The sequence below is a fragment of the Bactrocera tryoni genome, chromosome 2 (assembly GCF_016617805.1).
Source record: "Bactrocera tryoni isolate S06 chromosome 2, CSIRO_BtryS06_freeze2, whole genome shotgun sequence".
Classification (NCBI taxonomy): domain Eukaryota; kingdom Metazoa; phylum Arthropoda; class Insecta; order Diptera; family Tephritidae; genus Bactrocera; species Bactrocera tryoni.
This window is the reverse complement of record NC_052500.1, coordinates 78,757,238-78,818,185: the sequence shown is the minus strand read 5'-3', so window position 1 is coordinate 78,818,185 and position 60,948 is coordinate 78,757,238. Positions and strand designations below refer to the sequence as shown.

General features: G+C 35.7%; 1 protein-coding gene across 1 annotated transcript; it reads left to right on the top strand.

The window, feature by feature from the left end:
- Positions 1-456: 456 nt before the first annotated feature.
- Positions 457-39,042, top strand: LOC120768875 (ATP-binding cassette sub-family C member Sur). Its single transcript, XM_040095630.1, has 23 exons — positions 457-467; positions 948-1,216; positions 1,363-1,538; positions 1,641-1,859; positions 4,124-5,249; positions 7,754-7,857; positions 9,774-9,911; positions 11,950-12,112; positions 12,176-13,139; positions 23,244-23,505; positions 27,597-27,734; positions 30,246-30,379; positions 30,780-31,203; positions 31,747-32,465; positions 32,592-32,761; positions 33,834-34,639; positions 34,816-34,973; positions 35,037-35,232; positions 36,036-36,462; positions 36,840-36,967; positions 37,701-37,992; positions 38,054-38,250; positions 38,337-39,042. Exons 1-23 carry the CDS (start codon positions 457-459, stop codon positions 38,496-38,498), a joined length of 7,383 nt encoding a protein of 2,460 aa, XP_039951564.1. The 3' UTR covers positions 38,499-39,042.
- The last annotated feature ends 21,906 nt before the right edge of the window (positions 39,043-60,948 follow it).

Below are 60,948 nucleotides of genomic sequence, written 5' to 3'. Positions count from 1 at the left end.
TGGGTTTCAGTGTTTGTTTTCGTTGTTAGTGCTATTTGCGGTGCATTAATTGGTGTAAGGTGTAGCCGAGCCGATAAATCAATTTGTATATCTTCGGCCAAGTGGCACTTGTAGTCTGTGGCACCACTGCATTCGTGTGCTACATACAAGTTGCTGTAAGTGCAAGCCACTTGCGGTACTTTATCGAATGCCACGATGAATGAGATTTTGGGTTTTGTTTGTGTTTGTTGTCTTTTTGTTGGCTCAATGTTATGAATGAAATTTCCTGAATGAGTTTAATGAGACAATTTGTCTGAGATTGTGGCATTTTATGTTGTCTGGTGGGCGAATGAGTTTTTTCTTGATGAATTTTTGATTGAGTATGGGGCTGCATCAAAATAAATATACATTTATTTATGGTTCTGTCATTGATTTTGCTCATTTCGGGTATATTAAGAAGATATATTTGGTTTCGAAATGCCTCTAAGGTTAGCTCAGAGGCCCACCTAATCGTTAGCTTAGCAAACCGGGCTGTTTGGTTAGCATGCTTCAGATCCATTTATTCAAATAATTTTGATAATTTTTGCTGAGTTGACTGTTCATAGTCGTTCAAAATCCGGATCCTTTCCGGTTATGTAGACTCTACTGTTATGGAACGGACAACAGATTCGAATTCGGAGAGATTTGTTCAAAATTGTGAAGTTTAACTAATATACTAATATTTCAAGCCAAGTAGTTGTTCAAATATTTTTTCCATAGTAAAACTCTCCAGGCAATGAATATGGAGATCAAATTTCACACGAACGTAAAAAAGGTCATATCAACCTATTGAAATAATTCAGATAAGTCCGGGTCAATTTTGATCAAATGATATATGCATACATAAATGCGTATTACAGTAAACTATTTATATATTTAAGTTCACAACAATAATAATAACAACAACAAATTACATTCTTTACTTCTAGACTACATCACACACTACTTTTGTATCACAATTTACGCGCTGCTGCGGCGTTGCTGTTATTTTCTTTAAACACAATAGAACTCGCACGTGCTTTGTTGCCCTTATCAGCCGAGCAATCACAACAAAAAAATACAGATGATAATAACATAGCGGCAAATATGACTTATTTAGTTGTTGGCAGCGATTTATTGTGGAATGCTTTGGCTGCGCTGAGCCTCACCCTAATACTAATGTGGTATCATCGCGTGGTCGAGGTGAAGAAATCGACAAGTGAGTAAAAATAAATGAAGCGAGATAAGATAAGGAGAAAAAGATAATGTTAGTTATTAAAAAAAAAAACAAGTAAAAATACTCACAAAACCAGTTTTATTTTAGTTTATGATTTTTGTTGTTGTTACTTATTATCTCTACTATAGATTACCTATACTTCACCTGCATCATTGAGTTATTTATATGCTTCGTGCGCATTTATGAGCTTGCTGAGATCTCTTATTTTCAAAGTATTTACGAAATGGAGGCTTGTCTTGAAACCTTATCCGTTATGTCACTGCTCGGCATGGCGGCTATTGACGGTTTTACCATCTACAAAGAGGTATAAAAAAGTTTATGAAGAGACATTTAAAACATAATACAAATACTTTTGGCAAAGATTTTTATTTCGAAATTTTTTTTTTTAATTGTTTACGATTTACAGCGTTTTCGACCCGATTATTTAGAGGATTATGAAAAAATCGGCTATAAACACACATTAGCTACTTTTTATTCCAAAGCTTGCTTTTGGTGGCTCACACCTTTGCTTTGGTTCGGCTACAAAGAGCCATTGGAAGTTGAAGATTTGGGTCAGATGCGTTTGGAAGACAGCGCGCGTGCGCATTACGATCAATTTTTATTGATTTACAAAACGGCAAAGGTGGTAAGTGTAATGTCAAATTTTAGTAAGAGAAATTTTATTTAAAGTATATATGTATTTTGGGTGGATAAAAAACAAATGTTATTTTCGCATTCAATTTCGTAAAAAATCCACAAAACGAAATATATTTTTAAGTACTTGGAAGGGAGATACAAATTGTTCTATTTGATAATAAAAAAAAGTTGAAAACCGTTAGGCTGAGGACATTCTCCTTGCAATTTTTTAGAGTACGAAGCGACAAAAAACATTCGCTTTATTTTTTTCAGTTAATTTTTTTTTTAATTTATATAATTTCAATTAATTAATTAAGTTTTATTATTTTAATTAATTTCATTTATAATTTTTTGTATTATTGTTTTACTTTTAATATAAATTAAAGTAATTATAATTAATTAAATATGTATATATGTATATAAATTTAATTAATTATAATTGTAATTAATTTCATTTTGTTTTTAGTTTTTTTACTTTAATTCATTAAAAATAAAAATAATTAATTGTTAATTAATTATCTCAATTTTCTTATTTTAATTAATTGCATTATTTTTACTTAATTTATAATAATTCTTTAATGTTATATAATTTCTTTAAACTTATTTAATTTAATTTATTTATTATTTTTTTGTATTTTTGTACTATGTTTAATAATGTTTTATAACTTATTTTACTTTCTAATGTAAATAAAGTTAATTAAAATTTAATTAATTTTGTTTTAGTGTTTATTATTTTTAATCTATTTAATTTTAATTAATTAATTTTAATTTTGATTTATTTTACCAGATTTAAATATATTTTTTACTTTATTTTAGTTTCTAACGTTATATAATTATATTTTAAATAATTAAGTTAATTAATTATAATTTGTTTTATTATTTTTCTGCAGATAATAAGACATAATTATTATATATTATACTTTATTTTAATTTTTAATGGAATATATTTAATTTCAGTTAATTTATTTAAATTAAATTCACTTGACACTAATTAATTGATTTTATTATTTTAATACATTTAATTCTATTTATTTAGGTTTCTAATGTAATTCAATTTAATTTAGCTAGCTAAAATTGTATTTTTTACAATTAATTTTGTTTTTTACTTCATTTACTTACTTTATTTTTCGAATTACATAGAATTTTATTTTAATTAATTTAATTTTAAGTAATTAATTTTAATTTTGTTATTTCAATTTATTTCATTAATTTTTTAGAGTTAATTGTATTTTTTACTTTATTTCATTGCGTTTTTAATTTAATATAATTTAAATTATTTCATCATTATGTTTTTAATTAATTAAGTTTACTTTGTTATTTTATTAACTTAAGGCATTTAATGATATTTTCAACTTTATTTAAATATTAATAGAAAGTGATTTAATTTAACTGATAAAAAATATTAGTTAATTAAAATAACATAAATGATGTTAATTATAATTACTTATTTTTATTAAATAAATTAATAAATTATAATAAATTAAATATCATTATAATTATTAATTCTGCTTTTCCTTTTAATTAATTGATATTTTTTTCTATAGTTAATTATATTTTTTACTTTTTTTAATCGCTTGTTTTTATATAATAAAATAAAATTTTATTTTAAAAGATTTGTTTTTATTTAACTAAATTTAATCTTTTTATTTTAATTTATTTCTTCTACAGTTAATTATGTTTTTTATTTTATTTTTATTGCATTAGACTTTTATTAAAATCAATTAAATTAAATTTAATTTTGATTAATTAATTTCATTTGAATTTAATTTGGTTAATTAATTTGATTATTTTTCTGCAGTTAATGAAAACATTGGAATATTTATCATTTTCGTTCCTTAATGCAATAAAATTCAATTTAAATTTTTTTGAAATATATTAATTTTGTTTTCATAATTTAGTTTATATTATTACTAATTAGACTTTTACTGAAATTAATTTAATTAAATTATATTTTTGATTTTTGAATAATTAATTTTAATTGAATTTAATTTTGTTTAATTAATTTTGACTAATTCAATTTTAATTTATTTAAAGTATTTGAAATTAATTACTTCCTTTTTTATTTTAATTTATATTATTATTTTTGTAGATCTAATTATGTTTTTAATTAATTTATTTTTTATTTATTTGAATTTAACTTTAATTTTTAAATTATTTACTTCATTTACTTTACCACATTTTATTTAAGATAATTTCTAATTTAACTTTTTTTTACATTAATGAAAATTTTTGAATTTTGAAATTTTTTATTTTCGTCACTCACTTTATTTGCAGAAAAATGGCGATCGCCCGCCGTCGCTGTGGCTTTGCTATTTACGCAGCAGCTGGCGCATGTTTACATTGGGCGGTCTGTTAAAGCTCTGCGGTGATTTATGCGCCTTGATTGGCCCACTTGCCATACAGCAAATTGTGCAATATATCGAAAGCATGTACAGCACGACTTACGCGAGCTGGTTGCACTCTAATAACAACCACAACAACGGCGCCAACAATCCAAATTCCACTATGAATGACAGTCCATACACACCGGGGCGGGCGTTGAGGTCGAGTGTGGGTAACCACAGCTATGATAGTAGTGAAATTGTTAGAAATAGATCAATTACGCCAGGGGGAATTCAAAATCTCTATAGTGACCACAGAAACAACACTAGTAATAGTAGTAGCAGCAGCAGATTTGGCAATTTCCATGACAGCAGTCGAATTAGACTGCAAGCGGCAGCAACAAATTGGATATCAAATGCCTTGGCGGCAGCCTTAACCAACACTAATACATATAGCACGAGTGGCAGTAGTGGTAGTGGTAATGGTAATGGCAACAACAATTACAATATGCATTACATCAGCGGCCCATCAGCAGAGGCCGCAATGATAACTGAGCCCAGCCGTGCGCTGAGTGTTGGTCTCAGCAGCATCATCAACACCAGCACAGATGATAACAATCAAATGTTGAACGCCGGCATCGATTACAATGACGCTGAAGTGCAAATTTACTATCCGAATTGGTTAGATTTAGTGTCGAACGGTTGGGCTATCGCCTGGCTGGTGTTGTTGGCCGCTTTGGCGCAGGGCGCATTCTCACAAGCCTCGACACATGTACTCAACATGACAGGCATACGTATAAAGACGTCGCTGCAGGGCTTAATCTATCGCAAAACATTACTGCTCAATTCAAGTGTTGGACAATCAGCTGCCGGCGGCGGTGTCGGTTATAATGAAACATGTGCGGCGGGTGTTGGTGCGGGTGGCGGTGTTGATGTCACGAAAGGAAAATATTTGAAAACGCAAGCTAATGGAGCTGTTAATATTGCGACTGCGGAGGAAGGTAGGGCAGGTGGTAAAGCTGATGTGGCTGCGGACAATGCGAAGAATAATGGTGCGGAAAAGGCAGCGGATGCCAGCGGTAAGTTTTGGGAGGACGACCGTTATTAAATTATCAAAAAATATCAATATTTGGAATCCTACAAAACGTTTACAATAGAACACTCGCGGTAGATTGAAACATTAGAGGTCAAGAAATAGCCGAAACAGTGGACTTGAGCCGGCGAATCTGCTATGTAGAATGCGAAGATTGTCCTATCGAAGGGAAAGTGATGGCCTTTCTTTTGGAAACTACAAGGTACGATTAACATTAAATACTTCGAGAAGATCGAAACGGACCATGGATTCACCTAACGTGACAAACATCTACGATTTCGTATTGTCAGACTGCCGACTGAACGGGTGGGAGATTACAGAGACACTTGTAACCGTCGACGAAACATGGATCCACTGGAAATAGCCAAAGCAGTAGACTTTAGCCAGCGAATCTGTTCCGTAGAAGGCGAAGATTGTCCTTTCGAAGGGAAAGTGATGGCCGTTTTTTGGGATCTACAAAGTACAATCAACATTGACTATTTCGAGAAGCGCGAAATGGTCACAGAGCTCTATTATGCCAAATAATTGGGCCGATTAGCCACCAACATTCGACTCTTCACTCTTATTGCGACCGCAAGCCAAATTGTCCCAGACACCTTCGTGAAATAATGGCATGAGAAAGTAGTTGCCACTGCTGGCGTTGGGTCAGCTCACTCTGTTAAATAAGCAAGACCGTAAGGCTTCTTAACTGTCTTTGGAGAAACTAGGGGGAGTTTCTGGCTCGTTTCGTGATCATCAACAAAGCCTGGATCCCCTGGTATATATCACAGAAAAAGGAATAGTTTAAAGAATGGACTTCGAACGGAGAATCCCCTCAGAAGAAGTCAAAAGTTGTTCTATCGGCTGGAAATATGATGGCTACCGTTTTGTGGGATTTACGAGGTGTGAAAAATTGTCCTAAGGCCAATTTATTGATTCGACTCCAAACTATAGAAGAGCTCATTTTGCTCTTCCACCAAAAAGCAAAAGCAACACGTAGGAGGACCAAATTGTTGTTAGGCTAATTTATTGGTCCGATTCGACTCCAAATCATACTAAAACTGGGCTTATTTTGCTCTGCCACCATGAGAAGCATTGACTTGAATTTCGGCCGTCCTCACGGCACTTAATGAATATAAAGAGTATTCCTCAGATTTGGCTCTATGTGAGTTCTTTTGGTTTTTAAACCATAAAAAGTCATACGCCGGAAGATATTTAAGTCAAAGAAGATAGATCCCCAAATCGTAATTTTCAGATCGTTTAAAGAGTTAGGCTGAGTCAAGTGCTAATAGGAGACTAAGTTGAGTAATAAATAGTTATTTTTCTAAAATTGTCGATTTTCATTAGTAGACTTAGGACTTGCCAGTCCGTATTCTTATTTATTTCATGGAATTTATTATTTGCATGGTTACTGATGGGCTTAGGGACCTTGATTTAAGATTTCGATCTAACATTTTCGGGGAATATCTTTCAAAGCTTAAAATAATGAAACATTTTCGATTCTACCATTTTATTTGAGAGAGTGTGTATAGCTAAAACGAGACTATGTAGAGAAATAAATTGAAATCTTTCCAAAATTTTCGAAATTCGCTGTAGACATAGGACTCGTCAGATCGCCCTTGGTTTAAGAACGCTTTTGAAACTGATTCAAGTTTTCGAAACAATAATGTCGTGAAATTTGTCATTCGCTTAGTATTTGAGCTACATAGGGACTCTGATTCGCGACTCCAACACAAAAATATTTTGGGAACGTAATATAACCAAAAGTTTTCGATTCTTAACACCTATAATAGAGTGATTCAAAAAAAAATTTTTTTTTCGTTTGGTACTCGGAAAAATAGGTTCCTAGACACCTCTAAGAAAGCCTATAAGTTTCATCATTCATAATAACTTTTTTCATTGAGTTATAAAAATCATAAGAAATAAAAAATTTTCCCAAAAATAATCAAACTTTAACCGTTAATATCTTTTAAACGTTTGGGTTTACGAAAAAATCATAATAGACCTTTTTTGTAGAGCATTCAATTTCCTACAAAATCTAAGGAACAAGATATTTCTTCAAGTAGTGGAAGCGAGATATAAATTTTTCTATCTGATAATAAGAAAAAATAGAAAACTGTATGTAGGAAGACCTTCCCGTTACAATTAAGAACTCATGCTTGGAGAGGCTTTCTTAGAGGTGTCTAGGAACCTAGTTTTCCGAGTACCAAACGAAAAAAAAAAAAAATTTTTTTGAATCACTCTAACCCATAACCTTATAAAAAGTGTCAGTTAGAGTTCCCAAAACCGCAACATCTTAATTTAAGAAGTTTCATTGCACTGTAGGCCTCAGTTTTCACATATCTACACAACATATTTTACTCACTTATACACTTCCAACTAATTGAAGTTAATAACTGTTGGCATTAAAGTGCATAAATTAATAAAATATGCATGACAATTGCTTATTTCAATTAGCTCTTAGTTAAAATATCAATTTTAAATACATAAAAATGAAAATTCCTTCATTAGGCTTAAGCGATGTGGGTGCCATCACCAATCTGATGTCGGAGGATGCGCTGAATGTGATGTCATTCTTCTGGATAGCGCACTATGTCTGGGCCATACCACTTAAGGTTTGTATGTAAGCACTCACTATGTATGTATGTAGTAAACAACACATACGTGTATGTGTAAGTGTATGTGTGCGTGCTAATGTTGACGCTCGTAAGTGCAGCTGCATTTTCTTTTCGGCAATGAATTAAACTTGAAATTGCAATTTAAAATTTATTTCATTTTATTGCTATGTAAATTGCTTCTTCTTAAACTTATCCTGATTTATTTGCATACATTCGACAGTGTGCGTGCGTGCGTGTGTGTGTGTGAGCGTTTTCATGTGTTTGCCATTTAATTACACGCATACACAGACAGATAGTTCGACAGACATTTGTATTTGTTATCTGCGTAATTTGTTTATGCTGAAATGCTCGAGTAATTCCCTTGATTTTATTCAATTCGTCAGTTGAATTTTTTCCTCACAACAACTTTATGCACTGCAATGCTTTAGCAATACTTTGCATGCTTCGTTATTTCAATACTACATTACACACACATACACACACACACACACACATACACATACAGCGCATAAATGCATAGGCTCTCGCATATGTGTGCGTGCAAATATTTGACTCATTTCAGTGCTGGAAATAATTTTCGTGTAATGAAAACGAAAATGGAAATTGTTGTGTTAAATATCTTAAATTCTGACATTGATAAACTATTTATTGTGGCCATTGTCTGCTGGTGTGTGTGTGTGTGTAACACACATACGTGTTTAAAGTTACATCACAGTGTTTTTAATAGACATAAAAGTGTAAAGAAAATATTATATTATTTAATTTAAATAAATTTGTCTAAACAAATGTCAAAACTATTCATAAACAAAAGCTGTTGTTGCGCTTGCCTTGATGTGGTTTTATTTACAGTGAATGCCAAAGTTTAGATTAATAAAGCGAAATTGATTACAGTAAATATGAATGACTTGCTGTGCTTTGAGAATTTACTACAATGAAAAATATACAGTAACATAATAAAATTGTATGAAATATGAAAAATACTTATTTTTAAACTTATCAACAATTATTTCAATATTTATTGGGCAGTCGAAAAAGTCTTTTCGTATTTTTAAACAAATTTTAACTTATTTTTTTATATTTATAATAATAAATAAGTAAACAAAGGTGTGCCATTTTGGCCTTTTTTCGACTAGAGACATTATTCCATCAGTGTAAATCGAAATTTCGAAATTTCCAAAACGGAAGCGAGCGAACCATTGCTGTGGTACACGAACTCTTATAGCATCGTCTCCGTAAACTACACACATTTCATTGGCTTGCGTGGCATTCTTCCCTTTTTTATACAAACATTTCAAAATATGGCGAAATTTTTCATTATTTTCACTCATTTTTGAACAGCTGTAACTTTTTTTCAATTTTCCCGAATTTATTTTTTTTGAAGTTAAATGAAGCTTAAAATCTCACCTTTCCAACACTATATGGTATGACACAATCTCTCCAGTGGCAGCACTGCAGATATACGACTGCAACGACATCTATTGACAAAATACGAAAATACATTTTCGACTAGCCAATATTATATATGGGAACATATATTGTTTGCTAGATAGGTTAAAAACTTTTTGATCTGACTGAGGCATGGCGTTGCATACAAGAAATCTGTATACTTGCCTTAGTGTTAGATTAGGTTAAATCGTAGGGTTGATATTCGCGACAAACGTAGCGCTGGATCTCACTTACATGGCTGGGAACGTTGATACTTTGTTATGCACAAAAATTTCTAAAAATGTACCACCAGATCCGCATAGAACGACGAAGCCATTTCAATTTGCCAAAAATGTTTTAAGGCGGTTAATAACAATCCCAGCCACTTGGGTAGGTCCGCCGAAGGTATATCTATCTACAAGTATATAACTATTAATTTTATCTTATATGTATGTCATTATGTCACTTATTCTTACTCCCAATTTCAGATCGGTGTGGTTATGTATCTGCTTTACCTTAAATTGGGCATAAGCGCTATCATTGGCTCATTTGTTTGTATTCTGACGATGACACCCCTGCAATTTCTGATCGGACGTGCCATGTCGATCAATACGGATAAAGTTGCGGTATGTATTCCCTATTATGTTATAATACGATTTTTGAAATGTTCGGTTCATTCTTAGAATTTGATTGAGTACCCAACTAAGTTATTGAGAAATTGTGTGAAAGTTGATGCGTCCACAGTTTTGAGAAAGTCTGGGTTATACAAAATAATAATGTGCGCTTCTTAGCTGAAAAAATCATTAACTTATGTATATTTTTCTACTCTCACAGCGTCTCCTAGCGGACCTATGTGGTACCAAAGAGTTGTACGATAGTAATTTTTTCCTAAAAATCATTTCCAAGTTTATCTGATTATGCGTTAATACCTTGTCTTCAATAGCTTATTGACCTAAGTTGACATTTTACATTTTTTATTTCAAATATTCACTGTCTGACGATTTGAATTCAAGTTCTGACAGACCATCAGTATAAGATTTTGATTGTGCTCTAGCTGATTCAGAGTTTAACCTGAAAAATTAGATTATCTATGTCGCTAGTTTTCGGAACTTCCAGAGGCCGAATATATTATAAATTACATTTATAATTCTATAAGGATAAATAACCAGCAATAAAAATCGTATAGAGTGATCAATTTCGAGAATCCCTACTTTTTTAAAGAAAAACACAGAAACTTCAAACTTAAGCGGGAATGTTTATTATTATTCGAAAGAACATTCTTTGGCACTTGTTTTTCGAAGACTATCTTCCTCAAATATTGGCGGAGACTATGTCTCAGATGGTCCATCCGTTGCGTTCAGTTTTCGATGACTCGTTCCTGTATTTCAACTAGTAGCTGTCGAATCACGTGCGTGATGTTTTACTCCAAGGTCTAAATCGAAGCGGGATTGTCCCCATAGACTTTAGACTTTACGTATCACGACGGAAAAAAGTCTAACGGTGTGATGTTAAGCGTTCTTGATGGCCAATCAACCGCCCCAAAACGTGAAATGCGTTGTGCGCGAAGTGGTGCCGTCTAGTTGAAACCAAATGAGAGATCAATAGTTATAATTTCAGGCATCAAATATTCGGTTATCATGGCGCAATAACGGTCGCCATTGACGATTACGCTCTCTTCGGCATCATTTTTGAAGAAATATAGACCGATGATTCCATCAGCCCGTAAACCAAATCAAACCCCTTCTTTCTTCTGGATGTAATGGCAGTTCTTGAATCTCTTCAGGTTGCTTTTCGTCCCAAATGCGGCAATTTTTCTTGTTTACATACCCATTGAGCCAGAAATGGTCCTCATCGCTGAACGAAATTTGGTTAGAAAACGTGGGAACTTTTTGGGAACATTTTAAGAGCCCATAGAGCAAAGCTGTGTCATTTGGGAAAGTCGAGCGGTTTCAGTTCTTGCACAAGCTATATTTTGTACACTTTCAATTTAAGATCAAGTCATAAAGTCGTTCCTTATATCAGTTCGAACGGCTCCGAATCGACTCTCCACGATCTTCGTGTACGCTCGCTATATTTTCTTCATTGCGTGCTGGACGTGGTGTATTCGGTTGCGAATAGTCAGTAGGCCGATTATGTTGACAATAAGTTGAGCAAAGCGTGAGCACACACATTCTTTACAAAACGTGAATTTTTGTAATAAAGTTGAACGATTAGTAAACCTTTTTCCGGCGCAAGTCTTTCCACGATGAAATGCCAAACAATACTGAACAAAAATAACATGACAGCCATTGAATAACGTAACTTCACTTAGGTCATCCTTATGACATTTTTGGAGACCTTAGGCTTTCGAAAGGCACCTCTGAGTATTTTGAAGTATTGCAAAAGTATTCTGAGGATGACTAAACAGAGTTTGAAAATTTAGAAAAATTTTTAAACACTTGGTTGGAGTTTGCTCGGACGAAGTATTTTAAAAATGAAGCATAAATAGGGTATGAGATGGCGACACACATTTTGATCTATCCCTCCCTATACAAGTATGTTTATCGGACTTAAGTTGTACATATGTAGATGTACCTATAAATTACTCCCTTATTATTCAAATTTTTAAAACTAGATTTTTAAATCAATTTTAAGCGCCTGCGACTAACATTTTCTTCTTTATAGGAATGCGCCGATCAACGTCTTAGAATAATACACGATGTCTTAATGGGTATCAAAGCCATTAAATTTAATGTTTGGACCGAGTCATTTGTGCATCGCATTGATGAGAAGCGGAAGAAGGAGCTGAAGTATCTGGGATGGGATTCTTTCTACTTTACTTTGATGAGTAAGTGGAAATTATATAAAATTATATTATAAATACTAATAAATATATTTTCTACTCTTCCAGCCATACTCACACACATCTCCAGCGTACTTATTAGCTACGTCACTTTGGCTGCATATGTGGCGCTTGAAGGTGACAAGGCCGAATTCACCGCCAGTCGTTTATTCTCCGCTTTGGCGCTATTTCAACAGCTAACGGTGCCACTACTTATATTCCCCATAACCGTGCCCATTATTTTATCCGCAGTGGTGTCCACCAAGCGCCTCGAACGCTTTCTCAGCGCACGCGAAATACACAAACAATTCGAGGGCATACGTCACATGGCGCGCATTCTGAGCAAAAGTGATGCCTCACTGGACTTCTACGAAGTACAGGGAAAGTCGACTAACGACCTAACGATAAGTGAAAGTGGCAGCGGCGATAGCGGCTTGGGTTTCGTTGGCGATAAGCATCGCGTGCAACGTGAAAATAAATTGAATGAACGCCTAGCGCTGAAGCTGCACATACCGGAGAGCCCCGCACCGTTGGCGCACTCTGAGCCACAAACGCCGCTCACAACAAACGATCCATCAATAGTCGATAAACATTTGCTAACGCCGCGTCGTAATAGTGAGGAGCATTTGCTTGGCAGTGCAGTGGGCCGTAAGTTGAGTCAACAGCGTCGCGATTTATTGCGCAATAGCCCGTATGTAGTAATACGACCACGCAAGTTTCCCGGTGGCGCGATAGCGCAGCCGCATGCACAACTCACGCCGGCACAGCAGCTGGCGCATAAACGCATGGATTCGTGGAGTCGCGACTCGTTGGTGCTCAAGTTACCGGAAGATATGGCGGTGTCGGTGCGTGATGCTTGTTTCGCTTGGAATCCGCAATATCCGGAGGTACGTCTATTGACCCTACGCAATGTGACAGTGCCGCGTAGCAAACTCACCATGGTGGTGGGTAAAAATGGCAGCGGCAAGACATCCCTGCTGTCAGCTTTGCTCATGGAAATGCCGCTGCTGCGTGGCGATATCATCTGGAATAAGTGAGTATTTGTTGTTTTGACTGTGAATACATGTTTAGTATGTGAAGGTAAAAGTATATTGTACCATTTGACCAAATACAACTGGTCAAACTGATAAAAAACGAGATTTTCACATATTTACATAACTACAAATCTCTGTTATCGCCTTCAAAATGGAATATCCTTCAGTGCCCTCAAGGAATTTTGAGTGAATTTTGTTGTTTATTCGGTTTCGGCTCACACACATACAATCTATTTTTTTGAAAAAAGGACCCAGCTAAGTTGTCAATCTTTCTAGGAATCAATGATAGACTGCACAATGGGTTGAGTTGATCCATAAGAAATGTTGAGATTCTCTGCAATTTCGCACGCGCTTGACGAAATGTGACTAGGGGTACCCCATAAGGGTTGTTAACCACCTGCTTAAAAAACTTGAGAATCGTTTCTGCCGGATGATTGCCTGTGCAGACGATGTAGCACTTATGGTTAAAGAAAAGTTTATGAGTACCGTGTACGAGTTGAAGCAAGGGTATCTCCGCGTCGTAATAAATTGGGCAGTGGGAAGTGGTCTCGCCATCAACCCAAGTAAAACCGAAATGGTTTTATTTACTAGAAATATAAATTTACGGTGGTTCCGCTGCCGAAAATGAGAGACATTCGTCTGCAACCGGCGGATACATTGAAATATCTAGGGCTCATCCTAGATAAGAAGCATTCATGGAAGCTGGATAAAGAAGAGGGAGAAAAAAGGCACCGATTGCCTTTTACTGCTGCAGAGGAGCCATTGGCAAAAGGTGGGGTCTCTCACCAAAAGTGGTCCTCTGGCTCTATGACACTATAGGCAAGCCCATTATGTTCTATGGAGCCTTTATGTGGTGGAGGACTCTAGAAAAGACCACACTTGCAAGGAAACTCGAAAGCGTTCATCGGGGGGCGCTTATCAACATCTGTGGTGCACTAAAGTCCACTCCGCCATCTTACACATTGTGCCCGTAGACATCATCGGATGGTAAAAATTGCTATTGGACGCACAGAATCCGGGTTCTTAAAAGAACACGTATCTGAACACTCGCAAACCCTCTCACGCTTGGATTGCATACCGGATCACTTGGATCATGGAGTCGCCAAACCATATGTGCCCATATACCGACGAGGGAATTTTAGGTGGGAAGAAGCTTGGCTCCTCGTTATTTACAGATAGGTCACAGCTTGGGTGGAAGGTTAGTGGAGGGGTTTACTATCAGGAGGTCTCTATCAACCCCAGCTTTAGACTTCTTGACTTTTGCAGTGTCTTCCAAGCCGAGGTTGCAGCCAATAAGGCAGCAGCAGATATACTGCTCCGGAATGCAGCCTCCTTTAGATAAGTGACCATTCACTCAGATAGCAGAGCGACGATAATAGTCTTGAGCTCATTAACAGTGCGTTCAGGTTTGGTCGAGGAGCTGCTTTCTTCTTTTCTTTGCCTTCACAAAGGATTCCATACACAAGCCCACGTGCGATCTTTGATCAACCATATAACCTAATCTGATCTAACTTAGCTGCAATTTCCATATTCTAAAGGCTATTTTATAGCCTTCATCACAGAGAAAAGAATTAGGCGCCTAATTATTACTCCAACAATCATGAGCCAAAATCCAACGTTTTTCATAATAGTAATCGTCTCTATGATGTCAATACCGAATATCTAAGTGGTTATACATATGCCATGAAGAAGCTTTCAATATAATACATAAATCTTCATGAGAAAGTAACAACTTGTAATACAACAAGAACTAGCCTTTGAAAAGCTCAAAGCGGTGTATACATTCCGATCAAATTTAACCCGGACTGCTTCATTAAAACTATGCGCGCAAACTGAATCGATAAATATATGTTTTCCAGGAATGGTACAACCTTTTTGTCCATGAAAGAAAAAATGTAATTTCACTGAAGGCACTAATGATAATCCCAGCCGAGGATGACTCTTCAGAACAAGAGTATGGAAAATTGGATTAAACTTTGGTGTACTGTATGGCGCCTTTAATGAAGGCAATAATAAAGATTTGATATTTATTTAATAATGATGTTAACTTAATGTTGTATAACCCGAACAGGGTGAAATTTGCAACGAAGTTGGTAATACCCGGAAGAAGGCGATATACAGGCAGAAGTCTGAGGACTTTTTGTATTAAAATCCGTAAGAATGTCATATATGTTCCAATATTATAACTTTTGAATACCATACTCTGAATCTTTCTTCTTCTTTGAATAAGGAATCTTTTACTCCACATCCTTTATTATTCTTCGAATAAGTCTCACCCGGCTTGAATGGTTAGTCAGTCGAAAATATGTTACGTATACGACTTGGCGAACAAAGTATAGAAGTTTTCTAGCATGTAAAAAATAAGAGTTATATGTTTGTGTGCATGATTGCCATCCTTCCTCATAATTATGATCAAATACATTATTGTAAGCATTTTTCCAAACCGTATAATTCCTCGAGAGTCAATGGCGATCTTTGAGTGCATATCTGTTATTATTAGTCCTGATTACTTTTCATCGGTCATTTGAAGACGATACATAAACCATCAATACACGCTTAAAATCTTTGAAGTCCTCCCTTCAAATCCTAATTCTCTTTCTAATAACCAAAATTATTACAATTAGTATTCAGAGCAAATGTTACTCATACGACATGGTGCGCCAAGCTTAGAGGCGTTTGTTTCAATTCCTAGCAATAGACAGACTGAAGTACATATATTAAACGTCTGTGACATTTTAAGCATTTCATTGGATAAATCCCTGGCTGGAGCTAAGACAATTACATATATATAAAAATATATACATATATATGTATATATATATAAAGTATATATTTGCGGTTGTTGAAAAAAATTGAGAATTTACCGTCTGGTGCTTCCAGTTTATAACTAGTATGTATGTATGTGATTTTATTTACACCTGTACGTCAACTTGAATTTTACGCTACCTAAATATGCAAACATATGAGTATACAAAGCTATGTTGTTAGCCTATGCTCCTTTGTTTGTGTGTAATGATTCTTAAATACTGAGATGGCCGTCAGCTGCTTGGTATTCTACTTCTTAATTTTTTTTTTATTGCCTAGTTTTTCTTTTTAATTTATAGAATTCCACATATTACAATTATTTTGAAATATTTATTTATTTAAATTTAAATTTATTGTGGTTCTAAAGCTCTTGCAAGTAAAAACCGCTCTTTTCAAGAATTTTTGTTGTAGAGACATTTTATTTAATAAATAAATAAAAATAATAGGCATTTAGGGAATTTCATGTATTTTAATAATCGGTAATTCATTTTAAAATAATTGGAAATAGCTTGATCCCGAAACCGATTTCCAGAAAGACCTCCAAAAAAGGTGCCTTAGGAAACTTTTTGTGCTTAAAAACAACTCAAATTAAAATCCAAAAAAAAAATTATTATGGAAGATGAATACAGGTAATCGATGAGGTAATTGTTAATCCGAAAAAATTTTTTTTTTGTGTGTGAAAGAGATTTACACTACAGGGTGTTCAAAAATTTTATTTTAGTACGAAAAATCTTATTCCTTCCATCACTACGTACCAAATATATCTAAAAACGCGTGTCAAAATTTGACGAGATCCGATTAACCTTTTCAGAGGAGGAAAATTTCTCCGAATCGGCTCCGAAAACAGCGTTTCGAGAGAAATCCGTTTAAAGATTTGAGTTAGAATTTTTTACAGAGAATATTTGCAAATATATATAAATTCAATGCATAGACAAAATTCAATAATCGGCAATAATTCCTGAAAGCATACAATGTGTACATACAAGTATATTGGTAGTCGAAGAATTCTTTTCGTATTTCGAATCAAACTTTAACTTTTTATACCCTGAACAGGGTATATTAAGTTTGTTACGAAGTTTGTAATACCCAGAAGGAATCGTCGGAGACCCTATAAAGTATGTATATAAATGATCAGTATGTCGAGCTGAGTCGATTTAGCCATGACCGTCTGTCCGTCCGTCTGTCCGTCTGTCTGTCTGTATATATACGAACTAGTCCCTCAGTTTTTAAGATATCGCTTTGAAATTTTGCAAACGTCATTTTCTCTTCAAGAAGCTGCTCATTTGTCGGAACGGCCGATATCGGACGACTCTAACATATAGCTGCCATACAAACTGAACGATCGGAATCAAATGCTTGTATTGAAAACTTTCACATTTGACAAGATATATTCACGAAATTTAGTATATATTATTTTCTAAAGCAACAATGTAATCTCCGAAGAAATTGATTAGATCGGTTAACTATAGCATATAGCTTCCATACAAACTGAACACATAGTTACTAACAGAAATGCCACTGTGAAGGGTATTTAGCTTCGGTGCAGCCGAAATTAACGTTTTTTCTTGTTTTTATATTTATAATGAACTTTAATGAACCAAATATGTACCATTTGGGTTGACCACTTTTTGCCAATTTTCCGCTAGAAACATTATTTCATCAGCGAAAAACTGCGACATGTAATTTTCACAGGTTTATCTTGAAGCCACCTTTCCTCCATTAAGGGAGTTCTGCATTGACCGAAACAAATGGTAGTCCCATGGTGCAAGGTCAGGGATGTATGGTGGATGCATGAAAACTTCTCAGCCAAGCTCTCCCAGTTTTTGCCGAGTCATGAAAGTTGTGTGTCGTCAAGCGTTGTCCTGATGGAAGACGAAGCTTTTTCTGTGGATCAGTTCTAGCCATTTTTTCGATTGCTTGCTTCAATCTCACCAGTTGTTGACAGTAAAATGTAGAATAAATCGCTCGACCAGGCTGGAGCAGCTCATAGTGGATAATTCCTTTCCAATCGCACCAAACACTCAGCATAACCTTTCGAGGCGTCAATACTGGCTTTGCGACCATTTATTGAGCTTCACCACGCTTGGACGCACATTACTGTTGTATTTGATCCACTTTTCGCCTCCTGTTACCTTTCGCTTCAGAAATAGTTCGATTTCATTTCGTTTCAGCAAAGAATCGCAGATGTTAATTTGGTCCATTAAATTTTTCACAGACAGTTTATGCGGTACCCAAACATCGAGCTTCGTTTTGTAGCTAATCTTTTACAAATGGTTCAAAACCGTTTGATAATGAATGTTAAGTTTCTTAGCGATAGCATGGCTGCTTATATGATGCTCTTGGTCAATCTTTTCCATAATTTCATCGACTTTTTCAACCACCACCAGTCGACCAGAGTGAAGTGCATCTTTCTCATCAAAATTTTTAGAACGGAAGCGAGCGAACCATTGTTGTGCTACACGAACAGATACAATATCGTTTCCGTAAACTTCACAAACTTCATTGGTGGCTTGAAAGACATTTTATCCCTTTTTACAAAAATTGCAAAATATAGTGAATTTCTTCATTATTTTCACTCATTTTTGAACAGCTGTAACTTTTTTCAATTTCCCCAAATTTGGTTCAATGAAGCCTAAAATCTCACTTTCCAACACTATATAGTACAACAACGACATCTATTGACAAAATACGAAAAGACTTTTTCGACTACCCAATATAACTATAAATCTCCTTAAAGCATACAATGTATACATACTTATATTATTTAATTTTATATTAAATTATTTATAAAATATCAAAATTTTTATACACTCATATTCAATCAGCGTACGAAAATTTAATTTTCTCCTGACATAAAATTCAACCGTCAACTTTAAATAGATATCCATGACAACTAAATTTTTTTCCGTAGCACATGACTAACTACAGTTTCCTTTTCTTTATGCATTTATGTGGCTTGTAGCAAAGCAACTACATTCACATGCAAAAAAATGACTATAAATGTCCATAAGCTTGTGTGCGACGTAATAATAAATTCTCACCAATGTGGCAATTTATAATAGCAATTGAAATTATTGCATATGCGTGAATGCCAATTGCACAAATACACATGCACATGCACCCATATGCGAGCAACTGCCGTTATGGCTCATATAACACTATTCCACAGCACACAACTACACACACACACATATATGCGTGTTTTTACATACATGAAATTGCATTTATAATGCAGCACCGCTACTTTAGCACCGAGAGTACATTTGTAGGTTTGCGCATAACTGTGATTCCAACGCTGCGCACATCAGCTGCAGTCGCACATTTCGCATAGACCCATAAACATTGATTCTCTCACTTTTTTCTGGGCATTTTTTCTGTTTTTTTTGCATTATCTACTTTTATTGCGCTATTTCGCTAGCCATGGCTTGTGGGGACACACACATTCACATCTCATTTACACATTACACCCATCAAACTGCCCCTTTGTCTGGCCGCCTGTCTGCATTGCTCAGCAAACGATTCACTGACTTTTACCTCCTCAACAACTGCACCCGCTTTTTGCGTCGTCTTACAAGTTTTCTTTCGCTTTACCTCTACTTCGTTGGCGCTAGCGTCTCGCACAATCCCTGCTTTATCAAGCATGCCACAGTTTTTCACTGCGATCTTTAGTGCCTGAAATCTTTGCTGCGTTTCGGTGCAATAAAATTAACATACAAACATTTGTTATAAATTGCAATGACGTGCTGTGCATGGAAATGGCCGCTCAAATATGTTGAATGACTGCTGCATTTCATTGCGTTTTCATGCGAGTATGCGGCACGGCCACAGCGCTGGTTAAAAAATCATATAGTATATACATACATACATACATAGCAAATGGTCAATCTGCGCATAGTTGTTTGCGTGTGTGCATGTGTGAGTGATGGGATAATGTGATTTAAAACTTACAATAACATTTAATGCGAATAGTGAGTACTTTAGTGGTGCGACAGCGCGTATGAGTAACGTGCATGAGCTGACATGAAGCACTTCGTTGCGAAACAAACAGACTTACATACATTTATGCTTGTAGACATATGTTTATGTGCAGAGCTGTACATTTGCTGCGTAAACTTAATATTACAACAACAAAAAATTTATATATAAGTGAAAAATACTGTGTGCGTTTTTTGGGAAATTCTTTGATCTTTTACATAACAGTGCAGATTTCTGTTCTATAACCTTAAATTCAGTATTTTGCACAATGTTTACAATAATCATATTCATTCATATCACAAACTCTTGACACTTTCTTCAAGTCAATTACATCTGATGGCGATTACTTTGAAGGCGACAAAAAAAATATTGATGATTAATTAAATAGTTTGCCTTTTCTTTGCAATTTCCGGGTACTGTTTTGTCACAATGTATGCTGATAAACTGTAATATTGATTGCGAGAATTTGGATACATTTTCAGGTATTATTACAAAACCATTGGTGGTGTCATGAATTGTGAGCACAAATGTATCCAAAACCGTAAGATCGGTCCAGGGCAACACAACCACTGTAGACCAGCGTTATTTTATTGATAGAGATATGACATTTAATAAAAATAATTAATTGCTTTACACATAAGAAGCAACAGCAGTATTGCCCAGTCCCATCAGTCCTAAGTAAGCAAAAGTTAGTTTAATTTCTTATCAATATTTCAAATATTTTTGTTAGCTATAAAAGTAATATTGGTAGTCGAAAATGGCAAAAAGTAGTATATCAAAATGGTACATATTTGTTTATTTATTTATTAGCATAAATATAAAAAAATAGGTTGAAGTTTGATTAGTAATACGAAAAGACTTTTTCGACTAGCCAATATCATTCTTTAATCAGTAAAATCGACTTTAAGACATTACAATTAATTATTATTTATATTTAATTTGCCACATCAATACTGCACTCTTATATGTAGCATCATAACTACCTTCTATGTGGTTCCAAAATTCATAATAGTGGTAACTCTATTTCCGTTTGCAACAAAGTTCAGTTCAATGCAATAAATTTAACGCACAAATCGACTTTGCGCTTAAACGTTGCAACACCGCAAAAGTAACTTACGTAGTATAATTAAAACTGTTATGTGTACTATTACTTTTGTACATATGTACACATAAAGCTTTTATACATATGTATACATATAAACGCAGTATGTTACCGCTGGCAACTAAGTTGTAAGGTGCTTATGTCTTCTAAGTAAAATTTATATTTCCTGCAATTTACCAAAATCGATGCTCAATATAAGGGCTTGTACATTCGTAACAACGGTGCATGTTTACAGTTATCGCGAACGTCATTTATTTTGCTGGCAAGTAATAACAACAAACACATAAATAAGGGACACCGAAATGGCATTACGAGTAAGTGGTGTATTTTTGAGGAAGACAAGGGTATCGAAGGCGAAATTAAAATATAGTTACATATATAGGAACTCAAATAAAAAAAAATACATAAAAAGTCAAATAAGTGCCTGAAAAGAGTATACAAGCGTTAAGTTTACCACAAAGTTTGTAACTCTTAGAAGAAAATAATTAAGACCCTATAAAGTATAGTATGCATAAATGATCAGTGTGTCGAAATGAGTCGATTTGGCCATGCAATATAGTCCCTAATATTTTGAGATATTCAGCTGAAACTTTGCATATATCTTTTTGGCTCTAAGGAACTTCTCCTTTGTTGGAATTGACAATATCGGACCATTATAGAACACGCCTGACATACAAATTGATCGATCAAAATAAAGATCTTGTATGGAAAACTTTTTTATTTGGTAATGTATCTTCATGAAATTTGGCATGGACTATTCTTTAAAGCAGCGCTATAATATCCGAACAAATCATTCAGATCATAAAACTATAACATATAGCTGTCATACAAACTGATTGATCAAAATCAAAATATTGTATGGAAAACTTTTTAAGTGATAATATATCTTTATGAAATTTGGCTAGGATTATTGTTTAAGGCTGCGCTATAATCTTCGAACAAATTGTTCCGATCGAAGCATCATAGCATATAGTTGCCATACAAATGACAGATAAAAAAAGTTTTTGTATGAAAAATTTTTTATTTCCCAAAATATTAGCTTATATTTATTTATCCAAAAAAAAAAAAAAATAAATTTAAAACCTTATTTAACAACTAAAATTTATTTTCATTCCTTTCAGCTGACTACAAAGCGCATTACAAAAGCAAGCTTTTCAAATGTTGCCTGCGAAGCCCTTGAAAGTTTCGTTTCTGCCTTTCAATCAATAATTAGTCGCCCATTGTTACTTGCATATATCTTACAACTAGCTGCCTGCTAACATATGTCAATACTGGGCTACTAAATTACATAGTCGCAGTTGAAAAATTCACTTGTGTATTCGTGAGTTTTTAGTTACGCATACGCCATGGCGCACAATGTCATACCAATTACATATACGCCGAACTGTGGCTATTTTGTCCAGAGCTATGCAGAAATAAGCACTGATTTTCTATGCTGCTGTGCACTGACTTATAGCATTAGTGTAAACACACATACACACACCTACACCTATACATACATATGTAGTTATAGGACGCACATTAGTAAATATGAATTTTCCCAGAACATTGAATGTTATTAGAGAATTTACATAACAATATGAATGTGCCAGGCATTGTTGTCACACACATCAGCCAAACTCGACTCGAACTGCATGGAAACGTTTCTAATAATATTCAAATGACATACAATACAATGAAAATTTGCCTTATTGTCTAGCCAAGTTTAGAGCATTGAAGGTAAGCTAAGGCATTGCAGTTAGATAGATGCCAGAGCGCATATGTGGTGGTGGCTACAAATGTAAATATGCTTGTGTGCATATTTCAGTGTATTGTAATTACACACATACACACAGGCATATAGATATATCTATACATTCATTCTTATGAGACTGCGTTAGCCCCATATGTGTTCATATATGTTTGTACCTGACCCAGTTGCAACTCAACCGCAGCGAGCAGCACAAAGTTGGCTTCAAGTTTATATTGAAAATGAAAATTGAATTAAAGTGAAAGAAATTCAATTGAAAACGTCAGACTGGTTTGCGGACCTTTGCAATTACATTCGGCTATTATTTTAATAATTTTGTTTTGTCTTTCAATGCTGTTATAACATAGCCACACATGTGCGTTATAAATAGCACTTTTATGCAACACATTTATTTTTAACTGGCACATTATTTAATTTTTTATATTTAATATATATTTATGCTTCATTTTCATTTATCGCTGACACCGAAAGGACCTCGACAATTGCTTTTGTACCGCAGCAACCCTGGCTACTCAACGCTAATATACGTGAGAATATTTTATTTGGCGAATCATTTCGTCCGCGGCGTTATGATTTCGTATTGGAGGCGTGTGCATTGAAACCGGATATTGAGTTGATGCCGGATGCGGATTTTACGGTGATTGGTGAGCGTGGCATTAATTTGTCGGGCGGTCAGCGACAGCGCATAGCCATTGCACGGGCACTCTACTCATCGGCCAATGTGGTGATAATGGTGAGTGCAATAATAATACTAAAAAAAAATGGAAAAATAAAAACGGTAGCAAAAACGAAACGGCTGATTGCTATGCCTGTTCGTTATGGAAACAGCTCTTAGCGCAGGCGGCTAGGAGGCGAGTTAAATTGGATTGTCTGGTTAAATGGATTGTATGTGATTTTAAAAATGTGGATATTGTAAATGTTGTGAGGTTGATGCGCATAATTAAAGCTGAATTGTTGTGAGGTGAGGCACTTTATGCTGTATGTTGGAGAGAAATTTTCTGATAATTTTAGACGGGTAATTTTCTATTTTTATTTTACTTTAATTATTCAGTGAAAAGTTGCTACTCACTCACTGCCACTCAAGGCCAAATGGGTTTATTTTGTATGATTTGCAATACCTTTATCTCTTTCAAAACATAGTAAAAGAGGAAGGTTTAAACTGCGTGGATTCCACTAATTCGAGAAAACAAAACCTATACTCAAGGTACATGCTTCTACTAAAAGGAAGGCTAGGGAAGTGGTGCCATAGACCATTCATTTAAGCTTTGGATCTTCCAATATGCAAAGTTGATTTTTAGCCTTTTGGCCTGGTACTTAAAGCAATTTAAACTATTAAGGGGCACATCTAGTGTGGGAGCTCAAGAAAGTTGATTTTTGAGAATTAAAAAAACTGCAATATTATTTTTTTTTAATAGAAGGAATATAATAACATATTTTTTATAATAAATTATTATTTAATAAAATTTCGAGTCACACGTGATCTCCGACGGTTTCCCGTTACTGCAGTGTTTTCGACAATCAGCCAAGGTTGAAAAAAATTCGAAAATTGACAAAATGGGTGAGTTTCTAAAGATGAATTTTACTCAAAACTTGGTCGTTTTTGGCCTACCGAATTGTATGGAGAACTTTAGGTATACCGAATATGAAAAAATATGTGAATGATCGAATCAATTGTGTCCGAGACAAATTTGAAGAATGTAGCTCTGAGAAAAATGCGTTCAAAAATATACTCATTGATCTGATTGAATAGATAAATTTGAAATTTTGTTATAAAAAAATCGTTCTAAATGCTATTTGGTTCTATTCTATTCGTTCTATTTCGTTATACGTAGCGCTTATACTACAATGAACAAACAAGCCTTTGTCCATAATTTTTATATTCTAATTTGTTCCTAAAAATCTATGCTTTCAATGTGCGCAGCGATTCACGTTTAAAGTCTTTAATTGACCCAAAATGGTTTCCCCGGAGCAATCGTTTGACTTTGCTGAACAGCCAGAAGTCTCACTGAGCTAAATCAGACGAATACGGTGTTTGCGGAACGATATTGATTGAGTATTTAGCGAAAAACTCACGAAGGATCAATGCAGTATGCGTGATGCAAAAATCAAGAGTTGTCTGCCTATAACTTCGGTATTTTTTACGAATAGCTTCGCGCAAATGATGTATAACACTCAAATAGTATTCCTTGTTGACAGTTTGGCCGGCCGGAAGGAATTCGGAGTGCACCACACTACGATAACCTAAGAAAACTGTCTATATAACTTAAATTTTCGACTTGCTTTGACATGTTTTTTTCTGATTCGGCTCACCTTCGCCACAATATTCGCCCTATGGATCGTTTGTTTCCGGGTCGAAAGCATAGATCCAAGACTTATCACCAGTAACAAAACCTATCATGACATTCTGGTAATCGGAAAACATTGTTTTACAGATGTTAACGCGACGCTGTTAATCGTCCGTCCTCAAGCATCAATTCCTTTATTTTATTGACGTGTTGATCAACAGTTGACGATGATGGCCGTCCTGAACGTGGTTCGTCCTCAACTCGTTCTCGAATATAATCTTTGAATAATTTGTACCAATCAAAAAACTTGCTCGCGTTCAAATAATTATCATCAAAGTCCTTTTTCATCATTTTAAACGTTTTGACACAAGGTATTTGATTCTGCATGCAAAATTTAATGGAACTTCTTTGTTGAATAAATTCACTCATCGTAAAAATCGCCGAATGTGCTTTACAACCTTCAGAAATACAAGCATATACTAAACACTGATGTCTTTTTTGATGTGACATTTGGCACAGATGTCACAGACAGTCATACCAACCTCGAAAAAAAATATTGCGACGAATGGGTTTTCGAGCGAAATTTAAATTAAAAGGTCTGACTCTTTTTAGCCCACAGTAGCATGGACTGCTGTTTGGAAAGAAATGATTCTGATTCTTTGCTTAGGGAATTTTGAAAATGTAATGTGTGTGGATATAATGTAAAAATTACAAAATATAGGACCGGTCCGAGACATATAATTTCTGACTTTACTATTCACTGTCATAATTTCCGTATTGTATAAAAATCTGGGTATATCTTTGAATACAACGTTTTATTATTTAAATACAATATTTGTAAAGAGCATCAGAAAAACATACTGTCTGATGAAATGTGACACAGACTGACAAAAGAAAGCGAATTTTTCACATATTTTAATACAAATCCTTATCATTTTATTTTCAAATAAAGCATGTCAAGGCTTAATCCTATTCTCCATATACCATATGATTATAAGCCTCGGCTGGGAAGGCCTTGCTTGGTTGGTTGGTGTAGCGCCAGAAATCTGGTGAGTTGACAGTTCTTGGCCATTCCTTGAACTCGGCTGTCGTGGGAACGGGAAGGCCTTCAGTACCTTCAACGAATTTTAGTCTTCTTGGTTGGGGAGACCTTCCGTGCCTTAAGTGAACTTTGTTATTTCGGTTTCGGCTCATTTTTGGATCGCCACGTTAGATTGTTGAACAGTTTCGATGTCATATTCATAAATCCACGTCTCGTCACCAGTAATGCTTCGTTTAATAAATATAGAGCTCTCAGCTGCGTTGTCAAGCATACCTTTTGCGTTCTCTACTCGACACTGTTTTTGTAAAATAATCAGTTTTTTTTATACGTGTTAGCTAGCTTTGACGCGCTTCATATCCAAAATATTTACCAAGATATGTTGACCCGTTCCATAGCAGATGTTGAGATCTACTGCTATCTGCTTGATGCCAATAACACACATTTCTTTAAGGTTTTCCAACATCTCATTTATATGTATTTTCCGACCTATTTTTTACCCAGGCACTACACTCTTTGTGTCGACTCGATACCTGCATTTCAATTTCTGTGTTTTGTGCTGAAGTTGAAATTGTACCTGAGTTACAAATACATATAAGTATTTGTTTATATATTGTTCTCATATCCATTGTCAATAATCTAATGAATTCTCAATGAATTTGTCATAACCACTGATTTCAAAGCTGACTGAATAACCTTGTCAGTTTCCTACTCACGGCCTTGCTGCTTTAACTTCATTTGAAAAATACTCAAAAATATGCTGTAGCCTCTCTTTCCTCCGCAAATAATCTAACTGAAAATATTTGATTTGGTGGACAAAAATTCACTATCGAATTTCATAGCTGGTTTTGGAATGAAAAACAAAACTGTTAAATTTTACCTCATCTTTATGCGGGTTGAATTTACACTAAGCTATAAAAAATGTGGATGCTGTAAATGTTCAGGAAATTTGTTTGTGTCTGTTGACAATGTTGCATTATTTTTCATAGATAAAAGTGCAAATATATTATAGTATATTATATACATATCTACCTTCTCAATTGTATAGTTATATATGTTAATCGATTTTAAATAATCTTAAAGCTGATTATTCATAGCTGTTCAATTCGATATGTTTATATTTTATAAGTTATATACTTAACTCAGCTATACTACATATACATATAAGGTATATTATAGTGATCTGTTCACTATCCACAAAAAAATATATACGCATATCTATATATTTTGACTTTGATGATTATTGACATGTGCAATCGGCAAAAGGTCGCTTCATTTGCAAAATAACAAACAAAATATTTGAAATGTTAACTGTCACTGGAGTATTTTACTTTGTTCTTATTAGAAATACCCAAGCACATGCCTTATATACACATAACTAATTTATATATACATATATTTTCCTCCTTTGTGCAATTTTTAGTCGAATTTTTATTCTATTTCTATGCCACTTTTATTTAATAAATTTTTTATTATTAATTTTCGTTTGCTATCCTACAGGATGATCCGTTCTCGTCGCTGGACAATGAGGTGGCACGTCATATTTTCGAACAAAGCGTGCAGCGTATGTTGCTCAAGGCAAAGCGAACTGTCATATTGGTGACACAACAGTTGCAACTGACGCGGCATGCGGATTATGTAAGTGATAAAAATGAATGAAAAAGTCGCAAGAGTCGCAAATAAAAGAAGTGGCATTTTAAGAGCAATAGAAAAAAATTAAAAAAAGGTAAAAACCAGCTGTGTCTGAAACGGGTTTTTGATTGGTTTTAATTTAAAGCAATTTGTGTAGTTTCACGAATAAATGACAGTTGGATAAAAGCGAATGTCTGAGGATAACTGTTCATGCTTAGAACGAATATTTCTTGTTTGCTACAAGCGTATAGTAGTACTTGTATACGTATATACAATTTTTGGAAGATTTAGAGTAAATGATTTTTCGCTAATTTTGAGCGTTGTGTCTTGTAAAAAAGGGGCCCACCTAGTGCGACAATCTAAAGAAAGGTGATTTTTGCGAATTAAAAAAATATTAAATTATTTGTTTTCAAATGTTAAGGGTATATTTATACAAACGTAAGTAATACACAGAATTTTTTGAAAAAAAAAAAAAAAAAAAAATCGATTACACGCGATCGTCGCTGTACTGCTACCGGCCTTCTCCGTGGATGCAACCTAAAAAAATTCACCGCTAGAAGACTTCTCCGTACAATGATCTATAGTCGAAAAAACTAAAAACTGACGAACTAGCGACATTTTTCAACTATTTTAAATTTCATTGAAAATTTTGGTGTAGTCTGATGTGTCATCGTACGTAGGCTGAAGTATAGTTTTTCCACAAAACAAGCAACCATTTCCTTGGAACTGTTTTAAGTGCAACCAACTTTTGTTGCGTTCTGCTTATTTGGAAACACTCATAAAATCGACTATGGTTTACTTTTAGATACATACGGGTAAATCTAAAGTTCATCACATGCTAATGTCACAGACATGTGTCAAAACACCGCAATTGTTTAATATTTCCTTCGACCAATCTAGATGAGCCTTTTTTGAGCGATTGACAATTTTTGCTTACAGTCAAATGCTCATGCAGTATTGCACGTATGCAGGTCCGTAGACACCGCTTACGCGATTATAGTTGAGTTTGCAATAGTGTGCCGTTCTTTTTTCGCTGTTTGGCGCTAATTCCAAATGTGGTTCGGTCCTTCTCTACTTGGTCAGAACCGGAGTGTCTATCTGAATTCGCCGTTGTCAATGCGCAAAGGCCGACTTATCAAATCAGTCTTTGTTCATCAAGAGAGAACTTTACTTTACTTTACTTTACATCCCTCGGTCTGAAGTAGCACCTGCTGGCAAGAGTAATTCAGAGTTGGATTTCGAAGCTAACGGAGTTTTTAGTGTTAATGATTGGTGCTGATGATTCCAAGGTAGACGAAATTATCTACGACTTCAAAGTTATGACTGTCAACAATGACTTGAGAGCCAAGTCACGAATGCGCCGACTGTTTGTTTGTTGACGGGAGATGTTTCGTCTTGCTCTCGTTCATTACCAGACCCATTTGTTTTGCTCCTTTGTTCAACCTGAAGAACGTAGAACTAACGGCGCGGTTGTTATGGGCCAATGATATTGATATCATCGGCGTACCCTAGCAGTTGTACACTCTTGTAGAAGATTATACCTTCTCTACTCAACTCTGCAGCTCGAATTGTTTTCTCCACGAGTAGATTGATACCAAGTTCAGAAATCTGGGCATAAAGGCAGCTTCTTATCGTGCTGTCAAAAGCAGCTATGAAATCAACGAATAAGTGCTGTGTGTAGATCCTCTTTTCACGGGTCTTTTCGAAGATTTGGCGCGTGGTGAATATCTGGCAAGTTGTTGATTTTTCAGACCTAAAGCCACACAGATAAGGTTCAATCAGTTTGTTGACTGTGGGTCATAATCTTTCACACAATCAGCTCGATAGAACCTCATATGCGATGTTTAGGAGACTTATCCCACGATAGTTGGCGCAGATTGTGGGGTCTTCCTTTTGAGAATTTACTAAAATACGATAAAATCGGTTGCTTTTAATAGTTGTAGCCTTTAATGAGTCAAATTCGCCTTGCTTTCGAGGCTTTCTCAGACATTATTGAAGCATTTGTGAGCAAAGAAAAAGGCTCAAATCAATTGCGTATGCGTGAGGGAATAAATTAGAGTAAGATTGTTGTTGCTGTCACCAGAAATTTCGTTTGGTAAGTGAGCTTGAGGCCAAAAATGGTATAAACTCTAATCCAAATATAGCCAGAGTTATATTAGATTATATTATATTTAGATGTTAACTACCGAAGCAGATCGCTTTTAGAATAAACTATTTCTTTATTTTCTAAGAAAGCTATGTGAGCTTGAACATAAATTTCTTAGAAAATTTCTAATCTCTTCGAATTTTCAACTATGATTGCTCTTATTTTTCCTAGTTGCATAACATTTCCGTTAGAACGATTTTAATTTGTGTTTTCTAACATTTTTCTTCGATTTCTCTTAAATTTCTTTGCATGCTTTTTGCAATCAAATTAAATTAAATGGAATTTCCGACATTTTGTGGTTACTGCTTCTAAATGCTGTCTGTTGGCGATGACATTGCTGCTGTCACCATTGACCAATCAACAATTCACAGCTAATTGTCATGAAGAATGGGCAATTGCTGGCCACAGGCGGTTACAAGGAAATCGAATTGAAATATCCACATATTGTTGCCAAATGGCAAACAATTATTGCAAAAGTGAATGAGCAGACGGATGACGATGAGCGGTGAGTAATAAAATTGAATTTTGGATATGCGTATGTATGTACATATTTATTCATATATGTATGTATATGACTTGAATATAAGAGATAAAATTTAAGTGTTTTGATAACATTTATTGCAAGTCAACAACGACATAAAAGTCAATGACTCCCAAAGTGTAGAAAAATTGTTTCATTTTCCATTTGCATTACATTTAAACATAACTATAAAATAACTGTGCATCAACACGCACATATAGCCACATACATACACATATCTGTATCCAACTTCTGCTCAGCACTTCAAACTGAAAGAAAACACTTTCCGATTTCTAACTTTTGCGCAAAGTGAATTTTTGATGAATTTCTCGTCAGCAGCAACTTCATTACACTTCTTGTTTTCTTTGCATAATTTTCGGCGCAGCAATATGGCCGCCGCTGCTAGGACCGCGTGTGAACGTTGGAAATTATACCAAAATGTTACGAAATTAGGCCTGCAGCGCACCAAGTCCACCAAAGTTATGGCAGCGACAACAAAAACAACGGCCAAAGTGAAAGCAGTAGCAAAACCGAAAACAATTCGTAGCGACTCACGCGAAATTGTTTTGAATATGGAAGAGGGTGTTGTTGGTGATGTTCGTGTTAATGGTGATACAATTGTTGAGTTGCTTGATGGTGAAGTTAGCTTGCAAGTGAACGCTGTCAATGATGTCGGTGTTGTTGCTGGTGATAGCAATGGCAAAGAGCTCGATGAAGTAGACGCTGTGGAGGAGGAAGATGAGGATGAAGAGGATGATCAGGATGAGGAGGATGACGATGACGATGAAGAGGAGGATTTGATGACAGTGGTGAGTTTATAAGTTATTAAGAGTAATTATTTCTTAGCTGAGTACTCTGGTGAACGTGAATGTGAACATACATATACATACATATGTATGTACAAGTAAACACAGTAATACGTATGTTTGTATATAAAGATTCCTATAATTCATATATAACCATATATACAACACATAAAAAAAAAAAATTAAGTTACAAAATTTAAGTTAAGTTAAGTCAAGTCAAGTTAAGTTAAGTTACGTTAGGATGAAATATGTTAAGTGGTTATATTACGTTACGTTACGTAGAGGTAAGTTAAGTTAAGATGAAATAAGTTAAGTTAAGTTACGTTAGGATGACACAAGTTTAGTAAAGTTAAGTTAGGTTAAGTCAAGTTAAGTAAATTAAGTTATTAAGATGAAACAAGTTAAGTTAAGTTAAGTTAAGTTAAGTTAAGTTAAGTTAAGTTCAGTTAAGTTACTCTTACTATAAACCCCATACAATTAAGAAACCATAAACCATCTACTCAAAAAATGCTGTATAATTTATTTACTAAAAAATCCACTTTGTAGCAACCGCTTCCGTCGATAAGTCGTTGTCGCAGCGGTAGTACGTATGTAAATCGTATTGGTGCTCTGCACGACACGCCCACTGGCGCCATTCCCCCTCGCATACCGCTCACGCGTCAACGCTCCAGCCACTATGGGTCACGTCATCTTTTCTACGACGCGCCACTGCCCACCGACGAATGTCAAATGGAGGATGTAATCTTACGCCGCCGACGACGCTCACAGCGTGCACGGCGAAACTCTGCACAAGATCAACAGCGCCCCTATTCGCTCATCTCCACCGGCAGCAGTCGACTGAGCGCGACGAGCACATCGACCACAGCATCAGCCGAGTTACGACGCAGTCTATTCACGAACAGCGTTGGCAGCAGCGCACCCAGCTATATGAGTGGTGTTAGTGGCAACAGTTTGCTGTCGGTGGATACTGGTTTCGCTGGCGGCGTTGAGGAGAGTCCACAGCGTACACGTTCGTGGCAGCCGCAGAGTGCTGGCAGTGATGAGATTGTCACTAAAGCTCATCAAAAAGTGTCACGTAACAAATCATCGCCAGGCTGTTTGGTGCATAGCGCACAACAACAACAACAGCAGCAGAAAGTGAATAAAGAGGGGGCGGCAACAGTTGGTTTGGGCAGCGGTTTCCAGCAGTTTTTGCGTCGCATGTCGATGCGGCGCACGGCAGCGCACATCAAGCCACGACCACTTAGCGGCACAAATTCCATAAGGTGGGGAGTAGTACTAATAACGGTTTATTAATTTTGAGTTAGGTTCAACTTAGCTTCGTTAAAATTTTTTGATAGATGATTATACAAATTTTCTTCCATTATCTATTTTACTCCGTCTTTATGTAGAAGCATTACCGAAGAGAGTACCACCAATCAATCTACACCTGTCTCCAGTTCGGTGCCTTCGATTGAGTTAAGTACCGTGGCCACGCCAGAGGCGGATGAAGATCAGAAGGATGCGACAATATCCGAGGATGATAGTTGGATTGTTCATATCGAAAATGAGGAAGTGGCGGGTGAGTCATAACACAAAAACAGATTTCGGTGGAGAGTCCATATTTAAATAAGTTCTCTGCGTCAACTCGGTGAGAGCCTTTGTTATACTGTAGGATCTTCTAAATTCCCAAGATCTATTCATCCGCTGTCAGAATTATCCATTTACTATTTATTCCCCGCTGACCTTTAAAGACTAAAAATATTGTGGGAGTTTTATGGAGGTGGAGGGAACACATTCAGGCACTTTATCTTCCATCGTCCAGCCATTCTAAGACTGAGGTTGAAACATCTCCACAGGCTTACCAGACATTCTGAAACTGACATTCGACTTCTCAATAAATTTATGCTAACTTCTAAGCACTTTGTCGATTTGTAAAGTTCTTATGATCTATATTATAGGAGCTTTAGGTACCACAAAGGACAGGCCTTCTAAGCTGTTCAAGTGAGAACCCTTTTAGGATCGACTCATGCAGGGTCTGTGATATACTGAATTGTCTTAAAAAATCTATAGATCCGCTGTCAGAATCTTTCATTTACTATTTAGTCCATGCTGACGATCTAAGATATTTCCTGTTCTCAACTCGGGATCAACCTTAGTAGGAACTGTATTGTTCTCTCGTCCTTACCTTTTATGAGGTTTAAAAGTTAATTTTATTTATAAGTTGGGGTTTTATACAACCAGATTGGTTGTTGTTGTGATAGCGGCAGAACTATGCCGAGTTGACAGTCTTTGGCCGGATAAAAAGCCGGGGCCGTCCCGGTTACGTAGACCCGACTGTCGTGGGAACGGAATCGACACATAACTTCACAAATTTTAACAATATTTGTTCTCCGCTGACGTTATAAGATATCTCCTGTTCCTAACTCCGAATCATCCTCAGTTGAAGTCCTCTTTTTTTCTAGCCCTAATATTTTTTATCAAATTTAGGACTTTCTTATACTTCTAAGGCTGAAGGTATAGGGAAGTAACTTTTCATCAGTCAGTCCTTACGCTCTTTTTCTCTATAAGTTCTCTCGCCATTCAAGCCAAATAACCTCACAAATCTGCCGCTTATAAAAATGCCAACACTAAGTCTGTTCCTTATCCCACAGATGCCACTATCGACTACAAAACTTTGACCAACATGACAAATACACCGTTACACAACAATGATAACAAGCCGCCACAACGAAGAAACCCTATAAAACGCAGCCGGAGCGGCATTAAGAGATCATCAGGTCGTGGCACTAACTCTGCTGCTACCTCCAACACGTCGTCTGGCTACGATGCCGAGCGAAAATATGGAAAAATACCGGCACACATCTATTTGTTGTACTTACGTGCATCCGGTTGGCGAATGGTGACGATATTCTTTTTGACGGCGCTGATTTGGCAAGGCATGCGTGTGTACACAGATGTCTGGCTACAGCACTGGACCGACGGTAGCACAGGTAATGGCAACATAAACGTTAACAGCAGAGACAGCGGCGACAATGCTTGGAAACGAGTTGACAGCATGACGATGGCCGTGTCGCCTCAGGCCTTTAATCGATTCGATACAACTGGCATAAACGAAACGGCAGCAACAGGAGTACGAGCAGCGGCAGCATTACTGCAGGCGGCTGTCATCAAAACTGCTTACAACAACAGTAAGGTGTACAACAATGGTGGCAGCGACAATGGTCATGCCGAGGATGTCACGTATTATTTTCACATTTATTCGGCGATTTCGTGCGTTTGCATTGTAATGGCGCTGATATCGACACCAGTTGGTCAATTGGCCGGTTGCAATGCGCGCAGCAATCTACACGACCAATTGCTGTTGGCGATTATGCGCAAACCGTTGCACTTTTTCCAAGTGACCCCTCTTGGCCGACTGATGAATCGCTTTGGCAACGATATGGCCATCATCGATAAGGTGAGTGTGCGCCGAGCTGCGAGAGAAATAAAAATAAATATTTAATTTGCCGACAGAGATAAAAAAGTTGTGAGATGTTGAAATTTAAATCAGAAACGAGGTCAAAGTGTTAGCTTGTCTAAGTAGTATCCACTTTCACTTTTAAATAAATGACAATGCTTACTCTTTCCTTACAGAAAATCGCCGCCACCAGTCAACGTCTTCTACAATTCTCTCTTCTGTGCTTATGCGCTGTGCTCATAAATGTCAGTATTACACCCTGGTTTATATTGCTGACAGCGCCGATTTGTATTGTCTACTATGGCATACAAAAATTCTACCGTTGCTCGGCAAGGTTGGTGTCAAAGCCGAATAAAAAAATGCCCAACATTTACTAACCGAAACCTTTACTTCGCAGAGAGTTACAACGCATTGAAAATTCGACGAGCTCTCCGGTGATCTCGCATTTGTCGGAAACCATTCAAGGTGTTACAACGATAAGAGCATACAATCAGGAGGCCCGATTTACGGAAATACTCTTTAAGCGCTTGGAGGCGAATACGATTGCTTTCACGATATTGAATACAAGTAATCGTTGGTTGGGCATATCACTGGTAATTATGAATTTTAGTTATGGAGGGAATATTTAGTAATGATACTGGTGCTGTCGCTGGTAATGGTACTGTTAATGATAATGGAACTGCTATTTGTAATGATACTGGTAATGGAACTGCTACTGCCAAGGATACCGCTACTGGTAATGATATTGGTATTGGTAATGGTAGTGCTACTTTTAATGGAAGTGGTATTGATAAAAATACTGGTACTGGTAATGGAGGTGGTATTGGTAAAGGTACTGGTACTGGTAATGGAAGTGGTATTGGTAAAGGTACTGATACTGGTAATGAAAGTGGTACTTGTAATGATACTGGTACTGCTATTGTCACGGATAATGGTACTTATAATGGTAATAATACCCTTTATGGTACTGCTAGTGTTACTGATAATGGTACTTGTATTGGTAATGATACTGGTACTGTTATTGATAATGTAGTTGCTATTGCTAATTAGTAATAATATTGGTATTAGTAATGTAGTGGTAATGATACTGGTACTATTTCTATTACTAATAATGGTATTTGTTATGGTAATGAAACCGTTTATGGTACTGCTAATGTTATTGATAATGGTACTTGTATTGGTAATGATACTGGTACTGTTAATGGTAATGGAACTGCTATTTGTAATGATACTTCTACTGCTACTGTTACTGCTATTGGTATTTGTTTTCTAATGGTACTGCTATGAGGCCGAACTATAGCCTTGCAGTCTTTTTCGATAAAAGTAATCGAGTCAGTTTTTCGTTTTACTACTTACCATTTTTGATTAACCAAGCATTCTCTTGCTCATCTTACAGGACTTTCTAGGTGGTTTCATCGTCTTTATCGCCGTTATAACCGCTTTGGTAGCTGCTTCCATTAGTTGTAATCGTTACAAATCAAAATTCAGCAACGGCACCCAAAATATAACTGAATTGCTAACGCCATCGCCTTCGCTTGTCGGTTTGGCCATCAATTACACACTCCTAATGCCGATCTACTTGAATTGGGTAGTGAAATTATTGGCTGATATGGAAATGTATGTGGGTTCAGTGGAACGTATAGCGTACTATGCGGAAATTGATCAAAATGTTGAAACGCCGTTAGATATAACATGTGACGACGACTCAGCCAAAGCAAAAGCGACTGGAAAATCAGTTAATGACACTTCTGTCAACTTTGAAGTGGCGCGTGTGGAGTACTGTAAGCCGAGAAGCTTGTCGGTGCCATTGGTTATGAGTAATTGTAAGTTTCAGAGATTTGTTATTTCATAGAAGCTTTTTTTTAAGAATTTGTTTTACAAAGTTTAATATAATAAAAAAATATATAAATATTTTATTTCTGTTACCAATAATAGTTGGAATAATAATAAATCATAAATCATACATTCATTGATGCATTTAAATTTATGTTCATACGTAACGGCATTTTTGTTGAATATTTTAGCGACTCATAAATCAAAAGCTACTTCAAAAGAGCTTTTTGCTAACATTCCGCTTGTGTAGAGGAAATGTAATGCTTTGCTTTTGAACTCATATATATGTATATAGTAAGCCATTTTTTTTCGAAATATGAGTTTATATACATATGTATTAAGTAATCATTAACTCTTTTATCTGTAGATGAATCCGTACCCATTTCATGGCCACGGCAGGGTGATATCAGTTTTGAGAATGTCAGTTTGCGTTATGAAGGTCAAAGAGACGAAGTGATTAAGAATTTGTCATTGAAAATTCCTTATGGCCAAAAGGTAGGTTTTTTGTATTGATTTTTGTTGTCAAAACATGAGTATGAATGAATGACTATTAATCGATTATTATTTTGTATATGATAGCTTTAACAAAGTCATAAAAAATTTGTATGTAAAAAAATTCCTATAATAATTTATCGATTAATTTTTTATAAAAAATGTCGAAAATATTAAATTATCGATAACATATCTTTAAACAAAATTTTTGGAAATTTAAGCAATGTTAGTGTTGTGTTAAAGTGGTATTGTTAATGAAACAAAAATGTAAAATTATCGGAAATAATCGATTACTATTACATTGGTTTTTACAATTAAAAAATATTGATGCAAGTTTAAAAAGCTTAATTTAATTGTTGTTGTTTTTTCAATATGATATGACATATTTCATGGATAAAAATAACTTAGCAGTAATCGTTTATGAATTGTGATCAAATATTATTGAATGGCAGATATATGTATTCCGATGAAACAGACAAATCTTACATATCGATAAAAAATTAAAGAAATGTATTAGAAACAATACTGTGAAATGATCGGAAATAATCGATTATTGTATAAATGAACTTTTGTATCTAAAAAATATCGATAAATAGTGCGAAATTTAATAAAATTTGAATTTAATTGTTAAAATATTTCATATACAAGTAGGACATACTATCTCAGTGATTCAGTTATGGATTGTGATCAAATATTATTGAACTTCTTAATCGATATCCTCTACTCCTTCCTGTAGATTGGCATTTGCGGACGCACCGGTAGTGGCAAATCTTCATTAGCCATGTCCCTGCTAGGTGTGTTACAAACGACAGCGGGACGCATTTGTATCGATGATGTGGACATAACGAAAATTCACCCAGACGAAGTGCGCATGCGTGTTTCGATGATACCACAGGACGTGCATGTCTTCAATCTGAGCATACGTGAGAATCTCAATCCAACAGCTTATTATGCCATCTCCGAGCTGTGGGATGCGCTAGAGAAGGTGGGATTGACGAGTTTTGTCAATCAGTTGCCCGACAATATTGGTAAGTGGTTAATCTTAGCTTTCCAAAGCGTATCGTACTATTACTGTTACTTTAATTGTAGATACCATTGTTGGTGATGGTGGCGTACAGTTGAGCGCCGGTCAACGCCAGTTACTTTGCTTGGCGCGCATTCTCTTGCGTGGTTCGGTTTGTTTGATACTGGACGAAGCGACCAGCTCTTTGGATTCTGGCGCTGAACAGGCACTGCTCACAGCGGCACATAACTCCTTCCGCGGTCGCACGATTATAACAATTGCGGTGAGGAAGAAACTAATTTTTTCATATACATTTTATAAATATTTAATTTTAATAATATTTTCATCATTTTCTCTTCTAAATTTCAGCACCGTCTCTCCACAATACTGGATTACGATCGCATTATTGTTTTGGAGCAGGGTCGCATTATTGAAGATGGCACACCAGCTGAGCTGCAGCAGCGAAAAGATGGCGCCTTCTACGGCCTATTACACTCGGGGCACACGGTGGCAGGCACTGCCTGCCTATAAGCTTCCTCAGCAGGAAATGAGAGCCTTATATTTGTAGTTTTAAAGTTTTACATTGTAACGGTATTGTATTTATAGTGTAATGCTTGCGTCAATTGTATTACAAACTGAAGTATTTTTCCTAATTTCGTGCATTTTATAAAATTATTCGTAATTTTAAAGCAACCTACAGGTGTCAAATAAGATTTGTCACTTTAAATACGAGTATTATTGTTGTAACTATATTAATTTAACTTGCGGTAATGCTTACTAAATGTAGGTTCTTTACTTAAACTGAGATTGAAAAGAGTAATTGTTTGGCCATATTGTTTTCTAGTCTTTATTTATAAGTTAAAAATTGTACTTTTTTAAACGACAAACATATTTAGTAAGCGAGCCCATGGATTGTACTTATATTTAAGTTCGTTTACTTACATACATATATATACATTTACCTATAGGCACTATTTATACAATCGCTTTGTTTTGGAGTATGGACACGTACTTACTAGACTAATGTCTAAAACCATGCTTTTGTATAAATAAATAAAATAATAAAAAAATGAAGATTTCGTGCCTTCGTGAGATATAAAATAAGAACTTTCGTTAAAGTTACCAGTGAAGATTATATAATTTTATATAAGGTCTGGGTCTAACTTGTTGCCACTTTGGGGGTAATCTCATAGAAGCCATCGTCTATATTAGTAAAAATTAGGGAATAGAAATCCAAAGCCGAATAACTCTTGCCAAAAGGTGCTACTTCGGACTGAGTAGGCAATTGCCGGACTGAGTAGCAAAGCCGTCTCTCGACAAACAAAAATCAAATTCTGTAAGTCACTCATTATTCCCGTGCTACTATATGGTGCAGAGGCATGGACGATGGCAACATCTGATGAGTCGACGTTACGAGTTTTCGAGAGAAAGGTTATTTGGAAGATTTATGGTCCTTTGTTCGAATGGACGAAAATATTGTAGCTTTGAAAGTATTCGTTACAGTACCCGCTGGAGGAAGACCTCCACTCCGTTGGAAATACAAAGTGGAAAAGGACTTGGCTTCTCTTCGAATCTCCAATTAGCGCCAAGCAGCGAAAAAACTCGGCTATAACTGCGTAATCTTGGTCTACTACAATAAAGAAGACGGAAAATCGACCATCACAAGTTTTTCCGAATTGTTCACGAGCAAAATTATAACAGGTTATAATCACTTGGTGCTAGGTCCGCACTATAAGGTGTGTGCATTAAGACCTCCCAATCAAGCTTCCGGTATTTTTAGGGAGTCATAATCGATGTGTGGCGTCTGGCCTCGCCTGGATGGAATACAATTCTTCACGTATTGGTCTCACGAGTCTATTCTTGTTTCTTTTAAAAACGTTGGAGAGACTCGTAGATCTCAACATTAGGCGAAGAACACCAAGTAAAAGACTCAGCATGCCATTCATTAAAAGCAGGTCGGTTGACACAGCGCCAAGGCTATCGGGTCTATGTAACCACAGCGGACACGGATTTTCAACTCGGAAGACTGCTGTCACTACAACAACAATAACACAGCTTTACACGACATAGTGTTACGGATGAAGCGAGTCGTCAACCCAAGTAAAACTGAAACTGTTTTGTGTATCAGGAGGATAAAATTCCTGACGTGCACGTTCCATATTCTCTTCATTTGGATGCTCACATTTTCATCCTGTAGATAAGATGAAATACTTAAGGCGCATCCTCGATATAAAGCTTTCACGGAGCTCAAACATTGAGGAGAGAGCAAAGTAGGTACTGTTGACTTATATTCATGTGGGGAAGCTATAAAAAGAGGTGGGGATTCGCACCAAAGCTGGTATTTTTACTCTATGAAACCGTGGTCAAGCCAATATTGTCCTATGTTGGCGTTCGAAAAGACAACACCTGCTAAAAAGCTTGAACGTGACCAAAGAGTAGTTGTCATAGGCATCTGTGGTGTCCTACCTACTACACCAACAATAGCACGCAATTTTAAACATAGCTTCCGTAAACTATTGTCGGCCGGTGTATTACTGCGAAGTGTGCTCTAAAGCTCAGGGAAGCTGGTCATATAAAGGATGCAAAAAAGAACATGACGAAATTCTATATTCCTTCCACTGAATTCTTGAAAACTTGGATCACTGCATCTTAGAGACCACTCGTAGAAGCTATACGGTATAGTAGTAATACTAGCGCTTAGCTCGCTAATTGTGCGCTCGAAGCTAGTCAAGAAGTGTCTATCTGTCTAGCGACATCGTCTGGCAATGCTCACACTGGAATGGGACCGAGTTGGATCTCTATTGGGATCTTGCAAATACGTACGGTTGTAAGATTCTTTTGGTTCATCTGAATTACTTGCCCTTAGCAAAGTTCATCTTGAGGCAATAATAATTCTTACTGGACATTGCCCAGCATTGACCGCCTGTACAAATTTGTAATAGGCTCGAAGTGCTTTTTCGATTTGTAAGGGTTTGGGATCTATTATAAAAGAGTTTCAGCTAACAAAACGGACCTGCCTTATAAGCTGTCCAAGTAAGATTCCTGTTAGGATCGATTTCTTAACCTAACCTATCGTTGCTGGCTCCTTCTGAGCAATGGCTTACTTCACACGTTCCAATTGTTGATAGTCCCTATCCGAATTTAGAGTATGACCCATACTAAAGGAGTACATAGTAAATTATTATTTGCCAATCTCACTAAAAACACAGCAAAGACTGCCTGACCGGAAATCCAGTCTTGGTCATGTATGTACCTTCAAAATGTTAAATAAGATGTTTTGAGTCATACCTTGGCAACCTTGATCTTCACTTACTTTCTTAAAGAACACGGGCATTCTTCTTCGGCTGAGTACTAACTATTTGTTATATGTTTTTTTGAGGTTAGGGCTTAGTATTTGACGTGCATGCGGTAAGCAAAGGCATAAAAAATAAATAAATAAAGAAAGAAAGTCTTGCAAAAACTTTACAAAACATAAAATCCAAATAAACTAACGTAAAGAATGTAACAATAACAATATTCGGCATATAACGGTGAAACTAGTGTGTGAAGTAGTTGTACCAGCAGCAGCTGCAACGACGGTCAGCACGTGCCACAAGCAGCCGACTACGATGCATTCCATATGGACGGATAAATATAAAGATATGGTACGAGCACATTTGTAAGTATGTATTTATAAACGTAGAAATATAACTGTATACCAGCAGACTTTAAAGGAGGCGCTGTAATAGTGTAAAGGCTACTGCACACATGTACATGTGTGTGAGCGTGTTGGCAGATCGTATACAATATAAAATATGTTTGTGCTTTTTTGTTTGCACCGATACGTGTTTATTGCCACACATGTGAGCGCCCACATACCAACACTTGAGAGTGCAAATCCCTTTAAATTGCTATGTGACACCCCATTTGCCTTGAGTGTATACGATTGCAGTGGTTTAAGTGGTATTTTCGAAAGGAGCACAATAAGAAGCTTCTCTTGCAGGTTAGCTTTGAAGGTGTGAAATGCATGGAGTATATATGTATTTTGAAATTCAGAAGGGAGAGCAAAATCTTGTATTAGTTTAAAATTAAGGATCACAGGGTACTAGAAGAAGAGAAAAAGTTATTCGAGACTATAAAATCAACGGAACAGCTTTATAAGAATTTGAAAGTATAATGGTCTAAATTATGACCCAGTAATAGCAATCGAATATTGAGGTCAGTGCTTTTAAAACAAAAAAATGTATCACATTTCTTGTGTTGGAACCACAGAAAGGTGCTCTGGCTCTATGACACCATAGTCAAGCCCATTATGTTCTATGGAGTTTTTATGCGGTGGAGGGCTCTAGAAGGGACTACACTTGCAAGGAAACTTGAGAGCGGCGCCCATCAGCATGTGTTGTGCACTAAGGTACACTCCAAACATGGCACTTAACGCCATCCTGCACATAATATTGCTCGCAAACTTTGCCGGAAGGTGTATGGTTGCGAAAGTTGTAATCTGATTCAGAGAGTCTGAGTTCCTAAAAGAGCACGGCTCTAAACACTTAAAAATCCTCACCATATACCGCATTATAGAAGTGCTAAACCGTACTCTGGCAACTCCTTTTCTACCCAGATACCAGCGAGGGAGTTGTGGGTGCGAAGAAGTCATTGGAGGAGAGGAGCAGTGAGCTTCTTCATGGATGGTTCAAAGCTTGGGGAAAGGTTGGTGGAGCGGTCTACTGTTAGGAGCTCTCTATCAACTCCAATTTTAGACTTCCTGACTATTGCAGTGTCTTCCAGACCGAGGTTGCAGCCATTAAGGTAGCAGTAGATTTACTGCTTCGAAGTGCAGCCTTCTTCAGAGATGTGACCATCCACTCAGATAGCAAATACTGGACTTGAACTCGTTAACAGTGCATTCAGAGCTGGTCAAAGAGTGCCTAACTTCGCTATCAATAGCATCGAGTGTCTTTGTGATAAGACTGGTATGGGTACTAGGCCACAGCGCAATCGCAAGAAACTGTAAAGCTCATAAGCTAGCAAGAAAAAACACCTTAGATTCGCCATCGGTAGAATGGGAACGGATCGATGCTCCCGTATTCTCTTGTATTCTAATACTGAATAGCTGGACCTCGCTGAAGCTTTATCAATTGGTTTATCATACCCGAAATTCGAACTATTTTCAAATTCAAATTATTTTTCATAAAACTTAGCCCTTTTAACTTTGTTTAAAGCTATAGTTGTCAACGTCAAAGTTGCAAAAAAGAGCTTTAAATGCACATAATGCCATCGTGAGCAAGAAAAAAATGCAAGAAAAAATTAAGTGCAATACGAGTAACTAAAATCCGTAAATCCGTAACTTGGCGATATTTTGCTATTTACAAAAACAAGCTTTAAAACTTTTCTCTCGTTTTTCTGCAAAGATATTGTCTTGCTGCATAAACTTCTGAAACTGAAAGTGAGCTTTATTTAACATAAATTAAATATGCAGTGTTGTTTTCATTCCACCGCTTAAAGTTCATGCGACAAGGTCTTCAATATTACGAAAGCAAAAGAACAAGCTCTTAAACTTAATTTATGTGTTTACATAAAAATTGGGGGTTTACACTCACCATTAGTTAGCTAAAGAGCATGAAAATGTAGATAAATGTCAAAAAAAGGAAAACAAGTAAGGAAGAGAAAAGAAAACGTGAAAATTTCATACTCTCACAATTGGGCAAGTATCAATGCTGGAGTCCATCACCGTATAGGAGTTTAGGCCAAAATTTAGACCTATTTCATTCGTATTCTGCGCTAAGCCAAAATATATGCTCTGGTGCATGATACATTGGCCAACATACTAAAAAATTAATGCAATATGCGTCGGTGTATTATTGTGGTGCAAAAACCCAGTGATGTCGGCCCATAATTCGGGCCTATTTTTACGAATAGCTTCGCGAGTTTGGCCGGTCGGAAAGAATTCGGATTGCACCACACCTCGATAATCGAAGAAAACCTGATGTGATGTGTTTTTTTTCGGCTTCGGCTCACCTTTCTACGATATGCCACCGACTGATCGTCTGCTTCCGGGTCGCACGCATAGATCCAAGAGTCATCGCCAGTAATAATAAGTTTCATGACATCTTGATAGTTGGATGTCGAAAAAATTGAGTGATTTTGAAACCAATCGTGTTTTAACTTTGCTTAGGTCCAAATGATCTTTAAATTGGTTTCACTGATCCTTCCGATATTCCAACGATGACAGTAAGATCTCTGACTGTTATTCGTTGATTCTCAAGCACTGCTTTATTTTGTGGTAAAAGCCAACCGAAAGTTTGAAATTGTTTATATTTGGTGTATGAAAAATAGGGGAAGTACTGACCTGATTTTACCAAGTTTGGACACAGGCATAGTATTAGAAAAATAATCTCCTAATTTCGATAGTAGATCTCACAGATATGTAGATTAATATTTTCAGCAAAAAGTCAGCCATAGGCACTGGGGTTTATATATTCGGGAAGATTTCGACAATTTTTAGTCCTTAGGTCAGAAACTTTATCGTCAAATGATCTTCAGCGAGGTCAACAACAAGGGTCGTTTGCCAGGCTAAAGTTTAACAAACGGCCTTTAACTTATAAAAGACATTGACCTCTAAAAGGGTAGTTGTCCTTGCTAAAAGTAAACAACAAGGTCAATGACCTCGGGAAGGGTGATTATTTTTGATCAAGGTAAAAATCAAAGTCAATTACTTGAGGAAGGGTTGTTGACTGCGATAAAGATAAATAAAAAAGGTCATTGATCTCAAGGGCAGTAGCTAAATACAAAAAAGAGTTACTGGCCCGGGAAAGCTTGTTTACCTTGTTAAAAATGAAAGGTCATTGACCTCAGATAGGTAACTAAAGCGACCCAGCAATGCGTTAATGAGCTCAGGAAATGCTTTTCATTAGAGGTAAACAAAAGTACATTGATTTTAGATTTGACTAAGGATCAAAGTCAATGCCTTCAAGAAAGGGTTTAACCTCACTAAAGGTAAATCAAAAGGTCATGGAATGCAACAAAGCTTACCGGCCTCGGTAAGGATTGTTGAACTGCCTTAAGAATCTCATAAATAGCATAATGAACTGGTACTAAATAAAATAAACAGATCACTATTAACTTTGTTCAATCAAATTTTTTTGAAAAATGTATACGATTGGCAATATATAATAATAAAATCATATTTTTCTAGAAATATAAATAATAATTAGATTTTTTGTTATGTATTTATTTGTATACCATTAATCATTCTATTTACAATATCATAAATAAAATTGCCACTTCAAAGTTTATCTAACGCTTAACCAAATTTTTACTTGCTTTATTAATTTCCCATGTACTCGCTCTTAAATGAATACAGGTCTCACTCACTTTTCATTTACTATTTGTAACACTGCACATTCAAGAAAAATGCTGGTGGCTTGGGCAAAAATGAAAGTCCACCTGACAGCATTGTTTGTTTAACATACAATTTGCCGGCAACAGCATCGTTTGCTAGTTAATCGCGCAGTCGTAATTCGTTCGGTTCGGTGTTTGTGCGCATCGTGAGTGTGAATAGTGTATTGTAAAGTAAATAGTGAAATTTTAATGTTATTTGTGAAAAGTGTGTGCGGAATATTGCAAAAATAAGTGCCGGAGGCTTTTGCCTAGAAGTGGGCAAATACAGGTGAGTGAGTTTCTGCTAATGATCGAACTACCAAAAAGTCCATTGTGTTGATTTGCATTTATGCTGCATTTTGTGCACAACAAATTTGCGAATTGAAGTGTGCTCGGCCACTCGGCTACTCCAATCGACAGCGAGCCGTAATTGGAGTCTCACTTGCGCTCGATTCGTTTGCTTTTGTTGTGAGATGTTTGTTGTGCATTTTCATTGAATATTTATGTGGGAATGCAGCAGCACTTTGCATGTTTGTTCATGCAGATTTGTAACAGTTGTAATTGAAGTGTTTAGGGAAAAGTATTTTGCAAGAATTTTGCTTGCTTTGCTGTGTTGGTATGGAATAGGTACTTGCTCTATTTCTTTGATAACTCTAATTTGGGTGGTGAAAACCAAATAATTATTGTTTTGTGGCATATTTTGAAAATATAAAAGTATGCATAAAATACAAATGAATAGTAAACATTTCTAAATACATACTTATGTATGTACATACATATGTATGCACATACATACATGAGGTGTAGTGAAAATGTAAAATATGTAAATATATGTTATTATATAGACAAATAACAAAAAATATACCAAATTAAAAATGATTTAATAAAGTTAACAATAGATAATAATTTAAATAGTGTTGCCAATAGTTTTAAATATTTAATTACTAAATACTTATATTAAGATAATTGAAATATTACAATTAGAGGGTCAATCTAAACAAGTTAAAGAATGGATATTCTCAAAACATATTAGTAAAGGGTTGCCAATTAACTGGTAATAATGTTGCCAATAATATAAAATATTTAGTAAGTAAAGGCATATACTAAATGTGTTTCAACGTGATTGAAATTTTGCAGATTAAAACCTCATTTATATTATTTAATTTACAAATTGAAGGAATTGAAGATTTTTTGGAGTGTTAAAAGTTGACTATGTAAAATATTTTTGATAAAAATTGCCAAATACTTTGAATTTTTTTATTCCATTTAATAAAATGAATGAAAATTTGCAATGTGCCTTACAAATGTGTACCAAACCAAATATATTTATGTACGCTGTATGAAGGGAATATTTTTGAAGTGTGTTGCCACCTTCTTGTAATATTTGATACAAATAAATCAGTAAAATAAATCTTAGAAAATATATGTATATTTAAAAAAATTTCTCCATTTTCAAAAAAATTCATTTAGATCACATTTGCTTATATAATTGCGTATGTATATTGAAAAAATTTAGTATAATCTCAAATTTTTTCCTTCTGCTAGTATAAAGATGAGCGCGTGGACCTGAATCGAATCAGCTATGTCCGTCTGTCTGTCCGTCCGTCTGTCTGTACATATACTACTGGTCTATATACAATATTTTTGTTAAAGATTGCCTTACAAGTTACGTTCCGAAGTTAACAAGACCCACTGGTGGCGTCATCTATGTGTGCGTTAGAATCTGCTATATTTATCTATTGTCCAGTGACATTTCATCGATTGGAAGTGAAGTTATTGCGTTGATTTTGCCGAAAAAAACATTTGTTCTGTTTTTTCAAGTCCTGTTTACTGTGGAAAGCACCTTGTATGTGAAACTTTCTTATTCGACAAGATATCTTCACGAGATTTAGAAGAGATTATTGTGCTAAGCAATGCATGACAATTTTCGAACATATTTGCAGATCGGACTGCTATAACATATAGTTGCCATACGAATTAGTCGACCAAAATCAAGATGAAGATCTTTTTGCACCATTTCTTCTTTGTTTTTTTTCCTTTATTTGTTAAGAGAGTTGAGAGAGAGGTTTTTCATAACATCTTAGTGTGTAGCAAGTCACACCTTCAAAGTTGATGACTTCGTTATTTATCGCAAAGATCAAACGTCCAATTATTACCAAGTTGCTTATGCACCATTGAACATATTTTCTATGAATGAAGATTTCGCAGAAAAAACTCTCTCCTTTTAACTTTTCGACCAAATTGATGTTGATTTATTTTACTGCTGATGTATGCGTCTGAGCCAGCGAACTAATGCAATTTGTATTGATTGTTTGGCCACGGAATTACGAATATGTACATATATATGTGTATATACTTATTAACATTAAGCATACATACCCATGTACTGGCTTGAGTAATTACTGCTCGAAACACTTTGCGTTTGCCTTCCACTCAATTATTCCTTCTTGTCATTGAATCTACGCATTTAATCTTAACTTTAGTCTTTCGCACTTATTGGCTTGTCCAAATTGTTTTTGCTATTTAGTAGATATTTTATTTGCCTTTTATTTGCCACTTTTGTGCGATTTTATGTGTTGAAGTTAATTTTTGTTGCTGTTGTTGTTGTAAACGCGTGCGTGACGAAGCTGCATCCACTTAAGCGTACAATGAACAGGAAAAATGAATGATGGAGTACCATAGATGATGATTATTTATATTGGACTTGGACACGAATGATTTGTTTGTAGCCTAGCTGTTGCCAAGTGTTTTACGCACACATATACATATATGAGTATGTATGTGTATCAAATAATTGTTTGTGTTGCTGGCTTTATTTACGAAAATCACGTGCAAGTGAGGACTTGAGATTTACAGGGAGCTTGCTGTTGTTTTTGTAAAAGTTGTTGTTGCACACTTTGCTGAAGTCGCACGCTGATTATGTCATTAATTATATTTGTTTACTAATAATGACTTGAGTGATGCATGAATTGCATATATGGTATAGAGAAGCAAGCTCATTGTCTGGTGAAATTTTGTTTGTAACTGTTCAGTAATGAATGTGTAATAGATTTCTTCAGTAATTATTTTTTTCTAAAGCTTTGTAGACGAGTGCTGAAGTCTTTGAAAACGGTAAAAAGTGAAAGAAATTCATAAAAGGTTGAAACCCATTGGAAACGAAAGAATATCAGTAATTCAAGAAAAAATAATTTAGGGGCGAGCTGAGATTGTGAAGAGGAATTTTAAGACTCGAAAACGTTTTTTCTAGATTTTCGGCAATACTCTCTTTAATCATCTCTTGTAATAAAAAATTTTTTGGTTTTGAAAAATTATAAGCAGAAAAATTCCTCACTAGAGACATCCTTTTTAGGAGGTCCTATTGTTTTTATTGTTGTAGCGGTAGAAATCTTCCGTATTGACAGTCCTTGGCCTTATAAAAATCCATGACCGTTCCGGTTACTTAGGCCCGACTGTTGAGTGTGCAGTAGGTTTTGGCGGTCCTCTTAGAGATCAATAACAGTATGAAAGATGTACAAAATACATGCGTGGCACAACCTGAGGGCTCTCTCTCCCTTTCTCATGCTCTGATGCTACACAGCTATTGTTAGACCAATTCTGCTCTACGGTGCAGTAGTATGGTGGACAGGCGTACGGAAATCCACCTACCGGAAGCTAATGGAAAGAGTTCAGAGTCTCGCTGCACCGTGCTTGACGGGTGTTTTAAGAACAACTCCAACGACTGCTCCTGAATTGGTACTAAACCTGCTACCTATAAATCTCAACGCTGAAAATTGCGCATCAAAATCGCCGGGACGACTATTGGCTGCAGGAGAATTTACATATAAATTCTTCAGGCATAACTCGGTGGGTAATGGCATTTGGGCGAACACCGACATGATCCCACTGTTCAACTGGGAAAGAAGGTTCAAAATAAATACAGAAAAAGATGGCAGGCGTATAGGTATGTTACGCGCAACACTCTAAACATCTACACGGATGGCTCGAAAATGGACGATGAAGTTGGTGCGGGAATATACTGCTCAGAGTTTGGCATAAGGCAACCTTTTAAGTTTCCGGAATACTATTTAAAGGTCTTTGCTACAGCGAAAGTCGCGGAACTGGCCTCTAATGCACCTGCAGACAATTCAAAAGTCAACATCTATGTAGGCAGCCAAGCAACAATCTAGTGTCTTGGGAAGCAGTTCAAGCAAGTTCACTTCTACTTAGTGCCAGGCAAAAATCGCGTCGAAAATCAAAAAGCCGATGGAAACGAGCTACGGGGGTGCACTCGATAGAAGATACTGTAGGAACATGGTAGGAATACTAATTGATCACTGTGTGATGGCGACACATGCCCGCAGGATGGGGGACAGATCGAGAAGACTGCAGGAAATGTCGATAGAGCAGGCAAACAATGGGCAACATCGTTGTGCATTTGTCCCGCATTGGCAAGACTTTGCTGTAAGCATATGTGGTCAGCACGGTATAATACACTAGAGGAGGTATCGATAGTGAAGCCGCAGAGTCTGTTAATATTCGCGTCAAGCGCAGACAGCCTAAATGATGACTACCCCTCTTGGACCTAGCAACTGAACTCCATCCGGTATCGCAAAGGATTAAGACTGGTCTATGCGCGGCTTATTGACCTACCGGATTAACCTAACCTAACCTAAGAGAATACAAAATTTTTCAAAATCATAAAACAAATCCTTAGGGAAATAACCAAATTATAATACTTAAAGTCCTCACTTGCCTACACGTCTCCTTGCCACCCATTTTCTCCAAGCCAATGACCTTAGCTTTCATTTCCGAACCCATACACACTCACACACACGCAATCGATTGTTGCTAATCGTTTGTATGTATGAGATGCCGCTTTGCTACGTTGATGCGTGGCGCCAGGCAGATGTCAAATCAAACGTATAAGTTGACCCAGTCACACACAGCACACAACTCGACGACAACAAGCAGAGACAAAATACAATATTTGCACGACAACAGCAACAACAGCAAGAACCATGCATACAGTAGCGAGTAATAGATAATCTTTTAACACACCCAACCGATGGTAAACACATGCACACACACACATGCACCTTCTTATGTGACATATATTTGTGCAAACTTATGCTCATACACACTCATATATTGATTCAAATAGATATGTACATATAAATCCGTGTGTAGTTTAAGTGAAGAATAGTTGCAAACAAAGCACGGCAAGAAACCCTAGTGAAATTAACAAATGTGTGCTGGCTATTGAGGCGGAAATTCGTAGCCAGTAACTTGTGGCATGCTGTAAGGCGCACAAGAAGAAGCAGCAGCAAAAAGTGTGGCAGCTGAATCTGTTAAAGGTACAGTTAATTGGGTGAGTACTTTTGCTGAGGGGATGAGAGAGTATTGTTTGATGCTCACTAACGCCTTAAATTATGCTGTAAATTATGTTCCACTATTCATTTATTGCCCTGCTGCTGTTAACTACTTAACAGCAAACTGTTTTTTAACATATTCTGTGGTTGTTTTACCTTTGCAGAGCAGCAGAATGTTATAAATTGTAGCAATAAAGTTAATATTGCATTTTTGTGCTTTTAAAAATTTTATAATTAACGAAATTTATATTATATAATAAATTCAGTAAAAATAAATCCATTATTTATGCATTAAATTGATGACTTTTTTTAACATAGTTAAGGGTTAACATGGGTTTCCTCTGGTAAAAAAACAGTCTTTTTATACAGGTTTTTTCTAATATAAAAAATGAAATGTTTTATTAGAATTTTTAATTGTTACAAACATACACTATTAACAAAGAAATTCTGAATTTTTTGGAAAAAAAAAATTTTAAGGTCGGCTATTGCGTCGCCACTTCCGGTGACCCCTCGGACAAAAGATTCGTTTGCGTTGGCAGAATAACTCCTTACAGGATAATCTAAAGTGAAAAAATACGTGTTTTAGTTATAACCTTAACTTAGAACTTGGACGAAGGAAAAAGAACTGAAAATTAAATTTTTGGCAGACATTTTTACAAAAAAATTAAAATTTCGGTGAAATCCTTCAAGCAATTCCTATAGAAATCCTCGTCCCTATTGACAAAAACCTATGGAAGTCGATTTTGCTAAGACAAAATGTTTGATACGAATCTTTTAACAGAAAAATCAATTTCAATAACCGGAAAGAGTTTGTAATCGCTTGGTATCAGCTCCGGACTATAAGGTGGATACATAGAACCTCTGAAGTTAAAGGAGCTTTTGACAAGTCACTATCGTTGTGTCTGGCCAGTTGTTGCCTTGATGGAACACAATTTCAATCTTATTGTTCAAAACAGCCCACTTCTGTGCGATTGCTTTCTTTAGACGGTCCAATTGTTGCACGGTACAGGTCCGAATTTGGCTATAGGAGAGCTACATACCTATGGTATGTGATTCCTCGCCAGCCTCCCTAAGCACATAGCAAATTTGTCCTGATCGTCAATCTTCATTTGGCCTCCGTTTACGAGTCTCAGCGGGAATCCAACAAGACCAAAACGGTCTCTTGACGCTATCGTGAGTAGCCAGTAACCATCTCCGTCAAAATTTAAAGAACCATTCGCAGATGAAATTACTGTCCATAAGGTTTCTTTACATTAGCTCATGCCGCATCCAAACATCGAGCTTTCCTTTATAACCAGCCTTATTTATCTCACGCACCGATCTCCTTTTTGTATAGAGCTCTAAACTAAATTTTAAACAATTTCCATTTTAAAGTTATTTAAGCATTTTTAAAATTTAAAACTCCTGTAAAATTTAACATGTCATTGCAAGAACTGCAACACATGCCCCGCTACTGTAAAATTCAACATTTCCGTGCATGCACTGTAACATAAATCAGCCATCATTTGAGTCGTAACAGAGCACACTCCTTCACTTAACATTCCTGCAGTGCCACTGTAAACTAAACATAAATTTTAGCAGCAGCCTGTTGGATGCTGTGTGCTCCGCTGTTGTTACAGTTTCAGCATACACAGCTTCCTTCGCTTCACTGTTGTCGCCATCGCCATCGTCATCGTCGTCGTCATTATGCCCATCGTGTTCGTTGTTCGTGCCTTTCGTTTGATTTTGATTACAGCTGAGGCTGAAGATGATTTTGTTGCCGACTTTTAGGTGCTACAGCTGCCACGCATTGCGTTTAGTTCTATCGTGTCTGCGTTAATGTACGGTTGCAAAACGTCGTCACTTCTGCGGCGACGAACTGAACGTGAACGTACGCGTAGTAAGCAGCTGCCAAAGTGTTGGTACATTGTCTGCCTGCAAACGGGCGCGACTTTATCCGAAAGCAAACTAACCAACTGCCATAAAGTGTGCACTATAAGCGCTTGTGCGATGCCAAGTCAGCCGTCTGACTAGTTGGCGTGAAGAATTTCGTGCATTGTTTGCTGAGTTCGTGCGCTATTGTTGTTGATGTGCGTGTTTATGTAGCAATTAAAGCGTTGCCTTACATTAGGCGCTTAAGTGAGATTACAAACAGCAGTGCGTGCTCGCGTAGCCGCTGTACACTTTATGCGTGGCTGTGTGCTTTTTGCTGCTTGATGCTGGGCCGTAAAAACGAATGGCAACGCGTGCAACTTTAAAATATACGTATGTATATGCAAGTGCTTGTGCCCCGGTATTGTTGTATGTAGCAGTCGACGAGCAGCGTTGAAAAGTAAGCAATAATATGTTGCTTAGCAAAAAGTTTATCTTTAGCATTTGCAGTGTCAAGAAATTGCTACAAATTTTGTTTGCCTACTTTAATGAAGGCTGCAACTTACGTGTGTTCTTATGTATATATGTGTGAGAGTGCGTGTGTATGCGTGCGTTTCGTAGTTTTGGCCTACATAGACGCACAAAAGTATGCTAAAAGTTTTTTGAAAGCTTGCCAAATGCCCAAATGTGTAGCTTGCAAATATTTAATTGTGTCTACGAAACACTAATCTGACATTCAACGACAGTAAATAGCAGCGAGGATTTGCTGTACATGTTCTACGCACCGGCAGTGTGGCTACTGCGAAGCAAAAGGAAATATCATGTCATTAAAAAATGTTTGCATAGTGTGTGCCAATTGCAAATGAGAAAGTTTAAATGTAATTTTGACGCAGTACTTCCCTCGTACATATATTTCTGCTTAATTTGGCGAATGTTTATTCGAATAGAAATTGGAATTTATGAAATTAGTAGTGTTCTTTAAGAACTATGTCAACTTAGGAGCAGCATAATTTAATTTTGTGATTTCATAATATTAAGAATTTAAAAAGTTAGTTGAAAATTGAGCTTCAAATCGGTCTGATATTGACTATATACATATTTTTTTCCTTCGAAGGGTAAGAAAATTGGTCTAATACTGCCTAACACACAGACTAGTTTGGTCCATTGCGATACTAGATGAAGTTCACTTGCTAAGTAAAAAGAGTAGTCATAGTTTAGTATAACTGCGCTTGCTGCGAGTTTTCGCAGACTCTGCGGCCTTACTATCGATATCCCCTGCAGTGTATCATATTGGCGGGACGCCAGGTGCTTACAGCGTACTCTTGCCAATGCGGGACAAGCTCACAAGAGTTGCTCTATTGTTTCACTGGTATCCTATTCTTGGCAATTCTTGCAGTCTTCTCGAACTGAAATTATATTTATATTGATTTACTTAGCTTTTGAAATAATTTTTTAAAGCTGACTGCTAACTACTGGTTATTTTTTTTAAAAGAAAGTTCGAATAAAAGTTTTCGATGTTGAAAAAAATTTCTTCTTTTCTTAAGTGTATTTGAACAATGGTAGCAAAAAAATTAACACTTTTTAATAATAAAATAAAATTTAATATAATAATTTAAGTAAAATTTAAAAGCATAATTAATACATTAAACATAAAAACAAACAAAAGAAAAAATAAAAATAATAAAAATATAATGTTATACAAATAAATTTAGTGTTTGCAAAATGTTGCTTCAACCTAAAACTAAAATGAAAATAATAAATCCTACCTCAAAAGATTTTTTTTTCTATTTTCATAAGTCCAAAAAAAATTTATAAAATTTTAATATTGAAGAAAAATAAATTTGTGAATGCGAAATGGCAGATACAAAAAAAATTTAAGGTTTTATCTGGTAATATGAAATGCAATAATAGGTTTTATGTGTATTTAAATTTTTGATTAACATTTTAAGTCATCTTGCATTGGTTCTTTCGGCGTGTTGCTCTTAAAAGTGGATCCTCTTATGTGCTCTTGATTATGAAAAAATTATTGTTGCTTGTAAAAAAATTGCCAAGTCAATACTTGACAATAAAAAAATTATATTATTAAAAAATGTAATTTATTTGCCAAAAAGTTAAGTAATACATTGTGACAAAAATGTACCCGGAAATTATAATTTAAATTCCGCGATAAATGATATTAAAAAAATGTATTTTGCTAAGATGGTAGAAGTCCTTAACTAAGGTTATTGACTATGCCAAATATGAGTGCGATCTGCAAACCAGTTTGTTTACAGCAGCTGCTTAATGCGGTGCACCTCAGTAGTGCGTTGCGCTTTTTATAATGGATAAAAATATTAAACAAAGAATTTGTCTAAATTTTTGTAATTTTAACCAAATTTCGTATGCGAAATCGTTGCGCATTTTGGAAAAGGCTTACGGTGACTCAGTAGGCGACAAAATAAATATTGATGAACAATTAAATATTTTGCGTTTTACTTACAACGGGTACGTTTTTGTCACAATGTATTTTATGTATTTATTTTTTAATTTTATAGTTATATTTGATTGTGTCTTTCGGCGTGTTGTTCTTAAAGTTAGTTCTTCTTAAGTGCTTTTGGCTATGCAAAAGTTCTTGTTGATTGTAAAAAGATTCTCAAGACAATGCTTGACAATAACAAAATTAAATAATTAAAAAAAAATGTAAATTATTAAAAATGTCAAATATTTGCTAAGGAGTTAAGCAATATGGTTCAAATATAATAAAAAGATTAATGTTCATCATATGTATTTTCCAAAACAGCTCTGTCTGAAAAATTTATAAAAAATGAAAAACAGAACTTTAATTTCAGTTTCTGGTGGAGTTTTAGAGCTATAATACTCTTCACAAGTGTATTTCTTTTACCTACTCTGCACCGTTTCGTATAATGATTAAATTGCTCTCATAACTTGATGCTGGATCAGACATACTAAAAAAATCAAAGTTAATTTGTTGGATAATTGTTTTCGCCAGTTATCGCCGAGAGCTTGTTCGAAACATAAATAAATATATTTTTTTTAAATTTCTTCTTTATTGGAGTAGACAACGCTTTCGTGGTTATAGAACATTTTGAAGAAAAAACGAGAGTCATAAGATACCGAAATTTGTCGAAAAAATAGTACTTTTCCTTCTTAATAAGATTTCGACTTCGTAAAAATCTTTTTTTAATCGAAAAATTTTTTCTCCAACTTTAAGAAGATTCAAAATTCCTGAAAATCTTTTGACTTAAAAAATTTCTGATTTCTTCTTTTCACCAGAAACTACTTTTTCTTATAAAAAAATTGAAAGAGACTTTGCTTTATGCAATTACATAAAGCATAAGCAATGAAATTTTAGATTGAAGCATACTCTTTGGCGCAAGAAAATTTTATGCGACGTTATTTTACTTAAAAGTTATAACGACTTGCGAATTCCAAAAATCGATTTATTTTAAATATATTCGATATATGAATCTACATATATTGAAAAATACTTTCCAAAACTTCTGGTTGAGGAAACTAGTTTCAAAGCATGAGCATATTTATGAGACTTTTTCACTTAGTGTAACCGCCTGCAGGATGGAGCCATCGGTATAAATTTAAGTATATATAGCACTTTCAGCATGCTGAAATTTCGAAATTTTTTGATGTTGAAAAATAATATATATTGCGGCACTTACCAAATATTCTGCCGCAAATTCTGTCAAAAATCAAGCAATTTTGACTACATTGCGCTGAGTTCATTAAGTTCATGGAGTTCTTCAATTCGCCCTACCCCCATTCATGGGTACTAGTTTAACAGCAATTTTTAAGTATGACTTAAATATTCTAGGAGATGTCAAAATACAAAGAACATACTCGAACATATCATCTGATCAAACTTGACCCGGACTGACAAAGAAAAAACTAAGGCGCCTGAGTTAATATAAGCATGCCAACGATCGTTCCCATTTTCAATCTAATTGCTATAAGAAACGGCTGGGGTGTTCTTCATCGTTTTCAGCGGCTTGGGTGTTTTTTGATTTTCTGTACTCATCTATTGTTTCAAGAAATATTTTTGGTTTTTGGGTTGCAAAAAATTTTATACAGAAAAATCTTTTCACCGCAAAACAACTTTTTTTTGGAGATCGATTAAGGGATGAAGGAATACAATTTTTTTTTTTTTTAATTTTTTTTTAATGAATCAGCTTTTTTGGAAGTACATTAAATTTTGAAGTATGGTTTGATTTATTTACTGAAAAAAGGTTAAACAAGCAAAAACAAATAATCAAAAAAAGTGCTTTTATTCCTGTCTGTCAAGCGGATATAATCCGTTTAAATAATTTTTATAAAAAAAATAAAAATCGAAAGTCTAAAAAGCGCTTTTATTCCTGTCTGTCAAGCGGATATAATCCGTTTAAGTAATTTTTATAAAAAAAAAATTAAAATCGAAAATCTAAAAAGCGCCTTTCTTCCTGATTTCCAAATATAGTAAACATCATATCAGTAAGCTGTTTTTAAGCAATTTATTTATTAATTTTATTTCTCAAAAATATTTGCAATTCATTATACACAACAATGTGCATGTTTTAACAATAACTGTAACAAATATGTTAATTTTTGAGAAAAAAATCAAAAATTTAATACAAAAATTCCCAACTTATTAATTTTAAAACAATTGTATAACAGTTCAGCGAAGTTTTCCCATCAAAGTAATAACAACCGCAGGTTTTAAATTTTAATTGAAATATTGCAATAAAATTTTATATGAATTATGCATGCTTAACATATGCGATTTTTGTGCGCTGCTGAAAACAAAGTCAAACAGTGTTTACATAATGCAAACAAAATGCAAAAATCCGGACATGCCGATGTTTGGAAGCGGTAAATATTTGTGCGAATGAATAAAGCTTAAGTATATATGTGGTGTGTAAACTTGACCTATGGCGCGTTAACAGCTGGTTAGTTTGAAATATAAATCTACAAGCATATATGCATATGTTTATAGTAGAATATGTAGTATCTCAAACAAAAAGCTGCGCAACATTGTAGCATACTTTTAAGAGCGCGGGTTTTAAAATGAAACAGCGCCAACTTTACGGCTAAATATTTGCTTTCAAATATTTCTAGTTAGCAAAAGCCACAAGGATAACTTCAAAAGAATACAAAAATTTTGAAAAATAGAAAATTTTGGAAAAAGGAAAATTTGAAAGATAAAAAATTTTGAAAATAAAAAGTTTTGAAAAAAAAGCAAGTTTTGCTTAGCAACACTAATTTGCGTATTAGTGGCATATATTGCCTACTTTTAGGTGTGTGCATGTACATATTTTTGCAACAATTTCGCATTAGCATAATTAAAACATGAAAACCTAGTTAGCATTGCCGCCAGCGCACTGACACAACTGCAAAGTATGCAAGCTATGCACAGGTCGCACTCACACACCCACATATTTGAAGCAAAAGCAAGCATAGTTGTAGGCGATTGCAGCAGTAAGCGCACATAAAGCAAGCGGTAATGAAAGTGCAACTCAAAGCGGCGCTGCAAGAGGCGCAAACTTGGCGGAAGGAACACGCCAGCACAAGCCGTTAGGATTATGTCCTAGTGCCTACTAAGTAGTATGTGTGGGAGGGTGTATAAGCTCCGGCAGCTTACGTGCGTAGCGTGCGAAATAGTGCAGTTAAGTGTGAAAAATGCTTTTGTGTTTGCCTTTAAGAACTTGACCTCAGTAGCTTTGAGAGCAGCAGCAGCAGCAGCAGCGGCAGCTTTGCTTTTCACGCCATTTTGCACTCGCTTCTAGTGCTTTTGCCACTTTTTGCACTACTTTGCGCTACTGCCACTGCTACTGCTGTTGTTATAAGCAGATTTGCGTGTTATGCTTGTTGCTGTTGTTTTCATTATGCTTTTTACTCATGCGCATGCATTTGCATTTGTGCACTTGGCTTCGGCATGCCGTGACGACACACTTGTGTTTGTGATATTTTGTGCAAATCCTGCCGGTCTGCTGGTCTGCTGGCCATGGAAGTGCAGACGGAAGCCAGCTGTTGCACAATTACGCAACGTTGCTGTGGAACGCACCATACTTAAATATGTTTTTAGTATTTATTTTGCCACTAAAGCTACTAACCCATATGTGCTCAAACTTGTTTGGCGTCCTCTCTCGCTGTAAGCGCATATCCTTGAACTTTATTGTTTACACATCAACGAACGGTTTTACTTTCATTCATTTCTATGTGCTCACTCCCCTTCAGCGCCTTTTATATACAAGTATTTCCACATTGGTACGTTCACTTCGGTCCCCTACACTGTTGCCACTTTTCGCTGTTTGCTTGTTAGTTGACTATAGTATATCTGCCATGTATGACTGTTTGTGTTTGTGTAAGGCTTTGAACGCTCTCTGTGTGGTGGGTCTGGTTTTATGTTTTCTTTATATTTACCGATTATCATTTTATATTTTCATGCTTTTGATTCCAGTCCTTCATTTTTCTATTTTTAATTTCATATTTCAACTGCTACTTGGGGGAAGTGAAAGTTGACCACTGATTTAAATATACATATGTATATATAGTTTAGCAGAACGAATGGTTTTACATTCATTTCTATGCGCTCATTCCCCTTCAGTCGTCTTTTATATATTTCCACATTGATACGTTCACTTCAGCCCCTACACTGTTGCCACTTTTCGTTGTTTGCTTGTTTGTTGACTACATTGTGCTATGAATGACTATGTATGACTGTTTGTGTTTGTATAGCATTGTACGCTCTCTGAGTTGGGGGTCTGGCTTTATGCTTTCCTTATATTTCATTTTATCCTTTATTTTTTGATTTTTCGATTTAGTATTGGGTAGTCGAAAAAGTCTTTTCGTATTTTGTCTGTAGATATAGTTGCAGTCGTATATCTCCAGTGCTACCAATCACATTCTGTCATACCACATAAAAAGTAAATACGAAAATACTTTTTTGGCTACCCAATATTTTAACTATTACTTTTGGGAAGTGGAAACTGAATACAGATTTATGTAAATAGTATAATATAGTATAGTATAGTATATATACAAATTTGTAAAAAATACGGCCAAACATTCAACAGATTTTTAAGAGCTAGCTATATATGTTTACTATATACGTCCATCCTTCCTCGCCTTTACTTACCCAGCCTCTCACTCATATCACACTCACTCGACCCCAGTTTGTTTTCATATTTATGTAACTGCTCTCATACCAACTGCTATCCGGCTGGAGTGCCGTCATAACCACAAAAGCAGACATATAAACAATGTCCTTGCAATTCGATGGCAATAATTATGCCTGCGCACTTTTGACAACGACAGATTTTGGGCCGAAATGGTCACTAATTTTCAAAGCGCTTGAAGCTAAAAGTTCGCGCGCTACAGTTTTCAGTCGCAAATGCGAGTTGCAAGATTTATTTTGATTTAAGACGCTCTTTCTTACCTCACAACTACCAAAAAAAAAAAATATTTCCAGTGATTCTATTAAAGTTGAACTCCGCGCCTACAGCCTCTGTGCTACGAATCAGCTCATTTTATTACGTGACATTTGGCTCTACAATTCTCTCGCGCTCCTACCGCCTCCACCATTGTCCACGCATTGCGCTAATGGCATATAATCTCAATAGCAATTGTCAGCGTACAACTGTCCACCGCTGGGAAACATTGGTTAACGTTGTGTTGGTAGCATATTGCTACTTTTTACTCGACAGTTTATGTCTGTATGTATGTTTGCATGCTTCGTTACTGCCAAGTCGGCTTTTATATCGCCTGATTGAGTATGACAGCTGGCATTGTTGACGCCGCTCATTGTGGTTGCCTCAGCGGTTAAGTCGAAGGTTGGTTGGCTAGCTGTATGGTTGAATGCATGGTTGGTTTGTTGGCTTGATCGGCGTATGATTGTTTATTTTTGCCTCTCAACAATATGTGCATATATTTCATGCATGTTTTTATGAAGTGAAAGAGTCGTTGTTAAATTTGGTCTCCAAGCTATGAGGTAGGTAGTCACCAACTATTGCCCCATATAATACTAATAAGACTTACAATTTTACAATTTTTTTGTAATTAAAATAAACCAACACATTGTTTTTAATTTAATATAAATTTGAGCGAGGTAGATATGGCGACTGAGATCTGTCACATTGAGTGCACTATCTTCTACTAACCCTAAATGTAGGTTATGTTTGCCTTACAATGTTTATAGTGTGCTCGTTGCGTACATTTAGGCAATTTTCATTTTAATGTAGCGACAACACATACCTACTTATTTTTATTATTAAAATAATAGTTTATATTTTATTATAGTATACAACTTTGGTGACAGTCAAACATTTTTTTATAACATTTTATTTCATATTAAGGAATTACCTCTTAAGTGTGATCGTTGCCTACATTTAGGCAATTTCTGTTTTAATTTATCAAAGACACATACCTACTTATTTCGAAAC

Coding starts and splice junctions, on each gene's coding strand:
- LOC120768875 (XM_040095630.1), top strand. Junction 5,250..7,753: donor AAAGGCAGCGGATGCCAGCG/GTAAGTTTTGGG, acceptor TTCCTTCATTAG/GCTTAAGCGATGTGGGTGCC. Junction 30,380..30,779: donor CAGACGGATGACGATGAGCG/GTGAGTAATAAA, acceptor TTTTCGGCGCAG/CAATATGGCCGCCGCTGCTA.